General features: G+C 40.5%; 1 protein-coding gene across 2 annotated transcripts; it reads right to left on the bottom strand.

Annotated features, from left to right (window-relative positions):
• Positions 1-40443: 40443 nt before the first annotated feature.
• SULT4A1 (sulfotransferase family 4A member 1) lies at positions 40444-71336 on the bottom strand. 2 transcript variants are annotated; one of them, XR_011048202.1, is made up of 8 exons: positions 71102-71336; positions 53464-53594; positions 51949-52029; positions 51699-51825; positions 48287-48381; positions 46712-46850; positions 43776-43905; positions 42042-42124 (listed from the first exon to the last, which is right to left on the bottom strand). XR_011048202.1 is itself a non-coding variant. In XM_068400938.1 (7 exons), exons 1-7 carry the CDS (start codon positions 71268-71270, stop codon positions 42012-42014), a joined length of 855 nt encoding a protein of 284 aa, XP_068257039.1. In that variant the 5' UTR covers positions 71271-71336; the 3' UTR covers positions 40444-42011. The 2 variants fall into 2 exon arrangements, 1 of the variants encoding a protein (XP_068257039.1); XM_068400938.1 differs by lacking the exon at positions 43776-43905 and having other exon boundaries at positions 40444-42124.
• Positions 71337-72089: the final 753 nt, after the last annotated feature.

The raw sequence follows: 72089 nt of genomic DNA, 5'->3' as shown, positions 1-72089 counted from the left end.
AAGGTCACTGCTAAATTCCTCACTGATTACAAGTGAAGAGCCAGAGGGGGGTCGGACCTGCAGGGAGGAGCGGACAGGGCAGGTGACCCAAAATTGACCAACGAAGGTATTGCATCCCATACACATCATTCTCAGTATAAAGCGGGGGGATCATGAGGGTCTCGCTCTCTTTCTGCTATGGCCGGCGTCCGAAGAGGACTCTGTCCGTTTTCCTGCTGCCCCCGATCCCGATCCGTGCATCCCTGAATCCAGCTCTCGACCGTCGCTAGGCCCAGCCTGGGCTTTCCCGGATCCTGCCCTGCAGTGCCGATGGTGACGTGGCCGACATCGAGGGAGCTCGATTTTGGTTTTGTATATATTTGCATATATTTGATTATTTCTATTATTATTATTATATTCTTTTTCATTATTACAGTTTATTAAAACTGTTTTAACTTTCCAGCCTGCAAGTCTCTCTCCCTTTTACCTTTCCCTTCGGGGCCGGTGGGGAGGGTTAACAGAAAGCATCTGCCACAGGTTTAATAGCCGGCCCAGCTTTAAACCATGACATTGGTTAAAGTAAAACAGTACGTTGACTGGAATCCAGTAGTTGGCATGATTTCTCAACTTTCACAGCATTTTTAATAAAAAGATTTACAATGTCAAAACCTAAGTTCAAAAGATTTTTGCCTCATTTTAGTTTAAATTCAAATTTCCAGGTACGAAATTGCTTTATTATGCAGCACAGAAGTGTCCCTTCAGTTATCTGTTTCAGTGACTGACAATGAGCAGTGCAGAGTGAGAGCTTTCAGCATTAGTTCATTCGTTCACTTTAGTTTCACTTCTTCCTTTCTTTTCCTTGCCGCACCAGCATATTTAAAATGCAGAGGCTTGTAGAGTCACACTGTCACCCTGTGAATATGGTGCTAACAGTCGTGGAGATGCTTTTCCAGCAAATTCACACCATCCCATATCACTAGTCATTTGAATGCAAGAGAGTAATGCTCCCTTTAGGAAATTAAATACAAATTTGTGAGCAAATAGAAGTAAGAAAGCAATAACTTAAAGCTTCTACTCCATTAAACCTATATATACCTTACTGCAAAAAACTTGGTTTTATACCCAGCTATATCAGCTTTTACATACTGTGCCATACATACTGCAACACAGGCACAAGTAAGATGAATTAATGATGGTAGTCACAAAAAACAATAATAAAGTTATAAGGCAGCAGCACTAAAAATTGTCCTCTAAGAAAATAATATGATTCTTACCTATTCATTAGCTCTTGAAAAGTTTCATTTGCAAAGGAAATATAAAGCCATTTATGACTGACTTCAAGTAATCCAAAGACACAAATCCACTCCAACTGACATCAATTGCTCTGAAGGCTTTTTTAATGTCCTGATAGGCTGAACGCAGCTTTAATGAATACAATTTATAGTGTTTTGTTCAGAAAAATCAAGTTCGTGAAGCTTTTAAAACAATAATGCATTTTTTACAAAACCTTTTCTGATATTCTTCTCTGTGAACTGATCAAATAGGTTACACTGGCATGCTCTGACCATCAGATGTTTAATTAATAAGCTCCCTACAAAACAGTATTCCCAATCACACACTCAAATGACAAGTCAGACAAGTTTCCCAAATAATAACTCTGCCTCAAAATTCAGACCTAAAAGTACTTGGTGGGTCAGCCTGCTTGGTAACACCTATCTTAATGTAACTTTAAAAACATACATGTCATAACCTATTATCAAAGTTCCCTTTATTGAAATGGGTTGTTAGCACAATGAATACAGGAAAATGTTAGAAGACATTGGAATAGTTAACATAGCTGTTGTATAAACATATCACACATTTCTTTAGTTATTTTTTTAATTCATGGGCTGTTGCAAAGGAGCTATGTGGATGTGTTTTTGCTTATGGGACTTGTAAAATGCCTGAAAGTTGACTTACTGCAGATTTTGATAAGGCTCATGAAACAATAGGAAGACTGGTTTGTTTTTCTGAAATGTTAGCTCACACTGGGTTGTTGAATACTGCAAGCATCCCTGAGGCTTTTCTTCCCCCGCCATTTTTTGACAAGTACCCCATCTGCTTCTAAGCTGATTATTGTTCATTAAAAAACTACCGAAATTGCAGTGTAAAGATAATGTATATAGAGACTTTAGAAAGCCCAAAATAAACATCAAGGTCTGGGAGGGCTTGTAAGGTGAGATGTACTGTGTTTCCAATCCAGGCCTTGACCTCCATATCAAAGATATACAAGATTAAAAAGGGTCAAGATGTTGAACATCCCTGTAGCTTTGTTTGTCCCGCCTCTCCTGTCTTTTCAAGGCTGAGAAAGTACAGTTACAGGTCTGTGTGATTGAGTTTGTAGTAGAACATGCAGTCTTGATGCACAGTATCAGCTTCTTTTTTCTTAGAGAGCCAGGATTTTTGTGACATGAAGACACAAGAGTGAGTGTTGGAAAGTTTCGTTTCTTTTCACCTTCCCATAAAGCAGGTGGAACATAGTTCCGTTCCACCATCACACTGCTCAACCCCTCTCAGTTAAGATCACATCTAAGGGCATGTGGAGAGGTCATTTGCCATGTCTATTCCAGCTCCACTCTCTATTCTAAGCTTGCCATCACATATGAAAAAATGTGTTTCTGCAGTAGCACCTATCCAAAAATAATTTATTTCATGCAGGTCAGAAAATAATTGTCAGACGATAACTAGTCATTATGTACTTTGATCTGACAGAGTGATCTAACAATTCACATTATAAAACACCTTAGCCATCAAACTTCGATTCACTCTCATTTTGTTTCAGCCTAAGGAATCTGGAGTTCTAATACATACGTTCTCAATACTGTGAATCTAATAAGCAAGACTGGAACACACAAAATAGAACAGAACTGCTGCTTCTGCTAACCGGCTTTAAAAGCAAACAAGAAATCCTGTGCTTGGAATTTATTCATAAAATAAGTTGCTATAATTAACTGGCCTCAAAGCTTGGCAACTTTCTTTTCCTGTGATGCCTGGCTCAGCTTCTCCACCTGTCAAAGTATTCCAAAGTATTAATGGCACTCCCTTACCTTTTCTCGAAATGCTCTCTCAGTGCTATCCAGACTGCGCTCTGTCATGGCAAGCTCAGCTGGTGAAGACTGTAGAAAAAGTTTCTTCTGCTTCTGTTCCTTGCTTTTATTTTCTGACAGATTAGTGGCAGTTAGAAAACTGATTTAGCAAAGTCTGCAGCTTTGTCAGCTTCAAAGAAATAAAGCCATCTAAAACTCTTAAAGACTGTTTTTGTTAACTGGATAAATCTTTATATACAAACAGACTAAGCCAAACCTGAAATACAACTTTCTTGTATTTTCTTGTATTTCAATCTTGATCAGTAGTTCAAAATTATGCTAACTAATCTGTGCATTTGTCGTAGTAGTTTTTCATTTCATATTTCTTTTAAAACATAATACACATAACTTACAATCTTAACAGGTAACTTTATTACATTTAATATCAAAAGCTACTACTAGAAACGCACTTCCTCTCTTTGTCAGTATGTTTCCAGAATGATCGACTACCAAAAATATTTTTTCAGGAAATGGAAGACAGTGTCCCTATAGGCCTTTGACAATAAACATGCCTATTGACCTTGAAAAGGCTCTTTCCCAAATACTCCCATCTCACTGTCCAATCTTAGCTCCCACAGTCCTTGGAAGAGCTTCCAGTTACAAGTCAAACAGCCCCCCTCAGTGATTCCCCATCAAAAAAAAAAAACCCAACACTAAAACCAAAAGAGTTCTGTGGAATATTTATTTCAGCTGGGCTGAGCAGCTCATTTCGTGATGGTGGTTTGTTGTATACTGCTCTACTTAATGTGCTGTTGGCATGTACAGTCTTTGGGATAACGGTTCTGCTATGGATGTGTTATATTTAATTCAGAGCATAGCAGCGATCAGCGTGACGGACAAGACACAGGCATTCTGAGAACCTTATGCACAGAGTAAGTGCACCAAACTCTTTCAAAGGTTATTCCAGTGAGGCTACAGAGGAAACAAAATGCTGTTCCGTATGGAAAAGGATACCAAAGTGTGACTACTCTGTGCTTAGGGCATGCTCTCCACTGTTCCCTCGGCCTGCTGAACACAGATTTTCCTTCCCTTTTAAATAAAGCTATACTTTTTATTACTTAAACTTCTGAAAATTATTTGTGCGAATGCTCAATTCTATTTTAATTTAGTTTTGGTTGGGTACTAATCTTTATTAAACAAATATCACTCAGTTTTGCACCTCAGAAATGAACCAGAGAAATTACCACTAATTTACCTGGATGATTTTAAAATCTATTTTTAGACCAATGTTGATCAGTACTTTTTTACTTTACATGGACAAGGCTCCACTTCTCAAAGTGGGTGAGTGAAAGAGATGAAAGTGGGAATCAGAGGACAAGAGGTGAATTCAAGACACTGTGAGTACGGCAGGGCTTGCAGGAACACCCCGAAAGCAAGGTCTCTGAATGTCTGAAGCATCCTATGGTGGAATGAGTGGGGAGGTTGTGTCCTAAACCCCACTAACCACATGAGTTAATTAAGAGGGTTAATCATGCACAATGCTAGGTACAGGATATACTAGCAAGAGGGGTAACCTTAATTAATAAGATTATTTCTCCACAATTTCAGTACCCCACATGGGAAAAAAAAACCTCTTTTTTGGTAGTTGTATCTACTTCTTGTAATGGTTTCAAAACAATCTTTGATAGTACTGCACAAACTTACAAACCTTTATGTAGTCACACCATTTTCATGTAAAATGGTGAGAAGAAAAAGTATTATTAAAATACTAGATATTCTGACTTCACAATTTCAAAAGTGTTCAGCTTCTTCCGATCCTACTGAAGCCAATGTGAACTACTGGTATTCGGGGCCTTTGAACATCAGGCCATCTATTCAAAATTGGTTCAAAAATAATTCCTACCACCCAAGGGAAGACGTTTTGTCAGGAAGAGGATAATCATAATTCAGACTTCTGGACTGCTGTCTTCTTTTTTCAAGACCAGGATAGATTTTTTTAATTCTTCTATAATTCTCTTCATGAAATGCTAAATTTTGAGTAGTAGAAATGAAAGAGACAGTGTTTGAAGCTAATGCTCTTTAGACTGCAAAGTACAGATAAGTCTGTACTGGCTTTCTTCAGCAAAGGTAAGTTTAAATGCTTCTTTTTAAACAAAAAAAAAAGAAAAATAATTAGCAGTTAGCCTCACACTTATGAAAAATCCTACTGCCAAAATACCATATATGTACATGTGTGATGGAGAAAATACCTTTTTAAATACACTAAATTAAATTTCAAGATATGGAAACAGATTTACGTTATTTTTAAATGTACTGAAAGGCCTTTCTCATTATCTTAACTTGAGAACCTTCTTAAACTCACATCTCCATAGTTCCTCACATTCACATTATGGGTAAATCTGGCAGATTTTTGCTGTATAACCTCTCAAGCACAACCTTTTTCATCCACATACAGGGCTAAATCTCTTCGCTGCCTCCATTCATCCAACAGCTGAATTACTGAAACACACTTTTTCTGTCTTTGAGGAAAACAACTCTATCCTGCTCTTATCAATGACTCTTCCTTCCCTAGAGAACAAACATAAGCGAATGCCTTCATTTTAAGGCTCTCCATGGCCTACGTCCTCCATGCCAATCAACTTTCACTCAGGAATGACCCCTTGTGCCACCTTGGACTGTCTGGTTCTTGCAATTTCAAACAAATTCATTTTGTATCTAATCTTATGACGAACCTTACATTTGAGAGGACCTGCCCATACACATTCACAAACTAACTTAATTACTGACCATCAATCCTTCTTAAACATCTTTCTTTGAGTTGATGCCTACAAAGACATTCCCAACACTCTAATATGTTAGGTTGCTGCTATGCTTGAAACTACTGTCATGCTGACAAAAAATGTCTTACTGTCACCTTAACCTCCCCAACCTGTCCAAGTTCACCAGTCTGTCACCGTCTTAGAGTGTAAGTTCTTTGTTAAAAAGATTACCTGTGATGTTCAGTATGATTGAATACTGGGTGAAAACTGATGTTCCCAAGTGCTACAAGATTCCAAGTTGCAGTAACAAATTCTTTATCTGGGGTTTATGAGCTTGTAATGGTGATTTTATTTTTTGGCCCATGTAACTTGTCATCTTTTGATTTTAAAGGCAGTTTTCACACACAGTTGGCAGAATTTCCCAGGCCGAAGGAAATGGCTTTCTTTTCCTCCCTGTCCTAGTTGCATCTGCTGAGAATCAGATGCTGTCGATGTCCTACAACATTGCAAACCAGATCCACCAAGGCCAACAGAAATACTTTCATTGATATAACTGGGAAGTGGAAAAGTACCCAAGTTTCCACTCCTTTTCTGAGCACATACCTGGAAATTCATTTTCTGTGCTTTTTTCTTTAACTGTGTCTGTACTTATGCCAAAATTCTTCAGAAATTCTTTATAATTCATCACATTAGAGTCTCTGACACAGTAACGGTTCCACAGCCTAGAGAAAAAGAGCCATGTTTTAGAGAACATAGCTATTCTAGATCATACTTATAGTGAATTGAATAAACAGGAAATTTATTAAATCTTTAGAAACACTACATGTAAAAGATGGTGAAGAACAAATAAGCAGTGGATTACTTTTTTCTACCTTCCCACGACATTTTTCTCTGGCCTCTTTCCTCTGCTCAAGATTGTCTATAGTACACGAGTTGTCTACATAACATCATTCAAATCCTACATACAGTGCCATTTTCTTGGCCATCTACATAAACATGAATTTTAATATATCTGCACAAGGACTTTTCTAATAATATAAGAATATTATGATATTCTTAAACAAATTCCAGCATAACTTATGATAAGTCATACCTAAACTCTGTAGCAAGTTGTCTGGATTTTATAGCAGGCTGGAAAATTTGGAGCAGCTTCATCTGGATTAAATGGGAGCCTCACTTTGCAATTAGAACTCATTTCCACATGGTATTAACTTCTAGAGCTTGGAAATTAATCTTTGATTGCAAGCGTTTATTTTCTAGGTATTTCCCCTGATCGGCAGTGAAGTTGTTCATACAGTACACACTTGCCATCCTCAGATTGTATCCAAATGCTAGGAAAAAATGAGCAGTTTTCACCTTTCAGAATGACAGTTTGTTATAGAATATGGGACCAGTTTATCACAAGTTACTGTGCACAATTTTCCGACATCCTGGGAATGAAAGCATCTGATGTGGACCTGTGTTCTGGTTTTGACTTTGACAATATAAGAAAATAAAAGTCCTGCTCAGTACTTTCTCCACACATCTTTGGGACATTAATGCTTTCAGAGAGCCTTATAGTAGAAGACAAGATCTTATAAAAAAAGACAAACACCACCCATTTATAATGCACTACTTGCATCAACATAGGGAGCAAGGAGGTGAAATTCCACTTGCAATTTATGAGACCATTTAGGTCCTATAGTGGTAAAGAGAAGAGAACCTGATTAGCCATTTGGCAAATTCCATTTGGGTCAAGAAAAGAGCTGCACTGTAACATACCCTGTTTTCCTTTCTGTTCCTTGGGTTGTATGGCAAAATGTGAAGGTATGATTAGCTGCTAAGATCATCATAATTCCATCACTTTTGTGGGGTACTGAAAGACAGGAATTCCCAATCACAATATTAAATTTACTCAATAAACTTGGGAAGTCATTGACTTGCTTCTTGCCTTCATTTCCCATTTGTAACAATTGAATTATAATCCTGCCCAACCCATGGGGCTATCCTGGTTATCACAATAAACCACTCACCTGTTTTTGATGCATGTAAGCCATGGGTATATGCATAATTCATGGAGGACTTCACTTCTTTTCCCCAGCAATTTTCCCACATCCTATTTCCCCTCAAGCCTTCTCTCTGTGTCTTACCAGAGGGTGAGAATTATCTGTGAATTTATTTTCAAGGAAATTTTAAAGGGATTAAGATTATGTTAGCTCTGAGTTGTACATATGGAAATACAGAATGAATATACAGACAGTACTCTGGCATATGTGAAGTGCGGTAGAAAGATATATAATAAAATGGATAGATTCGGTTCCACTTTGAAAAACTTCTCATGCATACATTCAAAATAAAAGGAATACTTCAAAACCATTTGTGTGATTGGATTATTTGGGCATTGACAGTTCTATTTTATGAAAATACCATGAGAAAGACCAGGTTAGTAGTAAACCTCAGCATCAGGAACTATACTTGGGACATTTTAGCAGTGTCTGAAATTCTCCCTTGTTTACAGCTCAGTTTTTGATCTACCAAAAAACACCAACCTACAACAAAGAACAGATACATACACGAATTACCATGGCCTTACTACAGAACAGGAACACTCTTCAGTCATTATCTTACATTAGTGACAGTTTTCAGCAACTCATGGGGTGCTCTGTTTTCTGTTGCATGAAAACCGTTGCATTCCTTCCCCTAGGAACTTTCTGTTGTTACTCTCTGGCAATTTCTGCTGTTTTGAACAAAATGGCTTATTATGGATCTGCATATATCAAGGCTGGAAAGTCAATCCCATTTAATAAATAAACAGAAATACAGAACTAATTACGGGTTCAAAATTACACTTTTGCCCTCTTTTCTGTATAGTCCAGCATCTTACACAGGATCCCCATGAATAGTCAAGGATCACCATCATGCTTTGCGCACTACTAACCACATCCTTACAGAAGGGGCAGGATACAATCTGGACATGTAACGATTGGAGATTGAGTTGGTCTTTGCAGCAGCCCTTAAAATTGGGCCAGAGCCTGTTTTCATGATGAAAACCAATAGGAGACTTGCTATTGCCCTCATCTGAGCATGCGAAAAGAACACAAATTATCTAACACTGTTCTTTATTGATCTATATCAATATGCCTTAAAAAACAAATTGTTGGTCCTAATCATCACAATTAGTCTGCTTTCATAAATTTATTGACCAAGGAATGTATTCTCAAAAAACTAGCTTTAAATACTGACAGCAGTCTCTTCCATCCTTCTCTATAGAGGGAAGGAAGAAAACAAGTACTACCACAGGGTGATTCAGAAATCCTAAATTATGTTCATCTGCTTGCTCTCTGGATATGCTAATATCTTTTCACTTACTAGAAAGGGCAACAAGCCTCAAGTATTTTAAGTTACCTTTTGGATTGCCTTGCCCTTCTGGTCATTAAATGATTTCCCTATTTATTTCTATGACTTCCCTATTTATTTCCTTATTTATATGACCAAAATGAATTCATAAGTTATGATCTGAAAAAAATATTTCAGTACTTGATTATGTTCTGTATCTGCTTAAATTTGATTAGTTTCCTCTCTATACCCAATGTCACGTCCCGCCTAGGGGAGAGGGATAACTTTACTAAGAGATGACCCCTTTGCTTTCTAGTCGATCCTCGGAGATTAGAGGGGCTGGGGGTGGCTGGGCTAATCTCTTAAAAGGGGAGTCAAATGTTGGGGGAGTGACTCAGATTCGCAGATCCCCAGGTGTGGATTAAGGTGAAACAACACTCAAGGTCTGTCTACAAATCACAGCTTTAATAAATAATTACTACAAAGGGAAGCACATTACATGTATTGGCACGAATCCACTCAAGCTATATGATTTAACACCAACTCAGGGTAAGCTTTGCATTACCTAGCAGCTTAGAGAAACTAGAAAGAGGGGAAGAGGTAGAGAGGAAGGAAAGGAGCGGGAGGGGGAAGAGAGAGATAAAGAGATCACCAGTCCAGGTTCCAGCATTGGTCCAGCCAACAGGGGATCTCAGGTCTGTAGGAGCCCTCACCCAGAAGTTTCCCACCTGTGGAACTTGCCTTCCCCTTTTTACTATTATCCTTCAGTGTGGACCACCTCTTATTCCAATTAGAGCCTCACTTGCTATGCAAATTAGCATGCATGCTCAGTCTATCCTTCTTTTGGGTCGGTGGGTGTATTGAGTTGGTGGTCGTGATCTCCTCCTGCCAGAATTACCTTTCCCCCAGTTACTGCAGATTTTTGCTGAATCATTCGGCCATTTGCAGGCTGCTCCTTGTATCTTGTGTCACTTGTGAGTGTTTGAGATATTCCTCGGGCAGGCTCAGGGGATCTCCACCCCCTGTTCTCTTATCAAGTTTCTCCTCCTGTTGTTCATCCCCTTCTGAGCAAATAGTTCTTTGTTTCAGGGGGTTACAATTTCACCTTGGTGTTTAGACTGTTTGTAAGTCCAGTTGGTCTCCTACACCCAAGATGGAAGGACTGGATTGAAACCAGTTGAAAATAATGAAAATATGTTCATCACATTCAAGGGGCACGGGATAAGACCCTCTCCAAAGCTCTGTTCTTGCAAGCACACGATCTTTCAGAGCATACGGATCCCAACTGCATTAACTTTACTGCTAGTTTTGGCTCTGATGGGCTGAAGCATCCAGCGGTGTGCAGCAATAATATTCTTGAATTAGTGCCATGAATATAGTTGGACTACTCAGATCCACAATAGGAGATCTTTGCACAAGTTCTGCTTAAAAACTAGAAAGCTAGCACGTATCTCAGTGCTCTTAAGACTATTACACAAACAAGCTTATAAGATCTTATGGATCTTATAAGAAAGATGGGGACAGACTTTTTATCAGGGCCTGTAGCGATAGGACAAGGGGTAATGGTTTTAAACTAAAAGAGAGTAGATTCAGACTAGATATAAGGAAGAAATTTTTTACAATGAGGGTGGTGAAACACTGGAATAAGTTGCCCAGAGAGGTGGTAGATGCCCTATGCCTGGAAATTTTTAAGGTCAGGTTGGACGGGGATCTAAGCAACCTGATGTAGTTGAAGATGTCCCTGTTCATTGCAGGGGAGTTGGACTAGATGACCTTTAAAGGTTCCTTCCAACTCAAACCATTCTATGATTCTGAGCACAATAAAGCTAAGTATTGTTCTATACATTTTAAAGTCTGGGTTTATTTTTAATTTCAGAATGTATTTCTTAAGCAACACTTGATCTGAAATTATTTATTTAGTTAGTAATTTTCAAAAAACTGAAGCTGACAATGCACATTTAATAAACATAGAAATGGCTTCTGGTTTCCTAAGTATCAAAATATGCTAATTATAAGTACAACTATTCATTATTTTCCTACTTTCTATTTTTACACACATACAAATACATCCTAATTGTTAAATTTTAAAAACAAACAAATGTACCCATTATACTTTTTATGAATCCAGCCCATTGTTAAAGGAAAAGAAATCATTCTTTACACAAAGATTTGCTCTGAAATTGCTGCCAAAGAAAATAACCTTGAGTTATTTGCTGCATAACTGCCACATAAGTACATTAAAGGTGCCTAGAGACAACTTCGTCTTGAGCATGTGACTTTTAAGAAAAAGCTTTTAAGTTCAATATTTAAAAATTGCTGCCATATCCCTTTTCTTCCTCTGATTTTTTAAATTAAATCCAGTTATCGCATATAGGAAGAAGTCAGATGGTTTTTGTCTCTATGTTTTTAGTCATTTATCTAATAATGAAGTTTTGTATCACCTGACTGCAATGAATTCAGAGTATCAATGGAATGTTAAGGAAATAGGTATATATACATTTCATGGGTGTTTTTTCCCACAAAACTGGAGAATGTAGCCCTGATGTGAAACCTGAACCATTAGGACTAGATGATCAAGACTGCCCAACTGTGAAAGCCTAAAAGATGAAGTCCTGGGATCTGGTCTTCAGGAGAGTTATATTTTTCACATAATCAAGTAAATCTTTAGATGGGAGGTGCCTCCAAAAAGGGTTTACTACTTCCTAGCAGAGACTGGGTTTCAGAACTGTTAGACTTCTGGTTCTTTTTCAGAAAATTTTTAATATCCTTTTGGTGAGGTAATACAATTGCTCTGTCTGTCTGGAGTTGGGCTGACCTATCTGAAAGAAATGAGTGCAAACAGGGCACTCTGGCAGAGTTTGTGGATCCAAAATGCATCTGTGAAAATGAATATTTTCCCTGACTACATAGTAAGTGTCCCCAGCCCAAAAGATATGTATGGGCAGTGCCTTCTGTCAGGATCTTGACAGAAAAAGCCCTCTTAATAATTACAGGTCTGGTCCAAAGTCTATTACAGTTAATTGAGACTCAACACTGTGTCCCAGAACAACCATAACAGGATTATGGGAAAAAATATTTGTTAATCAATCCAAGGCAAATATTCATCAGGCTCTGGCTTGAATCAGAAACAGCTGGAGAGTCCAAAAGCAGAAATCAGTTCAGGGGACCACACTGTGAAGGGACAGCAGGAAGAAAAGTGGTGGCAGAACTTGGTCCAAAGAACAACATTGGGTTGGTTTGTTGTTTTTTTTTTTTTTTTTTCCTAGATCAATGTAGAAAGAAGCATTTAAAGTGGATTATATTATACTGTAATCAAAAACTAGAAACCTGAAGGACAGCAGGAGCCCAGGCCCTATCAAACAAGATGCATTTTCTCTAAAAGTCACAGCCACAGGGTCCATGCTATGAAAGATATACTGTCCAGAGAAATGTGATAGACAATCACATCAAAGAAACATGGTCTAGCAACTAGTTGAGCATCCAATGCCCTAGAAGGTCCCTGGACCCACAGCTTTGAAGCAGGTGCTCTTTAGATATACAGAAACCTCACTGGGAACCTCAAAAATGGAAGAAAATTTCTTTCTGATGAAACCAACATTTTAGACTGCTGGGTTTGGAGTATGACACTCCAATCTTTTGCCCAAGGAGGGGAGCTGAGTGCAAAGAAAGGCGAATAGATACATCAGAACAGTCTAAAAAGACTGTTAGCATTTACTTCGCCTGCCTGTTTATCTGCCCTCAATATGCTAAAAAACACCTTAGAAGTCCAGGGATTACTGACTTTTGTCAAGAAATTTAATAGATGATGGTTTGGAGAACCTTAATATTCTATGGGAGACCCATTTTAGTTAGATTTTTTGCTCTTCGTTTTGGATTTTTCCAGTTTCTCAGCCATTATCGCTACTGTCAGCAGTGAAGATTTTTGGAGCAGTCAAGTGACTCAATAAGGTTCCCAACATGCAAAACCAAGTATTGTGCTTGCCCAATTTATCAGGAATTCAGAGGGAGACATGAATATACTCGAAATAGCAGAGGACATATAGATTCAAATTTCTTGGGTTGTCCATGCCTCCCCAGCCACCTATGATACAGACAAAATAAACCCAGTCAATATGACCTAAGTCGCTCACTTGGACAATGTTCTTTTAGGGCATGATGATTACAGGACATATAGCTTTTGTACATTACTAGATGTGCAGATAGAGGAGCAGAGTATACTCATCTGTTTTATGTTGTCCTTGAGATTTAGCTGGATCAGTGCAAACTTACCAGCACGGAAGTGAATTTGACGCATTATTTTAACCACACTTTCAAAAGAAAAGCACTTTATTCCTTTGACTATGGCATTAATATCCTTCCTTAAACATATTATTAGCATTAAATACCTTGCAACTTGTACTTTGAGAAGAGAATACACTTTCAGTTGCTTTAAGGTTCATCCATAATAAGAAATCCAGGTATAATGTAGGTATATTTAAACACTCTTAAATTTAATAGGCTTCTTCAAAAGTCATTTGTGTGATATTCCATCAGTAAAAAAATAAAATAAATGTTACATTTTATCTCTCTATTATTTCTGATATTCTGTTGTTTCATACAGAGGTGACTTGGTACCATTATTTTTATTTGTTAAGCTTAAGAATTTTTTCTGGTAAAACTTCATCATTTTAGAGCTTTAAACACCCAAAATGAAAATTTGTGTTCTTTTTTATTATTCAGCACTTATGAGACATAGCACTATTTTTATAGATTTATTACCTTTCAGATTGCAATGCCAAACACAAGGTTTATTGTCAAATAAAGCATCACTTTGGTTTTTTGATTGCTTTAGAAGAGTATTGCTTCTGTTCTACAATTTGCCTGTACCAAATTACTTAATTGGTTTTGTTGATATCTAATTCTGGGAAGTATCCCAACCAGAAAAAATACACCAAGTGCAATAGTGTAGCCAGGCAATATGAACTGACAAAAATTATTTTGGAAGTTGCTCACAATGAAAAAAAAATCCAAATAAAAAATCCTTAAGCAATAAAGCACCATCCTAATTTGCTTCATTTTCTTTTAGGTCCGTATCCAGCAAATAGTATCTCCAGTGGTATTTCCTGATGGATTACATAGACTCCAAAATCCACAGAAAGTAATTCAAAATCATAAGACACTAAACATTCTTTGGAAACAGAGCATGTAGAGTCATAGAACAATGTCCACAGAACCGTGTTCAGCTTTCAGAGTGGAGTAGGCACCAGCACCTCCATCCAGACTCCTCAACCCTGTCCTGCGTCTGAGGCCAAGAACATCCACCTCCAATGTCACTATGTGAGTCTGCAGGCAAAGGGAGTCCCACATCGTCCCTCTAGTATCTTAACCCCCATGGTGAAAATCAAGCTGATTGGGATGAATTCTGATGCAGGACTCATCCCTTTGGAATGAATTACCAGCATATTTATCCTTGCATGCTATTGCATCCGTTTAGTCAGAGAAAGGCTGAAGGCTGCAACTTGCATACAGAAGATAAACTGGCAAATTAGCCTGCTGCAAGCAGCCCCCAGCCACTGTCATTCAGAAGATCACAAAGGCCCCATCATTTATTGTTATTATTACTCTCACATAAAGATCATGGCTCTTTCTTTACTTACTTTTCAAATTCTGAGTCTTTCATCTTAAAACAGGCAATTTCAAGAATTTGCCTTAGTGTGTGCCTCTGTATCCATCCTGCACAGCTGTAGTCAAAAAGTCTGCAGCACCTGATAATGTTTTTCACATTCTTTGCAATCTACAAATTACAGGTGATTTCAACGAACAAGATACCAATTGAACACAACAGACACAAATACAAGCACTGGAAAGCTTTGCTCATATATAATACAAAATGCCATTTTATACCTATTTTGATAATACAGGACAACCTTCCATGGCACAGTGGAAAATGGTACAATAACACTCCATAAGAAATGAATATTTTGCATTTACTCGATGTCTAAGGCAATTTCCTCTTCAAATGGCATTAATAAACTTCAAAACTCTTTTAGGCAAAGCAATGAATTTCAGGTACAATTCATATATTTTAAACTGTAGGCAGAGGATGATCTTCTTTCAATGACTGAAACCTAGAGATTTGCTGGAAATCAAATATTAAAGATCAAGGCAGGTAGAAATTTCATAAGTATCAGTGAACTCCAGAATATCAGTGAATTATTTGTTCTACGTATACCAAATAATTATTTTTTTCACTTCACTTCAAAAATTACCAAAATCAAGAAGATTTAGGGGTTGAAAGAAAACGTATACATGGGACAAACTGACAAATATGTCAACAATCTAGCAATTGCAACTGTCTTCTCTAAGACTGTTAAAAATTTCAGCAACCTGGACCTTAAAGTAAGCTTACAAACTGAAAACTGACAACAGAAGTATTGAAGGCTTCCATGCTTACTCTGTTCTGTGTCGAATTGTTTAGCTTACAAGAATAAAGCCTTGTTTAAAAGTATCACTCCTTTTAACTGCTATTTCTGCAAATGCAACAGGGGAATTGAGTCAGGCTGTGTTCTTTCTGGCTCACATAATAGCGGCAATAATAAAGATTCTGCCCCTGGTCCTTACTCATTCGAATGTGGCTGCCTGAAGCAGAATTAAATCCAGCTTGGATGCTTATGCTCTGCAGTGCTACCAGGAGTAAGAAGGAGGAAAGTCCTCATGATCATAGTGAAGTCAGTACTTCAATGGAGCCAAGATTTCACAACTTGTTTGTTTTCAACCAAAAGACTCGAGATTCCAAGTCCGGTACTCCCACTGCAGAGCATTTATGCAGAGTGAATAGGCCTATTTGCAGCTATAACCATCCACTGATGTAAGCAATGGTTGCCCAAAGTAAGTAGCTATGAATCAGGCAGATTTGACTACTCCTTGGCAACTCTGCCTGGCAGAAAAGGGCAGAGGAGGATAAAGTTTTTTATCTGGCTAAAGACATGAAGAAGGAAAACCAGGTTTCATTCATTAAGAAAAAGTCTTCTATAGCGATAGATAAAAAAACCACAAAGGAAATCCAAATTCAAAGAAAGCATTAGACTTTACCAGAGTAGGCTAGGATTTCTCTTCTTTGCCACAACTGGCAAAACATTTCCAGTAAAAGCTTTTCATGGAGAAAGAAATGCAGCAATCTTGATTCATTTCTCCTGGAAATCAGATTTAACTGAAATGTGAAGCACAGGTTTGAATACTGTGGTGCCTGGCACCAGTGGTACTTTTTTCTGCCAGCTTGGTATGACCATTTGTCCTTACAGGTTAGATAAGCTACGTATCAACCAGTTTAAGCTATCAGAATCTTTCAGCAGAGACACTAGAAGCAATGTTCCTGTTTGTTCTCTGGAGTATTAGTGGTATCACAGCACTTCGAGCTACCACAGGGCCTTGCCATAGTGTCTTTGGCACAATGTGCTCGGTTGTTGCTGACACATGCCAGCTGGCTGCTGCTCCCCACCCCAGCAGTGACTGCATTTCAGCAGCATTTATTCATGTAAAGCACTCGAGGATCCCTTGGGAAGAAGGAAGACAATATTTTCAATATTTTCTCATATTTCAGAAACACAAAGGATATCCATTGAAAACACATCCTCTACAGGCTTTGCAACTGGAGGATCTTCCAGACACTCCCTTAAGCGGACTGCAGCTTACTGGAAGACTATTTCCTGCCATAAATCACTGAAGTTCATTTTGCTACCCACACAAGTATTGCCAACCACTGCGTATCAAGGCATTTTCCTCAGCAATTGTGCGTCCCATGGATCTGGCCTTGTAAGGTGCCACCTGCGTCATGCATTGCTTCCCTCTCCCAGCCTTTATGGAACTTGCTTGGTGGCTCAGGGTATTTGGCAAGGGTGGGAAAGAGATCTGGAAAGGGGTTTTTCATGCATTCCCATTACCCCAAACTCCTGAATTCTGCCTACAATAACATACACCTCTTTCTGACGTTGAATGAGTCTGAATGAGGTTTTAGGGAAACTCTGAGAAAAACAGGCCCCTAGCATTATAGTTAGGAGAAGAATTGTGCTTTGCAGAAGAGGCAGCTGGTTGGATGGGGAGGCAGATAAGTTCTGCACAGATGCGCTACAATGGTTTGCCTTTCTAGGGGGTTATGTATGGGACAGACCCAACGTTTCTTCTGGAGGAAACAAAAGCTGCTTGCCCTTGACATGAGGATCAGAAGCAAAATCTGTGTTCAAACTTGTGGTTGCTGCCCCTCATTAGAGCCGTACAGTCACCCTAATAAACAACATATGGGAAATCTGGGGTTATTATTTGCCAAGAAAGCAAAAATAGCAAAATTTTAATGGCAGCATTAAGAAATATGCTGCAAGGAATAAGTTGGGGACAGAGTGGTAAAACATGCTGCCTTCTTCCATTTTTGTGAAAACGTGTCAAAAATGCATAAATTAGTAAAGAAAAACCATACCATAACACCTGGCACTGTCTCTGGCAAAAGGACTAGAGCTCAGATGTGCTTTCAAGGCAAACCCTGCACCACAGGACAGCTTGGAAGCTTACCACCCTGCTAACCATCCCTGAAGGGACAGTGCATCAGATCCACGGTCTCCAAAACACCCTTCTCAAGAGGGAAGGAGGTACACGTGACGCAAGCTGGCCAGGGCAGAAAAAGGAAGACCCCCAGTCACTCCGCTTTCAGCCTGTCTCAGAACAGCCTGACAGCAGTCTGTAGCAGTCTCTGTCTGGCTGTCAGAAGGGTGCCCTTCAGTCAGCACACCCATGCAGAGATGTACACTTAGATTTCCTGCCCTTCGTGGTGCCCTGCTGTAATAGGCACCAGGGGAAGAAAGGGGATGATGAAGAAGCTTTTAGAGGTATGGTTATATACCTTATCATCAAATGGAAGATTTCAATCTGCAAAGATCTATCAATCTAGCGTATTACACGCACAGAGACACACACATCGGATTTTGTTTGTTTTGTTAAAAAAGAAAGAAAGAAAATAAATGCCTGAAAAATATCCTTCTCTTGCTATAAACACATCAGCGCTCATTTTCCCTATATTCTACTTTGGGCCATTTTGTGTAAAATCTTTAATTAAAGTTTTTCTTTGAAATTGTCATCATCAAACCAGAAGAAAGAAAGTAAAAAACGGAAGGACACAGCTGTGCATATATGAAGTGCCATTCAGTACCAAATGAATTGGAACAAAATAAGTATCGTGACTGTTATGCTCTTAGTTTTGGCTCTGTATTCTCAGTAGCACAGTCTAACTTGTCACTTTATATTGATTCCATCTGTTTACACTCTGCAGAGTATTGGCTTCCTATAGTGAACATTTCCTATTTACCAGCTGGTAAAGATAGGCCCAAACCAGATAGAAAAGAATTAGACTATTTTCAGATCCTCATAAACATAAAATCAAAAATTAATGGGGGAGGGGAGATAAGAGTAGGGGGAGTGAGGAAAATACATGGGCCCCATGCTTGTTCATATTGATAATCCTTTAAAACCCATTAGCAGCTTTTAGAGACCTTGGAATTTGTGCAATGTGTACACAAAATAAATCACTTTTCAGTCCTCTTTACATTCTGCTTTACATGAACAGCCTTACTGTAAATGTGAATTAATCCCAGTACTTCAGTAATCTTTAAACAGTTGGGGTCTGAACTTAGCTAATATAATATTCCCACACCCACCAGCCAGCCATGAGTGAAATGCCTCCATATAAAACGGATGTACACATGCAGTACAGAGCCATCTTTGCACTCCGACAAACTGAGGTTTAGTTATTTTTTTTACTTATTTTTTTTTTCATAGTTGCAGGATTCCTTTCTTATGAGACTACTATTTGGAGGGGTTGACTCACTTCAAGAGAGTCCTTTTACTGTCATTACAAAAAATTATTTCAGGTTGCAAGCTCTTCTTGAACAAAGTTTTATTTTTTAACATTCAGGAACACTGTCATTGAAGTTGAGGCTCCTTTCTGTGGTGCCATGTCCTTTTGCAAGTATTACCGGGGAACAAATCCTGTCCCTATTTTTGGAGTCCTAGCAGCCAAGTCAGTGAAATTGCACTCTAAAGAAAAAGGCGGCAGATTTGAGGGCTTAGAAGACAAGCTGCCCCTTACTGAACAGGTCTCTGCTGCGCCAGGGCAGCAGCTGGCCATGAGCATGGAAAAGAAGAATCTAGGCTTCTGGTATGGAATGAAAGTTCTGGTTCTTGTTACTCACAGCACATAAAGATGTTCCTAAGTATCCCAGCTACATTACTGCCTTTCTACCTGAGTCAGTAGAAAAGCACTCTTTCATGCACCATCTTCTACATTCCCAGGCACACATCTCTTCAGCATTTGGCCTTCCTCCCTGGGCTGTTCTGTTCTTAGGAGGCAGCACTGTGGATCCTACACATTGTAGCCATTTTCCTACAACTTGCTGTTACTTTTCTTTCTTGATCAGTTGATTGGGGTTTTTTCCCTTTTTTTAAACCTGCTTTTACCAAGACAGTGACCTTCAGGAGTAACATTCTATTATATATGACTAGAGATGATGGAAGGACTCCTATAGTCAAAACTAAACTTAGAGCTTTGCCCTAGCATTTGAAATACTCAAAATCTTTTCCTAGCTTATCTATGCTTTACTGAGCAAGTAAGAATGACTACAAAGGCAGTAAGGCTTACTTCCAACAAATAACTTTGGTGTCATAAAAATACACAAAGTCAGTCCTGGATCATTTAAGTGAACGGTCAGCATGGCGAGAGTTTGTAAGTGCAGGACAGTGATGAGAAATCCCAGGCTGCCTGTCAGGTCTTGGTTCCTCTACATCTTTTCACTGACTAGAACATGCTCTGAACCACCTGCTGCTTTTCTTGATCTCAGCCATTATGTTAGTTACGATGTCTAAATACAGGTACATGTGGCAGGTGGTCCAAATGCGGCTTTCTGCCTATACAAGGAGAAAATTACTATTCTGTATTTTACTGAGGATATTAGGAACTTTTTATGGGTTTTTTTGTTGTTGGTTTTTTTTTTTGGTTGGCTGGTTTTTTGCGTTTTTTTTTTTTTTTAACATGCACATACAAATTCAAAACACAATCAGAATTACAAATATAAATGTATCCTTGACTGATGATGTGCATCCTAACAGAAGCAGAATAAGATTTGGCTTGGGAATAACCACTGTGATACATTACAGATAAATATTTTAAAGAGTATATGAACTCTTAAACGTATCTGAATAATTATCTGTGTACATCATGCATTTACATATCTTGCAGTACTTCTTTAACTGAATTGTTCCTGGATATGTATGTAGCAGTAACCTTGCCTTAAGTTAATGATGTTTTCTGTTAATGTACTAAAATACATGTAACAGCTCTATTTCACAATGCAGTTAAAAAAATAATGTAGAACCTTGGAAATTAAATATACCTACCTCTAATTAAGACTTTGGAGGATACTGTCAATTCATAAATTCTATAATAAGGAGATATTTCAGAAGTTTCTTTTGTGATAGGAAACACTTAACAAGAAAATGTAAACGTTACTCTTCAGTTAGCTGCATATAGCCAAATGAATAAGAGCTATGACATTAATAACAACTACACCAAGTTATGATTGATAGGCTTTTCTACAGCGAGAAAAGATTGTCTTAGACACAATCTGTCCTAACAGCCTCGCGATATGTTAATGTTTTATTCAGACTAGAGTGAGGATATATTCAGATGTCCTACTCAGTGGAAGGGAAGCAAATGGGTTGCAAATACTACTGCAGCCCTGAGGTGCAACAACAGCTGTGAAATCAGAAAGATTTTATTTCCCCCTCCCAAATTACATGCCAAGCCCATGCCAAGCACAGCAGGAGGTTGGATTTTCCTTGGAATTTACATCAGGTTACGTTTAATGTGTTTTTTCTTCTATGAACAGTCTTATGGTAGAGCCAACAGAGTGTCACACAGTGTACTAGAATGCATGGAATACTCTTCTGTGTCCTTGTAAATAACATCTATTATTAAGTGTGATAAGTGACATTAGGTTAACTTGCAAACATCCAAATATAATAAAATATCATGATGATGATAAACAGACTTTCATGGCTCAGTTTTTGCAAAAATATAATAATAAAAATCTAGTTTACCCATAGTCATGCCACCACTTCTTCCTCGATTTAGAAAAAGTGGGTTTGTGCTGAGATTCAAGTAGACTGAGCTCTCAGGTGGCTGGATACTTCTAAGTAAAAAGACTACAAAGTGCCTAAAATACCGTTCTTCTGATGTGACAGAATGTTTTACACCAGTCTTGCAAAGGGCTAAAAATTACAGAAGTTGTACTGTCATGGAGAATCTAGTTTCTTAAATAAGTCAAGCATTGCTACTCAAGCCGCAAGCATCTAGTAACTAAGAAATAAAATAACACTGGGACTATGACAGTCCTCCACCAGAGATTTGTTGCAAGACTGCTTGAAAGAGAAGAGTGCTTCGGTTTTTGATGCTAAAAAGGCATTCAGAGTGTGGATTAGAGGGCTCTTAAAATACTACTTAGTACTTTAGCATAATAAAAAATACAAAAACAACAACAAAAAAAACCTAAGCATACACGTACAACCAGATCTTCATGATACAACAGGGCAACAGCCTTTTAAACATGTTACTAAATTGATATTAGTACATCAAGAGCAGCATCTACTTACCTGAAATTAATTACTATCCCAGCATGTGGTTTTTGTTATTAACCTGGTCAGCACACTTTCTCCTTGAGCAGGGATTCCAGCTGACTTAACGTCATTGCTTGGCAACTGTGGCTGTTCAACCTGAAAATAAATATAATAAAAAAGATTAGATGAACATAGAACAGAAATGCATCAATGAACATAAACCACAAGTGCATCACAGTACCACTGAAGACCGCTGTAGGGACATCAACAGGACAGTTTTGTTTTAGCATGTGAACAACTACAAATGCAAGAAAGTGGCCTGATCCTGCCTTTGTTGACACTGTTCTTCACAGTTCTGCACTGGTCTTGGAGAAAATCACCACAAATCTGGATCCCTAAGCAGAACAGAGATGTGGCAGCTGCTCCTCTACCACAACTGTGATGACGGTTAGCGTAAAATATTTTTTCTTGAAGGATATATTTTGGCTGCCATAAGAGACACAAAGGGATATTTGCAGCTTGATCTGACCCTCGGGATGACAGAGTACTCGGGAGTCCCAAGGTCAAGAAAGTTATATTGCCAGGTCTCCCCTCTCCTCTTCTCCCATCAAGTGTTCTTCAGAGAACAAGCATGTGTCCACCTCCCCTTCTGCCCCATCAAAAATCTAAGATCCATTTGTCACCAGTAACTTTTAAAATTCTTTTAAAAACTAAAAATACATTGTCTTGCTTTTGTTTCCTCATCCTATTGACTTGCATTAAGCACCACAGCAGGTCATTTTGAGAGTCAACTACCAGCCAAGTTGACTTTCACTAGTGGGTTCTGCAGGTGCCAAATTCCACTCTCTGTGCATCCTTCTCTGGTTTCAGCCTTAACTGACTGCTTCTGAAAAGCCTTGTGCAATTTTATTCATATCTGTGTTTGTGGGATGAAGTCCTAGGAGCCAAGCTCTGCCATCATTTCAGCCTCTGAATTTAGTGGAATTGCTTGAGTTTTACAGAGGGAGATGGAAGTAGCTGTGACAATGTCTCCTAGCAAAACTCCTGGAAAACAGCACCTGCACTGCCCTCCTGTGGTGACATTACCTCGGTCTGTGCCTGATACCCCGAACAAACCCACTGTTGGTTTTGCTTCCCGTACACTGCAGACAGTCTCAGAGGCAGTTCTCTAACAAACCAGCTGGCCAAAAGACAAGGTCGCCTAAGCACGATCCTTACTTTCCACGTTTTAGTGAGTTTAAAAGGAAATCAAGAATAACATCTTATATATTCTTCTCGAGCGCTGTAAGAAAGTCCAACCCAGAGTGTGCAAAAAGATTTACCATTTTATTATATTGCCTGTAATAAAGAAAAGATTAACCTTTTATTCCAGGAAAGATTCCTCATTTGTTATTTAATTAGTTTTCACTAATTAATTAGAGTTTTTAAGCTCCCCTGTCTCTCTGGGAGAAAGTGGCTTAGGTCCCTTCCTTTTTCTTCTTTTCTTTTGCTGCTGCTCTTCTTCCTCCTGCCTCTTTTCAAAGTCCTAATCCCATTTTTGTATCCTCAGTATTACACTCCTTCACTCTGTCTTTGTCTGAGTTTCCTTAGCTTTGCACTTGCTGGGAACAAAGTTGGACTGGAATTTACAGAATATTTTTTTGAACCGACTCTTTATTTAAAACCAGATCATACAAACCCACAGGACAAACTGAAGGAAAAGGAATTTCCCTGAAGATCCCCTTGCAGAATTTCATGCTTTATATTCCACTGAAGGGGTGGAGGGTATGAAAAATATTCAGTGCTCCACTAAGAAAGCTACTGTGAGAGCACAATTTGGTTTTTTTGTAATTTTTATTTTTATGTAGAGCATGGCTCTACTTTCCATTTTACTTCATTGAAGGTAAGAATCCAAACTTAATCCCAGTTCACACAGAGCTGGTGTCTTCTCATCTGGAAAGGAAGGCAAATGTGAGTTATTTACTCCTAAAGGATTGAATCTTGAAACATTGTAACTTTCCTATTATTGGGTCCCTTGGTTTAGCTTCTATGTTTCGCTTAAAGACACCTCAAGCAGAGTGGTGTGTTTCCAAATCCCTGTTAAACTGATTCAGTTATAATTTCTTTCATACACAACAACTTTCACTGTTAATTTAGTGAACAGGCTGATTAGTCTTAAAGGTTCATGTTTTTCCATTAGCAGATCAGTGGCTTAGCAGACCATTCCCTTCCCTTTGGCAGTCAAGTAACATTCCTATGGCAATTACGCCAATTACACATACAGAAAAAGCGATTTTAGAAACAAGCGTATCGTATCTCTATGCCACTAGAAGCTCACATTAGAAGGCCAGCCATATCCTGGGCTGCATCAAAAGAAGCGTGGCCAGCAGGTCGAGGGAGTTAAGTCTGTCCCTCTACTCTGCTCTCGTGAGACCCCACCTGGAGTACTGCATTCAGTTCTGGGGTCCCCAACATAAGAAGGACATGGAGCTGTTGGAGCGAGTCCAGAGGAAGGCCATGAAGATGATGAGAGGGCTGGAGCACCTCTCCTATGAAGACAGGCTGAGAGAGTTGAGGTTCTTCAGCCTGGAGAAGAGAAGGCTCTGGGGAGGCCTTATAGCAGCCTTCCAGTACCTGAAGGGGGCCTACAGGAAAGCAGGAGAGGGACTTTTTAAAAGGCCAAGTAGTGACAGGACGAGGGGGAACGGTTTTAAACTGAAAGAGGGTAGATTTAGATTAGATATTAGGAAGAAATTCTTTACTGTGAGGGTGGTGAGACACTGGAACAGGTTGCACAGAGAAGTTGTGGATGCCCCCTCCCTGGCAGTGTTCAAGGCCAGGCTGGATGAGGCTTTGAGCAACCTGGTCTAGTGGAAGGTGTCCCTGCCTGTGGCAGGGGGGGTTGGAACTGGATGATCTTTAAGGTCCCTTCCAACCCAAACCATTCTATGATTCTATGATGCATCCTTCTCTTGTTCCAAAAGAGTATTTAATGTGCTTCAGGTGTATAGGTGTCCTCCTAATGACAATTTAGTATTCAGCAAAGAATTTAACATCAGTCTTGGCTGAAATGGGCTTAACCTGTTACAGACTGATTAGTTTAAAATGCAAGTGTAATAGCTCAGCTCACCCAAATTAAACAAACAAGAGTCAAGTACATTAGAAAAAAATAATATATAAAACTCAGTCACCTACACTTTCAGGACAGAAATTTAAGTGTACAATAATGCTGGTGCAGATTGTGCATCAGAATCTTCCCCTATTTTTGATAAACAACAGTCATGATATCATATAAACACCCGATGTTCCTTCAAGTCCAACCTGACGATGGTTTATAAGGTAGCAACTATCAAAAGGGAGCAGAGAAATTCCCCATCCAGACAAAAAGCAGCTGGTCTCTGACTCAGAGTTCACAACCTAAGCTATCCATATTCATAACACTGCATGTATATGAATTTAAGCTGTGAGCTCTTTTTTTTTTTAAATCACAAAATCTGCTAGTAAATTGCAACTCTTTCAAATAGTGAGACATGCCACACAGACAAAACCCTCATATAAACATATCAGTCATCAAATTTAGCTCACATTACTTTTGTAAGTTTTCTATGACTTTCATTTGAACCCTGTCTAGCACCTTTTTGATAATATTGGTCTGAAACCTGCTCCCATTGAAGTTTTGCTATTCACATAAATAGGAATAGCCTCTAAATGATTATAAACAGCAGTGACGTAGCATACCTCTGCCAGCCCAGCATCAAATTCACCTTCTGTTAAATGGAAGAGCAAGGTTTCAATCAGTCTCCTGAATTTACGCTTTGTGACTGTCAGGGTCTGACCAACATCAAGCATTTGAAATGCTTTTTTCAGTTCAACTTCTTTTTCAGCTGTCTTTTGAAGTAAGATCTGTCCAAGGTCCCAGGAGAATAATGTGGTATCTGGGACAGAGCTCACAGGCATAGCTGTAAAATATATTAGGCAGTCATCAGATACTCCTAAGCTTGGCAAAGTCACATATTTTTCTGAGAATTCAACACAAATCAGTTCATTTCCAGAAATATATAAGTAAACCGGTTGTTGTTTGTCCACTGACTTGAAAGCAATAAATAAACATACACAACTGTAAGTATTTAAATAAAAGATTCCAGAGTTTCTCTTTCTGCTACTACAGCCAAAACAGTAAGTTGGAATATACACTTAAGTCTTAAAAGTTAAAAACCAATAAAATTAAAATGCATAGATATGTTCCATGACAGCAGCCCTCCCACTTCAAACCACAGACAGGATCTCTTTGCCCTGTAAAATTTAGAGACTTTATTCAGTTATTGAGAATTGGGTAGAGATATCATGAAGTAGTGGGGTCAACATTAATTGTCTGCATATGGAGTCTATGGCTGGTAAGTATTTTAGCGCATGGCAGCCCCTTTCCCACTAAAAACACACCCAGCAATGGAGAGTGGAAGTACCTGACAGTGCAATATACTGTACAGGGATGCCTTATATTACTGAAGACACCTCTGGCTCTCACTAGGCTTGAATAAGAATTAAACAAGGATGAAAAGATTCGGCCTGATGTTTCTTTTGGATTCATAATGAGCCAAATTCAGCCACAGCTATGAGCATTCAATTACCTTCTCCTTGAATCAAAGGAGGTTTTGTACACAAATCTGAACACTGGGACTAGCTCATAGGCGTTTATGGTTTTTTCTAAACTTTAGTCTAGGATCTACTCTTAAACAAAATGCAACTGCCTTCAGAAGAAATTTTGTTTACAAAAAGCAAGATGGCAAAATACAGCTTTTTGTTATTTACAGCTTTGCTGCAGTTTTATGAGCCCCAAATTTTTTCCTATGCTCATCCCTTCCTTACAATGAAAGTATACAATCACGGACGCCTTGCACATTTCATTACAACTTCAAGCAATTCCAATAAAAGAAAGCACTCAAATTCACAGCTGGATTCAGCTTCAATGAAATCAATAGAGCTGCCACAGCTTACTCCTACAATGAATCTGACCCTAAATCTCAAACTACATGGCAAGGAGAGGAAGAAAAGTGACACGAACCATGATGAAGGAAACTTCACATGATAATAACTAAAAATTACTTGCAAGAGGCAAGTCCACATTGGGATTAACAGCAAATTCATACTTGATTGGAACAAACTATAAATCTTACTGCTTCAGAAAATTAGCTTTCTGTCGTAAGTGTATAGTCATTTCAAATGAGTTCCCAAAGGATAAGATGATGTATATCAAATCTGGTAACGTGTTATAATTGGAAACTGATCTTGTAACGACTTCAGAACAGAAGTGAGACAGTGGTCCAAAGAAGGCATCTCTCTCGGGTTCCAACAGACTTCAGAGAAGGGAAGAAAATAAAGACCCTGTTTCCTCACATACAAGCAGGAGGAACAAGAGGTGGGTGAGAAGGGCCGTGGCTCCCTCTTCCACCCTCTCTCCGTCAGTAGAACTAGACTGATTTTGCTCACATCCACAGGATCCAGCAAACATGGTGTATCTGTGACAGATGACTCCTCTCAAAGTAGTAAAGGAATTGTGCCCCAAACCCTAAATAGCACAAGGGCTCCTTGGGCACTGCAACCTGCTACAATGAAAGGCACCACTGAACCCCAGGAAAACAATAGGACAGAAAGGACTGAGGGGACAATGCTACCTGCAAGTTACACAGTGCTTGTCCTCTGAGCAATAGAAAGATTTTGATTTAAAGTCCCAAGACTGTAAACACTTAGACTTCAGTACAAACCTGCAGCTGAATTAATTGAGCACCGTCTGCTGCCACACAACGGTGCTCTGGTTTGTGGGGAATGAGGCCCTGGGGTAAATGTGATTCCTTGAGAGGAGGGGAGAAAGGCACTGAGGTCTTCTGCAGTTGTCACTCTGGCCTTGGTCTCCCCTGGGTTTAAAACAGGATTATGAGAATACACTAGAATATAGGACACAAAAAAGAAGCAGTGTGGCTGGCAGCAGCAACAAGAGAGACAAAACCTGATTTCTTGACACGAGGTCTAATTTGCTGATAAAAAAATTGACTGAGATGGTTCTTGCTGACTAGCAGTGACCAGATGAGAGGAGTTCACAATTTCTGTGCTTGTGCTGGGTACTATCTCCTGTGTCAGCACTTTCAGATATGCAGTTTAGAGTGGTAGACTAACTCCTTCACCAAATAACACAGAATTATCTCTGGGAAGATTTTTGGCTATTATCTTGAAGGCTATGCACATTAAAGTACTCTAAAAGTCTTTAAAAACACAACCTTTTAGTTAAGAATGCCTGCAATTTTATTAAGCAGTAAAGATGCTTAGATGTTTATTTAGACTTTCAGGCTTTTGCAGGAGAAAAATGCGTGTACCAGACACCAGCTCATTAGACTAATTACTCTATTTTATGAAGAGCTATTATTAATTTTCCACACCAGGAAATCTGAGGCAAACTACACTGTAAGTATAAACAGAAGAGCTAACTGGGAAAATAACAATCAGACACAGATAGTATTGCATGGCATATGCAACAGTTTCGTAAGCGTGGCTCACTGGTGACCTGCTGGGCAATGTGAAACGGTCTGCATCTGCTCTGCGCAACCATACAGCTTGAACAGCACCTGCGACAGCAAACACCATGATGTGAGCTCTCGGTAGAAATGCTGAGAGCTGATGATGCTCTGCTGCTCAAAGCTTTGGGAGATGCCGCTCTGGGGCTTATTCAGGTATGAGGAGGCATTTGTCTTTGCCCATGTGGAATGTGTTTTGAGTGCTAACAAAATAAGGGTGATCCAGGTGATGGTGCTATGCCGTTTTACAGTCATTAGTCACAAAAGTACTTTGAAATATTCGCAGTCTTATGCACTGGATCACAGGGCAATTCTATTGATACTTATGTAGTTAACCCAATCAGACACTTCAAAGGAAATATTTTAAAAGGCCCTGTTTCCTCTATTACAAATATAATTCACAATTAGAAATTTGGTTTCTCCCCAAGCTGAGTGGCAGTCAGAGTATAATATATTTCCTCCTCTGTCTGATACATGTCAATCAATTGCACCTTGCTCCTGCTATTCAATTACCACAGTATAGAAAGCAAATGTAAGCACAGGGAATTCTGTAAGTCCTGTAGCCTTCTGAAAAATACAGCATGCTACATACAAATGACAAAAGCCATGTAAGAAGGCTCAGTCAATTCTCTGTAAAGTGACATGAGAAGTAAAAATCAAGCAGGCGTTGCTTGGCCAAGTGAAAAACAGCAGGACAAGAGCAAAACTTACTAGTCCTCTAGCAAAAATTCAGCACTGTGCAGCATTTTACACAGGTAGAAAAGCCCTTCTGCCCCCGCCCCCCCAAAAAAAACCCCATCCAAAATAAACAAACAAACAAAATCACAGAATCACAGAATGTTCGGGATTGGAAGGGACCTCGAAAGATCATCTAGTCCAATCCCTACAGTTCATCACAGTTCAAATGCTTCAAGTTTTCATTGCCTTGCTCAGTGCTTTGGACTACTAGGGAGAAGGGGGCAGGGGGGGGAAGGAAAGGAGAGAAAAGGAAAACAACACCTTTCTGACAACTTAAGCAATCTTATCTTCATGTTATCAAACAGAAATTAAGTAGATCTGAGTAGATCATTCCCACTGCTTAACATGCAGCAAATTAAGCAGTTGCTGGGTACTGTCAGTGGGCACTGCACCTTCATCCCCTCTACGCTCAAATTGTTAGAATAATCTCTAATTGGATTTTGACCCAAGCTTGGGTCAAGCAGCTTCTTGGGCACATTTTGGGAGTTAGCTTGGTCAGGAACCATTCCCAATGGGCAGTTTGTGTGCAGCCACCCTGTTTCAAAGGGTGAGAAGTGTTTAACTGTCTGGACATGGGGTATTCCATGCCAGTTCACCTCAGTGCCAAGAAGCAGTCACAAGCACACTTAATTTACTAGCAAAGCCCATCTACAGTGGTAATCGCTGGCAGATGTCCTAGTTCTGCAGCCATCCATTAAAAGAAATTAGCCTCCAAGCATTCTTTCTCCACCATTCAGGTGGAAAACAACCTTTTCTTCTTCATCTGATACATGGCTAAGTGTCATCATTACTACAGTCACTTGGCTGATACACTCGCAGTGGCACCCATGCAAGTTTGGCTCCCTAGAAACCGTAAACAGGGAGGGTCCATTTCTCAAAGGCCAAGAGCTCTAATGAGCGGGTTCTGGCTGCAAAATCCACCCCATCGTAAATATGGGCAGACAATAAGTGTATTTGAAACAAACACACACAAGCCAATTCTGCCGTTGCCTCCTCAGGCACAACCAAGTTCCATCTTGGGTACCGGGGGTTTGATACTAAAGAGGCTGTGCCAGCTATTTGTACCATGCCCAAGCCAGAGGGAAATCCATGAACTCTTTAACACTGCTCTGCCCTTTTTACAGGCTCAGCAGACATATTTAAATCAATTTGTTAGCAAAAGGACTGTTCAAACAGCAAAGGCAGCAGCAGCAGCTACGTGGCTCAGTAACTAGGCTACAACAATAACACGATAAGTAGAAGCACATCCTGCTGCTGCTGAAGTCATTAGCAAAGCTTCCTTCAACTTCAGAAAGTCAGGATGGAGCCCTAAACTACTCTCTCTTAAAAACCAAAAGCAATTGGTATTTTTCTGGACCCCTAGACATTTTCTGGTGGAAGTATATGTCCATCTGCTCTACTAAGTCAGCTTGCCTTTCTTAGCTATCTCTCACAGACCGTTCAGAAATAGTCCATGGTCCATAAGAAGTCCTTATACTGAAAGCCAAAGATTACTGACAGAGAAATCAAATTGAAAGTTTCATCAGATACTGAACCTATATTCTCTTCTCACTTACACCGCCTTTACATCTGCAAAATATCAGTGCACAAATCAAGAGTAACTTACCTGCACTGAATAGCTCCTGATTTATATGTTACTTGGAATTCACACTGGTGCATAAAATGTCATAAATCAGATCCGTTGCTTATATTTTTAAGTACACTCCTGCTAGTATGAGGGCAAGATCCTCAGTTACCATAAATCAGAATAGCTCTGCTTGTTTTCCTGTCTTCAGAAGAATTACAGCGTTGATAGCCACTACGGGATTTGGACCTCATTTCTTCTAATTTCAATAATTTAATTGATAAGAGTTTCCCAAGAGTCTTTATACTAAGTTCCTGCATCTGAGGCATGTTTCACCATAGTTACAAGATGGATTGATCTTGCAAATGGTATAAACATATTTGTGGCCAGTTCAGATAGAAATGTAGAAGGCAGTTTCTAACTAACAGAATAATGAGGATCTGTCACAGTGTTTCAGTCAGAACCACAGCCTTTTCTTTTCTTGGAGGAATAAATGAAGCTTTAGAATAGAATGTTTTCTCTACTTGTTTCTGAAAGCTTCACTACTTTGTATTGTATTTGGCAAGACAGATAGCAAGTCTCACCTTCATTTTTCTCTTAACATTTTTTTTTAAAGCCTAACACATTTTATTTTATGTAACCTAAAGTGAAAGGATTGTTGTAACCTTGTCCTTTATTTCATTTTATTCCCCTTGAAAGAGGGCCAGTCTCCACAGTTGTCAGAGAACAATTAAGGCTATGAATTCCCTCATGCAGATCAAGGGTGAACAGTTTGTGGCTCTAGCACAATTTGTTGTTCTCTTGATGGGGTTACAGCAAACAACCAGCAGCAGAGCCACATCAAACTATAAGCTCCCATGTGATGTGAAATGGGCTACCAGAGCCTTCCGCAGTGTGGTGGGTTGACCTGGGCTGGCTGTTAAATGCCCACGCAGCTGCTCTCTCACTCTCTCTCCTCAAGAGGACAGGGGGAGAAAACAAGATGGAAAAGCTCATGGGTTGAGATAAAGACAGGAAAATCACTGATCAGTTACTATCACAGGCAAAACAGACCCTATCTGGGAAAAATTAATTTAATTTATTGCCAATTAAAAACAGAATAGGATGGTGAGAAACAAAGACAAAGAATCTAAAACACCTTCCCCCCACCCTCCCCTTCTTCCCAGGCTCAACTTCACTCCTTCCTTTCCAACTCTTCTACTTCCTCCCCACAAGCATTGCAGGGGGACCGGGAACAGGGTTTGCAGTCAGTCCCTAACAGTTCTGTCTCTGCCACTCCTTGTTCCTCACATTTTTTCCCCTGCTCCAGTGTGGATCCTTCCCACAGGCTACTGTCCTTCACGAACTGCTCCAGCTTCCTTCAGGGCATGCCCACCTGCTCTGATGTGGGGTCTTCTGGGAGCTGCATATGGATTTCTGCTCCACCATGGTCCACTCCACGCACTGCAGAGGAGTACCTGCTTCACCATGGTCTCCTCCAGGGGCTGCAGGGGAACTCTGCTCCAGCACCTAGAGCACCTCCTCCTCCCCTCCTTTTTCCTGACTTTGGTGTCTGCAGGACAGTTTCTCACTCTTACTTCTTTCCTCTTACTCCTTGCACTCACACAGCTGTGCTGTATTTTTACCCTTTCTTAAATAAGCTTTCACAGATGCACCACAGCTGAGGGTCTCACCTGTACCCTGCGGTAGGTCCCTCGGAGCTGGCTGGAGGCAGCTGTGTCTGGCACGGGGCATTCCTGCCCTTTCTTCACTGCAGCTGCCCCTGCAGCCCCCCACTACCAACACCTTGATACCTACACACAATAGACAGGGCAAGTCACCCTGAAATCCAAATGGTGGGTGAAGCAGGGGTTTCCTGGGAAGTCACTGCTACATCCCACCTCACAACTCTTCCTGGAGCTCCCTGTTTCTGAGGCATGCAGCATCTTTGCCAGTGTTTGTTAGCCATAGGAAAAATAGTGGTGTGCAAATCACAAACTATCGACTGTAAAGGTGGTGTCTGCTCATTACCTTCCATTTCTTATTTCCTCAACTGCAATTATGAAGTCTTTAATTAATATATTCTCAATCTGCAGTTCCTGCTTCTCCCTATTCTCTTTCAATGGCTTGAGACAGACCCTCTCAGAGACAGATTTTGCCCTACTCAGAGGATGACCAAAGAAGTTTTCTCCTCAGCTTCATACAATCCAGGGAAAACAGCAGTAGCACTTGCTTCATGGGAAATGCAAACCAGAAGCAAATAAACATGAAAGCTCTCTCTAGAAAGAACGACCAATTACTTCAATACTGTATCCTCTCCTGCATGTAACCTGTCCCCTTGTGACGCACTAAGGCAGAGCTTTCTGGATTCTGGCACATGTCTTTCATGTGCACAAACCACCTCCAAGGGCCCTGCCCCTTAAAAGGTCTAATGTTATTCAAGAGGCTGAGCATGTGCACTTGTTCTTGTGTTTACCAAACAAGGTGGTACAGCTGGAAACACAACTCCTACAGATGAGCAAGGGACCTGGCACCACTCTAATCTGTGGTGAAAACCTTCTTGCTACAGCAGGTGATGGCTTTTCAGCAAATACAGAAATTTCCTCTCCAAGATTCAATTCTGATGAGTAATGCAAAAGACTGAGATAACCTACAGGATGTCCATTTTATTTCACAAAGACAATTTTATACATTGTGAGCTCAGGGACTGTGTAATTTTGTGTCCCAAAGGCAGAAATTCCCCCAAAGTTAAAGCCAACCTGCAACACATCCAATAAGGATGCTGCATAGCACACAGGCTGCCTCCTCTACCGCCCTGTACCTCCTTCGTGTGGAGCAGGTCATTCTGATTATCAGGACATGCTCTAAGTTGGGCTACAATGGGAGAGTACTGGCCCATCTAGGTCCTGACCTGTAAAGCCTCTCTGTTTCAGGTACTTCAGAGAAAAGGTGAATGAACTCCTGGCAAACAGAACTGTGGAATAAACCACACGTAAACCAGATTCTTCTTTATCAGGGATGGCCTCCCTCCTAAGATAATTTCTTTCTTTACTCCCCTTGAACGTAACAGCTCAGGATTTCAACAACCTCACTGTCTTCTCTTCAGTCCAGACCTGCAGCCCTCACCCTGACCGAGCATGCAGCTCAGAGGCATCTTTCCCTCCATGCTTACAGCAGCATCCCTGACCCCAACCTCCAGAGCAGCGGGGTGCAAGCAAACCACGCAGTGCTTCTGCCTTCGTTCAGGCTGCGCTTGTCATTAGATGACAGAAAATTCAAGTGATTAATTAAAGTGATTAAACCTCTCCCTCACTTAAGAAGGCAGGTGCTCTGCTGGGCTAGTAACAGTCCAGGGCCCACAGCCTCACACAGGGAACCAGACATCACCCCCAAGTGTGGGTCTGGTGGCCATGGCCGTTGTGTGCCTGATGGCTGGGCCTAGAACTGAGGAGCAGCCGAGGGGGTGTTAGTACCTGCTCGCCCCAGTTGGTGTATGAGTGCCTTCGGTTTAAGATTTCATTGAGCATTTCAGTGAGAAATTGGGCTCTTTAAGGTTTGATTCAGTATAACATACATACTTTTTCATGGTGTGGTGACCCATGTAAAGTATCAGTAGGGTGTTTTCCATCTTGATTTAAGTCCTTTTAATTCCAAAAGGACTGCATAAATTGCAGTTGGACATGAGAAAAGAAGCTTTATTCTGTGGCCTTCCATAAGTTTTAGTGTGTTTTGGGTTTTTTTAATAAATTCAATGAGATTCCTTGAAAACTGTATTGTAGCCGTTGTCCGGAAAAAATAGTCTCTTGCACAGTCCAGACACACTGGCCACACATCAGCAACTAACTGATAATGCTTTCCATTTTCAAAAGTCCATGAACAAGTTCAGTATTTCAATAGTTCTTGATGGAGACTAATGCCCTGCAGGGCATGTTAAAGCTTTGATTCCCACAAATATTTGTGTATGTAACTTAACTTTCATATACAGTCCCTTTGAATTCAATGGTAGTACTCCTTCAGAGACGATAGCTTGAGCAAAAGTATGTAAGATCGCAGGAATGCAATTGCAGTGCATAGTGTTGTAGTTATTTCTAGAAAAAAATAGAATAATTTTTAAATGATTTCTTCATTTCAAAGGCTTCATGTTAATTGCTTCAGATTACTGGGTAAAAAAAGTGACCAAATGATCCATACTTGCATGGTTAAAAACTAAATGTTTACAGCTTGAATTGGCCCACATCATATTTTTGTTTATATTCCTCTTTCATCCTGATTAGAATACACAGGATTACACAGATCTTTAATAATAAAAACAAAGTCAGAACCAGTTTTAGTTTCTAATCTCAGTGGTATTTACTGAAGGAACAGTGAATGTGTCCAAAAGGGTCAGGCTGTCAAGAGAGATAGACCTCTAATAGTGTGTGGTTGAAGCAGCGTGGTTACGAACTGGAAACCCACTGTGGATCTTCCTCTGTGGGTTTAAATCCTACCAACTATGGAGTGGAGGCAATCTCAGGAAGTGAAAAATCTCTTGCAGCATTTCCAGGATTATCTGTTTCAATAGGGTTAGAACTGCCTTTTTGGGAGGGGTTGCAGCACCAGAAACAATTAAGGTGCAGAAGCAAACAAGAGTGGTACATGAATAACCCAGGAAAAGTTAAAACTGGAGTGGTGCAAGCTTTGAGTAGGGAATATTCATCATCACCTTTGTTTCCTCTGGTAAATTTTTATGTATTTATTAAGACCTGATCATTTGGTTATGTGATGTATGGGCAAAAATAAAATACTGTCTTCCCCGCAGAGCTTGAAATCTAAACATTTTCCTTGGTTCTTGTTTTGTTCTAATTGGTTCGCTTGTGCTGTGTTCTTAGAGCTCTCACATATTTTATGGGTGACTCTTTTCCAAAGCCGTGAGAAAGCAGATGTAAGGCCTGCGAGGGCTGAAGTCTTAGCGCACTGTTACACCAGCTGCGCTACTGTTATCTGCGTGCAAGGATTAAATTGTCATCTTATGTTCAGTGCTGGCAAAAGCTGAGTATGTGACAGAGATGGTGACAGTGGATTTAACGTCTGGGTGGCAGTTACTTTGAATATCACTCGAACCACACATATCAAGCAAGTCGGCATATTAGTGATTGCGATTGGAATCAGCCTGAGCAGTCAGCTGCCATTACGTTACTGTTCTTTCTGCATCTTGCACGCTGTCACACAGCATGTCTTATTGCAGCACTCCCTCCTACAACACAATATTCCTTCCAAAAGTAGGTTTTAGTTAATTCACTCCATGCAGCAGTGTGGATCTGTCTCCCCTTCTCGCTGAACGAGATGATTCCACCTTTATAGACCATCTCTCACAGGTGAAACTTGGTCCATATGTGAAACGGGCTGTTCCCAAGTAGAGACTGCATTCGGCTGATTGCATAGCTCTTTCAGAGGACTCTGGCAAGGACTTGGGAGATCACCTCTGAGCCAGGGCAACACCCGAGGACATGTTTGGCTTCTTGCAGCTGCAGTTCACAAATCAGCCTTTTATCTGAAACCACCATCCATATCAGTTTAAGTTAATATGTCAGCCTGTAAATTACAGCAGCTGAGGAGCCGGCACACATTTGCTTCTGCTGTCTCCCCTCCATGGTGGCCATTTCTGGCAGACAGGCTGAGTGGACAGCTGAAGGTGGTAGCTTCTAAAACTACTCTAGCGTGCGTTGTCAGGCCTTGTCATCTGTGCGCAGTGAGAACTCCAGCAAAAGTTGTCGTGTGGCTTTACAATTTTACCCATTGATGAAGTGGCAAAACCCAGAAAAAATGATACTGTCACAGCAGAGCTTACCAAAAGAACCTCATGTAGGTTCTTGCAGTAACAGGGAGTACAAAGGCTTCTCCTTTCTTTTCTCTACTCAATTGGTGTAAACAGCTTCACTGTTTCTAAAACAAATTTATGGTAAGGAGTCCTACGCTGCTAATCGTGGTTCCCACGTGTTGGGGTCCTAAAGCACAGAAAATTGCCCTGCATCTTTGTAAACTTTTCTCGCATTCATTTTTAAAGACCACACAGCTCAGACGCTTTCAGGAGGACACTGGATGTTACACGCACCTATGTGTGAATCAAGCCTGAGAGCTGGAAGGAGACGTTGTTCCAATCTGGCTGCAGAATTCGCCATCGCTCTCCCATCTTTTAGAGGGGTGATTTACATGCAGATAGACCAGGGCATCAGTGTTGTTGACTTCCTTGCCACTCCCTGAAGATACAACAGCGGTTTTTACTGGAGTATGACTCGGCACTTGAGGTCTAAGCCTCATTAGGCTGAAATCTGGGTAAGTTTTATTTTTAAATGAAGGTGCTTATTTTTGCAGACTCTCTTTCCGTTGTCAGAATGAAGCTGATTACTGGTTGTGATTATTTCTGTTCTGTGTGATATACACCATGACAGGTAGCAGAAAATACTCATCTGCATATGTTTTATGATTCAAACACTTGAGGACACCAGTCTGCAGATCCCATGGTAAAGAAATCAAATGGATTATGTAGTGAGATTACATATCATCATTTCTGTACTGTGCCCTTCCCATGGCTGGTTGTCACTGGTTTGGGATTTTTTTGTTAATATTATTTAATTCAGCTGAATCTCTGTTTAGCCTTTTTCTTTTGACTGAAGAGGCAAATGCTGCTCCTTAATCCTCCCTCTAAACCTTTGCTGTTAGCTACTAAGTGGCATTATTTATAGCCCAGGCAAGACTGAATGGCTTATAATAATGGTGACTGAAGCCTATAAATCTTTATAATTATTGCCAGAACTGTTGGTGCCATGTTGTGTTGTGATGCTTACACAAAAGTGCTGAGAATCTTTAATGGTTACTCATTAGCTTTCTTGTCTTTCTTCTTTACTACCCAACTTCATTGCAACGAACACTTACACCTTTTGTATACAAAACAGTGCAAAAGCTTCTTATCTAGATTAGTTTCCCCTCAGTTCCTTCATATTAATGCTTTGGAGGGCTCTTACTGAGGCGAGCCACTTAGTGCTGCTGGCACTGAGGCGCCCCACCGACTGAAGCTGCAAGGGTGGAGAGCCAGGAGCCACAGCGGTGCTCAGCACAGTCCTGGGGCTTTCTGGGGGCCTTATGGCCAAGGCCTTTCCAGTGCTGCTTGATGTGCACCTTCCTAGTGACAGATTGATCCAGTGAAGTGGTGTGTTTGGTATTTCCGTGAAGGTATAAGGCCAATGACGGCTGGCATGAACTCACACTGAGGGTACTCAGTGCTTTACAGGAAAGGGGGATGCCTGTTGGCGATCTGAAATACCAATGAAGCCATCCAAATCCTCCCCGTGTATTGCAGATCTGTATCACTAAATGGGCTACCAGCTGCATAACTGTGATAAATCTCGCTAGCACAGTAAGTTTGCGGCTGTTACCTCAGCGGAAGCAGCTTACCAAATTTGCATGCTGAGAGGAGAAAAAAAAATAATTCTCTTGGTTTTCTGGTAATTTTGTTCTTCATTTGCAGCGCATTTGTATCAACAAGGCATTCTCTCCAGAGAAAATTTGGGGCATTTGGCCAAGGGGTGTCTGTGTTTGTACAGAGAGAGTCATGGTGACATTTGGCCGAGTCCTGAACGTTCCAGTTGTCAAAATAGGAAGAAGCTTACTACCTACAGATTTTAATAGAAAGACTGAAATGCTTTCAAGGACCACAGATCCAAAGGCAGAATTTCAGCACGGCTTACGTGGGAACTGGCTTTGATCAGACTTACAACTCTTGGATGAATTTCACCTGATAGCACAGAAGGTAACAGAGTCACAGGGTAGAAAAGAATAGCTCTGGCTGAGGACAGTCTGTCTGGTCCTAGAAAGCCGATTCCTAGCACATGGCAACTTTGTTGTCTAAACCAAAGAGCACCAGCATAGCAGTAGGTGCACAATAGATTGTCACAGAGGCTGTCACTCTCTACAATAAGGAAATATTTTTTTGGCCAAACTAGCTGTTCCACCTCCAGCCTGGTAGCTGGTGACCCTCTGCACAGGCTCAGTTTGGCAATGGCATGTGTATACACCTGGCTGTTAAAAATGTGGCACTAGAAGATTTTTGGCTCTGGTGGCTGGGGGGTGGTCATCTGCTCTAGCAAAGGAGTCAGGCTGTGCCTGGGAACAGGGGTAGGATTCCCTGGTGTATTCAGAAATGCAAAGAAGCCTTTTAGCAGCCAGTAAGGATACATTGCTCATACATCCTCAGGATTAAGTGATTTGAGTAATTTTCGGGGCTAATGAAATTTTCTTCTGACTCTAATCTGCAGGAACTGTGGGGAGATTTTGACTTTCTCTGTAGCAAGGAATTCTCCTACTCCCTGCTTCTTCCAGCTTGTTGAAGTTTGTGGGTTTTGGTCTCCTGTGTGAGAGAGACTAGCAGGACTCCTCAGCATGGAGTTAGAATCATAGAATCATAGAATGGTTTGGGTTGGAAGGGACCTTAAAGATCATCCAGTTCCAACCCCCCTGCCACAGGCAGGGACACCTTCCACTAGACCAGGTTGCTCAAAGCCTCATCCAGCCTGGCCTTGAACACTGCCAGGGAGGGGGCATCCACAGCTTCTCTGGGCAACCTGTTCCAGTGTCTCACCACCCTCACAGTAAAGAATTTCTTCCTAATATCTAATCTAAATCTACCCTCTTTCAGTTTAAAACCGTTCCCCCTCCTCCTATCACTACTTGCCTTTGTAAAAAGCCCCTCTCCAGCTTTTCTGTAGGCCCCCTTCAGGTACTGGAAGGCTGCTATGAGGTCACCCCAGAGCCTTCTCTTCTCCAGGCTGAACAGCCCCAACTCTCCCAGCCTGTCTTCATAGGAGAGGTGCTCCAGCCCTCTGATCATCTTCGTGGCCCTCCTCTGGACTCGCTCCAACAGCTCCATGTCCTTCTTATGTTGGGGACCCCAGAGGTGGATGCAGTACTCCAGGTGGGGTCTCACGAGAGCGGAGTAAAGGGGCAGAATCACCTCCCTCGACCTGCTGGCCGCGCTTCTTTTGATGCAGGCCAGGATACGGTTGGCCTTCTGGGCTGCAGGCTCACATTGCTGGCTCATGTTGAGCTTCTCGTCAACCATCACCCCCAAGTCCTTCTCCTCAGGGCTGCTCTCAATCCATTCTCCGCCCATCCTGTATTTGTGCTTGGGATTGCCCCGACCCACACACAGGACCTTGCACTTGGCCTTGTTGAACTTCATGCGGTTTGCACAGGCCCAGCTCTCAAGCCTGTCAAGGTCCCTCTGGATGGCATCCCTTCCCTCCAGCGTGTCAACCACACCGCACAGCTTGGTGTCATCAGCAAACTTGCTGAGGGCGCACTCAATGCCCACTGTCCGTGTCACCGACAAAGATGTTAAACAGGACCGGTCCCAATACAGACCCCCGAGTTGCCCAAGAGGTGCAAGACAGAAGTGTGTAAAATCTTGCATGGATTCAACAGTGACTGCGCATCATCTGTCATAATTCAAGAACAAAGATACACTAAATTACTCTATCTGGTAGCAGTCTCTAAGCAAATAAGTTCTTTTTCATACAGTGTGTATTTAGATGAAGAACTCATTGCCATGGGATGCTGTCAATACCAGCATGAGGGGAAGAAAACCCTGTGGAGGGCTATTAAACACAAAGATGCTCACAGAGTCCTGTGCTCTCTATTTTACTCTTGCATAGGCATTCGTTATGGGCCGCTGTCAGAGACAGCTCACTGGGTCAGACAGTTGTCTGAGCTGATGCCATCTTTCTGTGGTTCTTCTGTCTTAAATTAGGATGTATGGGTAGGGAAGAGGATCTGTGGCTTGTACAAAGACCACCTAGCCTGAGTAGTAGGTCTACCAAATGAGCAAATCACAATACATGGAACACATCTTTTATTCAATAAGCAAGCAAGCACAGAAGTATAATGTGTAGTGCTCAATATTCATACAGTACTAAAAATATAAAAATAGAAATAAAATTTCACTGAAAGCATTTTCACTCACAAATATACAAGGAAAAGTGCTGTCAAGCCACATCATGCTACACCACTTGCCAGTTGCTGAACTGACAGTTTCCCAACAGAACTGAAACACTAAAAATCTGCTAGTCCTTCCTCACAGCTTTTGGTGAGCCTGATTATTTGACTAGCAAAAACGGGCCTCCTGCTGCTGAGAACCTAAAAAGCATAGTTGTCATTACCTAATGGAACAATAAAATAATTCTGGAGAGTTTTATAGCGATAGTAGCCTGCTTCAGGCTGTTTGTGTACCTGTCGTAGAGAATAAAAAAAGATACAGAAATAAATTTGGATCCTGATTATAATCGAGACCAGTCATGGCTAACAATTACTGAAACTGTATTCTCCACGAATATTTGTGCAATACTCCCACCTGGTGGCATATTCTTAAACTCTCTTCCTTCAGCACGGCCATTCCCTCTGCCTGCTTACACTGGCACGTATATTCATCTTCCACTTAGGTCTGGAGGAGTCCAGTAGCACAAACGATAAACAGTGCTGAGTGCTCTTAACTTTTAGTGGAACTAGAGGATATCCAGCACCTTATCTTCTCTTACTGTATCTAACGGGTGAAATTCACGTCTATACAGGAAAGTGATACGGGTCAGAGACTCTGATTCCTCAAGAAAGACTCTGCACCAGATGCCTTCCTTTTAAGCCCCATTTTGAGGGACTGAATTAGATTTGGGTGCTCAAAAAGCTTCTGTTTGCTGACCTTCGGCATAGAGCTGAACGTCATCCGTTGGGAAGACAGCTGTGTGCTGTCATCCATGAAGGCCTGGGCAGGTTTTGGGATCAGAGTGACAGTCACAGCTGTATTCCATAACAAGGCCTGTCTTGCAAAGTGTGCCAGTGCACAGAACCTACTCAAATTATACAGATAAGGGTGTGCAGAACCTAATGTGAACCCCGCTTTGATCAGTTACTATTTTGGAATGGGATTTATTTATACTTGATATACCTGCTATAAAAATAAATGTGACGATTAACCCCTGAGATCATTCTAGCATACAGTTTTGGCCTGTTACTTGTTTCCCTCTGAAATAATTTTTTATTTGGTTTACAGATGTTTACTTAGGTTCTAGTGAAATGTTTTTATAAAACACATTAAATAATCAGTGTGGGGCTGAAAAGGTGTACATTCTAGTTGCATATATGATACATATCTTATACATATGTAATACATTCCTTAACCGCTGAATATTCTAGTATTGTCTAGGAAGTTCTTGCATGTGGACACAGGATTAAAATACTAGAAAATAAACAGCTGTTTAGGATCAAAGATAATTGTATCTGATATGGTTTACTTAGATTGTTCTTCTTTAAATCTTATTACACGTAATAGCTACAGTAGTTTGTCCAGCAGGTAATAAATGTAGGCATAAAGCACTTCTAGCTATATTTGGATATCATATGCATGCATTTTTTATAAATAAAAATCAAATGTGAGGTCACATTTTCCCATCTTCTGTTTATAAACTAAATCAAATTTCTCATTCATTGAAACGGTGAAGATGTCTTTCCATAGCCCAACTCGTCCTGAAACAGAGAGAAAGAACACAAGTCAAAGAGCGGACAAAACAGGACATCACATATCTACAGTCTAATTATTCAGGGCACCAAGTATCATCTGTGAGATGCTAAACAGTCTTAGCTTTCATTGAAAGCTCAATGAGACCTAAGGCTGTTCACTGTCTTGCCCCATTCCGCTGCTACAACCCTTGCAAAGCCTTAAAATAAATACCACACACCTTGTCACCTGCACCAGCCGAGTATTATACAGGAAGAACTCAGATTTTTGTGAGATTTTGCTTTAGCCTTAATCAGAAATGAAAATAGATTTTGGTTTGGGAATTCATTTAAAAGTGGATTTCTGGTTTCAGTGCAAACTATGGCTGTTTAATAATTCCAACAGCTAACAATAATACATTTCAAAATTACCGTGCCTTCAGCATACACTCATTAGAGAACTAACCAAAAGGTACATGGAATGTGGAGTATTAAACTGATTATTGAATTCCGATTATTGAGATGTAATATTATCATTACTAATTCCTATTATTTTATGTTTAAAGATAAGTTCAACAGATGGATTTACATTTCTCCACATAGAGAGAATTGTGTTAAATATGAGTGCCTAGATTCTATCTATAGAAGAGAACAAGTGCCATACACTCAGTTTGTGCCATTTAAATTTTAATCTCGTACACAAGGAATAGGAAGATTTTGGTGGATGCAATATGGACACTGAACACTTTCTCCTTGTATGGAGCATTCTTCTACTCTACTGAACCTAACTAGTAACATAACCTGACACTGATGAACCCACCAGGTCAAAGGCTGTGGTCCCTTTAACCACTGTTTCACTGCAGTCCAAAATTTAGTTAACTCAAAGTCAGCTAGGGTTACTCCTTGGTGAATAAGTCCCATGGAGTAACCAGATTGAGAGGCCCAATTCTCTTCTCATTTATGTTGGATACAAATAAAGACAAAATCCAGCCTTGTTCAACTGGAATAAATGAAAGGAGAATTGGGACTGTGCTACCAGAGAGTTTAATCATAACAGCAAGAACAGAACTACATGCAGGGAGCTTAATTATGCATTTGATGCATAAGAAGAATACCCATTTAATTTAATTACCATTGCTTTTATGCAGCAACTCTATAATTGAGTCCAAAGACAAAACTGTCTGAAACATCTACAAATTACATATTAACATGATGGTGTAGTATGTGTGGCAAGGACTGTTCTATGAAATCAGAATTTTTCTGTAACTCCTGAAGGTATGATAGCGTTATGGTTTGTTTTCAGGATCCAAAGATCAAAAGAACCTGAAACTGACTAAAAATGCATCATTTATTGTTTTCATCAAATTTCTCCTGTATCAAAAAAAAATTAGGAAAACACTTGCAATCATAAACATCTGATACTGATTTCAATTTTGCTCTGGCAACTCTAATTGCATGAAGTACAGCATGAAACACAAAAGCCTGTATTTCCCTTTCAATAACAGTAACAAAAACATTTTCTTCCTCTGCTTGGGAAAGATAAGCCTTTTAATTCTGAATCTCCCTAACAACATGTATGGGACAAACGACAAATTTTATAAAGGACATACACAGGGGATTATTTGTAACGTCTTTTTTTTTTTACCCCTATGAATTGATAGCTTGTCAAAAAGTCACCCACCTGGTTTATGATTTGAATCATGCAACTGTGTAAATTATGATGTGATAAGAGTCAAATATAAGTAACATATATAATCATTGTTCTGCTTTCACAGCAGCTCAGGGTTATCTTCAGAGTAAAGATCAATGTGCTAAAAGAAAAAAAATGAAGAACTAAAATAAAGTAAAATAATAAAGTAAATGTAACTAATGACAAATTAAAAATATTTGAAACAAATTACAATAACCTGTCATGTTATTGCCACCATTCTTTGTCACAGAAACAAACAGAGAAGGAACAAAGCACTGTTAATGAAGCTGCATTCTGAAGTAACAAAATACTGTAAAAGTCAGAGACAGCAAACAAAAGAAATTCAAAATAAGGATATTTTTAATAAAAAGCACAGTGAACAAATGACAAAATATTACATTAACTGCTGCAGCACCCTTCCTTCTCTATTACAAAATGGAGGCTTCTTTTTGAAAGATTTGTAGACAGTATAAATAAGAGGCTCTGCCCCTTGACTGGGGATTTGCAGGCTCCACTACAGAACAATGAACACTAACACCACGTACAGAACAGTGCATGCAGCAAAAGTGGGCATCACCCTGTTTATCTGGATGGAGATGAACTGGACAGCAGAGACAGCAGTTGACCTTTCTGCCTGTGGAAGGTCTCACCAGCAGCTCTGTTCTCTTTTCTCTTGTATTACAACCTCACCTTTCTTTCACAACCACCTTTCTGGCTTTCACTGGACAAGGATGGGGGATTTGGGCTGTGCGCAGCAAGAAGCAATGCTGCTGCTCCACAGATCTCCAAATCATGGAGGTTAGGAACAAAGCTAGGTTTTCATGTTACATGCAAGTCAACAGAAGAGAATTCAGCAGCTCTAGTGTTTGTAAAATCTTGCACTGACATAAAACACACTTTATCCAAGGCCCTCAGGATGTCTTACCAGACTCATCATTTTGTGATCTCGTCGCCATAGCAGAAAAGTGGGTTGGTAATCAGTTAGGCAATGTGCCATAAAATCCTACTGCAAATGAGATGATCTGCTGTTTTCACACAAGATACAAGTTGTGTTACATGATGAATTTTCAGTTTGAAGTAGTAAGGGGAGGACAGGATGGGAGTTGAAAGCAAGAGAACTAAGAGCAGAAAAACACACCATTCAATGGAGACTCTACCAGATACTATAGGGAATATATTAGGTCTTTCAGAGAAACCACAAACTCCTTTGTCTTCACTGGAATTTTACCTCAAGCCAGTAAACTTGAGATATTTATTTCAAGAACTCATCATTACCTTATGTGAACTGGGGCAAAAAGAGGTGCCATATCACAGTTATGACAGAGAACTGCCCATAGGAATCTGGTTTCCAGGTCCTACTGTAGTAACTGGAGTGTATAGCCCCTACAGAACGTACCAAGACCCTTTCCATACCAGGTGTGCAAAGACACAGAGAAAAGCAAGCAGGTGTGAGCAACGGCTTTTTCCAAGTATGACATTCTGAAATGTTTGTGCCAACGTACAAACAGGACCAGTTATCCTGGGTCAGTTACTCTGACGATAATCTGAGCTGAGTAATGGAAAACTGGCATAAGGCTCTGCCAAGAAAGATGCGAAGGTAGTATTAGAATACCAGTGAACCTGCTTTCATGGGAAAGCAAACTTTCTCTCAAACCTGACTGAGTGTTGGCAAGATTACAGTTTGACTGGTTAAAGGTGAATGCAAAGATACAATCAACTTTTGTAAGGCATTTGATTTTAGTGTTTTTTAATAGAACTATATAATATCAACAAAATGCATGATAAACAACTAAACACCTGGCTAACTCAGAATTAGTAGTCAAAGAAGGACTGATGATATTTGGTATTCTTATCAGAGACTTGAAAATAATTATAAAAACTACAGCTGATATAATTTGCAGATCACATGAAGGTTGTCTGAGAGAGGTAGTATGGAAAGGAACCTAAGAAGTAGGTTGAGGTCATGCATTCAAGTCATGATACCTGAGTAAGGGACAAGAACCTGTAAATCAATTCCACTGAAAAGACTTTGTGGTCATGATAAACACATGCTTCATGTACGATGCTGTATCAAAAGTGCTAACATGGCTATGGATGGACAATCAAAGGAGAGGGAGAGAAAGTTCCAATTAAAACTGCATTATATTAGTGGATAAAGTGATTTTATGTCTGGATAAGGCACTTGTGAGGCTGATATAGGAATTGTCCATCTTGATCTTATTCTCTCATTTTTCAAGAGCCATTAAGTGCTGTAAAGTAGTCTACAGAAAATAATTTGAGGGAGTTCACTCTTTTATGCTTATCAGAAAGACAACTGAGAAAGGACTTGATTTCTTGACATCATCAAAGGACAGATGTATCAGCAGATCAAACGACACTTCACATTCCTAGAGAAAGACCTCATCAGAATAAACATCTAGAAGCTAAACACATTTTAAACAGCTGAGGTAGACAATGAAAAGAAAAAGCTCACAAGGAAAGCTACAGGTCCTTGTCATTTCATGCCTTCAAATTAGAATTATCTGCTATTCTAGAAAATCTGATATACTTAAAAACAAGGGCTTAGGCCAGGATAAACTATATGAAATTGTGTGGGCTTTGACATGCCAAAGGTCAGAAGAAGCAGTACAGTCTTCTCAGCACGAATAGCTCAATCCATTGTTGCAGAGTCTTTGGCTTACTTCAGAGTGGTTTGCATGGTGTCGAATATACACTGTTGATCTTGTATGTTTCCATCCCATTTAGTCACTTCTATGTAACTTCATTTCAGAACAAACCAACCCCGAAATTTCACCAGCAGTCAGTTACCTCCCATCATTACACAGAAATATTTTGCCAACATCTTAACACATTCTGGAGGTTACTAAGTTGTCAGTTGCTTCTTGCAATTTCCACAATAAGAGTTTTACTGTGGGTTTTAAACATACCCCTGCCAACAGGAAGTGCTTCTGCATTACAGCACTGATCAATGAGTTGATGGCAGTGTTCCACCATGGATTCCAACTGTGCTTTGTCATAAGAAACTCCTAAGAACCTCACCAGTTGCTCAACCATTGTTGCTAGGTCCTGTAAGAGAGTATTTAAGAAACAGTTTATTTTAAATTACCTTTTTTTAATGAGTTTCAATATTTCAAAATTAATTATATCCTCATGAGTGTGAAAAATACAAATGCAGAAGTTGTAGAAACACCACCACTGTCTTAAAATTTTGACACCTTCCAATTTGCTGAAAATAAACACATTCCAAGTAATTAGGGTAAGACAGGTCGGCAGAGAACATGATCACGTAAGCTCGCCTCTTCAAATGCTAGAACGGGGAACTGCAAAGTGTGATGCTTCCCACTTCAGACAATACCACACCCTTAACTGATCACTTTGGAATACCAGTGTATTTTGGAGGAATTAAAAGTTTGATTTTCATCTTGGTAAAATAAATGACTACAAATGTTAGAACAGCCCTTCCTTCATTGTTAGCGTCTGGAACTGCATTCACGTATATGGAAAGGATCTAGTGAGGTGACCTCTGAGAATAAGCAGTCAGTAATTTATGTATCCAGAACTCCAGGGTTCCTCAGTATGAATAAGACTTCTGGAGTTGCAAGGACAAAACAGCAATGTTTATCAGGAAGCAGAGATCCTGTGACACCACTGGCTTTCGGCAGCATCCATCAGTGAGCACAGCTAGGAATATATCATTATTCAAAATCATGGGTTTGAAATAATTTCTACTAAACTTTTTTAATTATTCTGATTGTATTATATCTTTTTTTAGCATCCCACTCCATCAGAAGGCTCAGTAAAGCTGAAATTATAATTTACTCAGCTTTATTGAGTTCTACCCTGATTTTGCCTTTTTGTAGGTTTAGAGACAGGAGATGGGTTTTTCCTACGTTTGCATTAATTTTCCAGTCAAATAAACATTTTTAAGTATTTTCATTAATTCTCAAAAATATATTATTGCAATAGGAAGTGGAAATCAATGTTCTATGTAGTATTTCCACTAAATTTCTGATTAAAAATAAAGTGGATTTATTAGCCAGCATACTGTAAGCACCCAATAATTACGTTCACTTTATGCTACACAATCATCCCTGTTTTCAACATTGCTTCCCAGAAGACAGTAAGAACCAAATAATCAGAATTAATGCCAAATATATGACAAAACACCAATGATATACTTTTTTTCTCATTGATACAGAACACACAGCAAGACATTTCTTTTAAATGAATGCCCAGTGCTGAGTGTAGCAGGCCCTAGAGTTACACATCTCTGCCTTCTCTGTGAGTAGTTTAGTGCCTATGGATGCAGGCAGATACCTGAGTAAATTACTAGGTTTATGAAACTGCTGATGTCCATAAAAGCTATTGAATGCCAGTGCTTTAAAAATGGTATCGGACATTAGGGAGGCCAAATATGGACATAAGAAGCAATTTTTGTACTTTATGGATTTTAAACACTACGATGCTAAATGTAAAATAGCTTTTTGCTACATCTAACCTACCTTATGCATATCTTCATACTTGAGAAAAAGCACATTGGCATCCATGTGATGTTCCCAAAACTCTTGCACGTGTTCAAACCACGAACCATATCCTACTACAAAGACATTATGATTGGCATGAGGAAAATGAACACTTTATTTATTAATCCCTCTTCAAAAAAAAAGAAAAAAAAAAAGGAGAAAAATAAATTAACTGGAGTTGTTCATAGCCCCAGGAGAACTGTGTCTGGTTTTGACCCATTGTCATGCACAGCAAGGAACTTAATTAAAAGAGTTTTTCTATCAGTTTGGAATATTCAAAAGAACTAACTTACCATAAAGATAAAATGTTCAACTGAAAATGCCACCATATTTCATGAAGGACCTCTTGGAGCTCAGTATTAATAACACCTGACTATTGAACAGAAATTGAGCCAAAATAAAAATTACACAGACAGCTTTGCAGAAGGCAAATTTTCAGTGGCTCCAATCTGTGCGAAGTCCGGCAATTAACATATCATACTGCAGCTTCCTTCACTTAGAAGCTAGATAAAGCATTCATAGAGCATCCTCTATTACAGACAAAGAATTGCTAACAGCCATTGTCCTTTCTTAATTAAAGAAGTATTGAGGAAACAGGCCTATAAAAATGCTTCATGGTCATTCCCCAAAACTAAGGATGTACTGACACAATATTCTATTTACCATTACATCTTTTGCCCCTGCCTCCCACAAAAATCTAAGACCTATTCTCTTCTATTGTTATTTTCTGGACACTTCCACGCAACTTCTGTAGATATGCCAGAACACATTTTCAGTTATACTGTTAACAGTTATCTCAACTACACAATAAATCCAGACTACCACCAGATGCCCATGGGGTGTTGAGTGCTCCCAAAAGCTGAGAGTGATGTGATGGGGTACACCCCATATATCACAAGTTGTGAGCAGGCCCAGCATACAGGGCTGCCAATGATGAAAAGCTTACACCTCCAAACTCCTGCATACCACCAGCAGCTTGTCTTCAGTTCCCCATATCTGCTGTGTGGGGTTCAGGACTTGAAGAGAAGCTGAGGTGCTATGATGGGAGGGCTTGTGCTCCCAGCACTGCTGAGGCAGTGGTTACTGGAAGCCTTAACCTTCCCCCAAAACTTTCCTCCTTTGTTTTTCACTTCTCTGATAAAGTCCACATTTGCACTCATTTCAGTCAATTCATGAATGTCTAGCAGATGTTCAGACACTGGTATTTATTATCTAGAGAATGTCTTTTGCTGCCAATATTACCAGAAAGGCAACATAAAGAGAAGTGCATTCTGCATATTTTTTTGTTACCAGTGATAAGTTCCCCCAAAGTACTTTAGATAATCAAGGCAGGAGTTAAGCAAATATGGTGAGCAGTTTTTCATATTCTTTCAGAATATTTTTTTGGTCAATTTTATCTCTTCAGCAAAGCAGCTATAGAAAAATATTAAACTTCTTAGTTTTGTATTTTGAAGCCACCTTTTCCCTTTGAAAAATAATTGCTTAATTTTGGTAACTGGAACATTTTCAATGGACAAAGAGGTCAGTTTTATAGGAAAATTATTTTGATCAGCTGACTCATTTTCAACTTTTGTAAAGGTATTGGAAAAAATTCCTTTTTTTTATTCCCATTCCATACACCCCTAAAGAAATTCACACATGAAACTAACACACCAATCAAGCAAAAAGTGTTCCTGGCTGCTCTTAATAGTACAGGGCAAGAATCCATTAAGATCATGTTAGCAGAGTTTACCTATGTTTTACGTAAGAAACTCCCTTATACTTTAGAGGACAATGCCAAAGAATTAGCACATTCAGGACTAATCCCTAACCAACTGTATGCTCCCAAACAATACAGCTAACATGCACTGAACTTGTTTCAGACAGCCAGGTATAAGGAGGGGTAAAAAGAGTGGGATTGTGTCATTTGGGCCCAGTGCTTCTCCCTCTAGCACTACTTTGCCTTTGTATGAAGGTTTTTTTGCTGCTGTATTGCTTCTGTGTAATGCAAACATTTAGCTAAATGCTAAATTTACTGTATTAAAAACACTCCATTTGCACAATTATGGACACAGAACATGTTGTGATGTTTTACTGACTCTGGGAGGTTGTGATAAATCAGCTAGCTGCTATAAGATGAGATATAACTAACTTGGGATACTTATATGAAAGAGTACAGAACCTTTCTCCTATCTTAGAAGGCCTTCTAATGTGTCTTTCATATGTCTCCAGTCTAGAAGTTCCTGATCACAGGCTACAGATAAACATTCTATTCTTAGGGAACGCAAAAGAAAAAGGTGAAGGTGGGCTGGAATGGAAGTAGAGTATTTACCCTCCCTGCACAAACTTGCAGGAGAAAACAGCAAAGGTTTTTAAGGCCTATTAAATAACCTCCACTGGCAGGCTTTTACTTTTTTCTTCCCTTTAGTATTATACAGCTCCTTTAGCACCAACTCCTCCAAATTCCAGGTTGAAGGAAAGTTTGCTGCACTGGATCTAGAGGAAATCCTGCTCTCAGAGCACAAGGTACGTGATGAATTCTGAATGTCACATTAAGGTATCATAGAGAAGATTTTGTAGAGAAATAGAAGGCAGTAAAAATTTTTTCTCTTCCTAGCTAGAAAATGTGGCAATCCATTGGCAAAAAGCCCAGTGGCAGCCAGTTATGTGAGAATACAGGGCTTGTCCTCCCTGCAAGTTTACTGAGCTAGTGCAATGGAGCTACTTAAGGCAGTGCAGCTTGAGTGGGAACACAGTGGGTGGGTGTGTCATGAAACAGCCCTTGCTCAAAGGAGTTACTGGGTCAACAGCTGATGAGTTGTTGTAAAGAGGTTATTGTATTCTCATTATAATGGTGTATTTTGCAGACACTAGCAGCCTGCAACTGCCTTCTTACAGGAGCTCACTTCAACTTACTGATGTACTCCAGATGAATCTCACGCAAACTAGAGATTTTTGTGCGTTAGCTGGTATCTTGCTATGGACAACTCTTGAGTTTTTGGGTGAAATAAAAATATTAAAGGAATTACCAGGGAAAAACCCTTGAGGAACAGAAAGACTCCTGAGAAGTAGCTAAGCGCAGTGAGCTACAACTGAAATCAAATGGTGCTGGGAACATTCACCACTTTTCACAAGGTACCTGGCACTTTGCAAACTGAATTTATTAGAGTAGACCAGAGTTTTGTCAGAGCCTGAGCCCATGGGGTCAAATACTGTAATGCAATTATTTACAAGGCATGGCCGTAGTTTGCATGGACAAATCTAAGTCCACGCAGCACTCTATCTGTAGCAACCTCCTTGCTGTATATGCAAAACAAATGCACCTTTATCCAGTTCATTTCTGTACTTGCAGAAGGAATGTAGAGATGAAAATAAATGTGTAACAGCATGTGCAGAGAGAAGAGCTCCTTACACTTGTCATTCATAAACCTTCTGCAGAACTCTTGAAACGTTCCTCTGTAGCTCATGGTCCTTAGGGAGCGGTGAAACTGGTAATAAGACACCACCAGGTCTTTGGGGTTGCGAGCCATGTATATTACCTATGACAAGGGTGGAAAAAAAAAATCATCTCATTGAAAGCTTCGCCCCCTCCCCATTTCCCAAAACACTTAAACAATTGCTGCTGATATAGTTAAACAAATATGATTTAATTTCATTTTTACCTTTGAATTGCCATTATGGAGGTCCGAAGGCAAAAACCGATATGGTAGGTGGCTTTTTATAAGGCGAGGAGATGTCAGTTCCTAAAATAAAGCAGACAGAAACATTTCTTATTGCGCATTAGTTTTTGGCACATCCTGAGCTGTCCTGAACTGTCATACTTGAAGTCCTTTACTGCACTGAGTCACATTCACAAATTCATTTCTTAAATTAATAGGGGTCTGGGACTGGAAATTAGGTCAGGGAGATACATCTGCTTTTAAACATCAAAAGGCTGGATAATGTGTTGGGGGTTTTTGTTGTTTTTTCCCCCCCTTCTGTTTTCAAAGTACTTCCATTTGTAGGAAGTACTATTCTTCTCAAGAAGAAAGTGTAATAGTGAAGATTCTTAGTATCAAACTAACTTTGTTCCCAGTGACGCTTCCACTAAAATTCCTTGAAAAATATCAGAAGCTCTGAAAAGCCTACCCCTAACTTCTTCACTTCAAAATTTTACTCTTGCAATTTATTTTATCCTCAGAATTAGGCCCAGACAATCCAAAGGTTTATCTGAGTGTGAACATCTTTCAAACAGGGTATTTTTCTATAATTTCAGACAAAATTGTCTCATGACCCAAATCATCTTCCAGTAGTTAAAAACTGCATAAATCCATATTGGATCAAGTTGCTAGCATATAGTATAGATAACAATGTGTAATCTCAAACTAAACCTCTCACTATTGCCACTGCTTATTTGCATCAAGGTAGCACTAAGGTCTCATTGGACTAGGCGTCACACAGATGAAAAACAACTCTGACCCCTACTCTCAGCGTAAAGTAGGCAGTTGCTGCAGTTGTCAGTGACCAGAATCAGCTTAAATCTACCTGTGCCAGCCTTAGCTAGCTCGATTCAGCAAGCACTGTAGCTGTTCTAGGACAGAGTTGAGTATTTTGCCTAATCATTCCAAGATATGCCTATATCAGAAGTAGTTTGAGCAATCACAAGATCACACTTACATGCCATTCCACTAGTCTGCGTAATTCTTATTAGTGTGGAAGTCATCTCATGCAGAATATTCCAAACTCCTCAAACTACGCCTACAGAGTCTGTAGATCCACAGATCCTGGGTCTCTAAGGATTTAGATGTGTTAATCCAGAGTAGTGGGTCTACAGATCCATAGATCTCTGTATTTGTAGTTTCTCTTTTGCAAATTCAGGGAAGGGATCAAAGCAGATTTGCCTCATTTGCGCAGCATTCTGTTTTCATAAGCAAGGGAGGCCTGGAACTTTTATTCAGGAAGCCCATTGCCAAGATATTTAGGACACGGAGAAAGATCTCAAAGTATTCAATGAAGTATAATAAAGCTTAATAAAAGCAATTTTAAAATAACCTAATAATACTCTGAATCATTCCAACAAACTGAGCAAGTCCAGTGATGAAAAGCACAAGGACACAGGATGAAATGAAGTGATAAATATGGAGCCGAAGAAAAAGATATGCAAATGCTGAAAAGACTTTCTTTTCAATAAATTGTACCTTGATGATGTCCAGACCAGGCTGAGGGTACTCTAGGACTGGAAGTTGTTCATCTATATTCATTAGTCCAATCTCATCTGGATCAGCGCCCTGACTCACTAGATAGACCACTTCCTGTAGCAAGCCCGTGCCTGCATAAACCAAACAATGAAAGAGAACAGATTGTATTACAGTTCTTATCTAAACAGAAGCTTATGAAGGGAGACCTAGACATAGAAATAATGATAACTTCTGTCCTTAACAGTCTGCTGTGAACTAAGTCTGTAACTACTGTTTTAACATAATATGTCTGCTCCCTTTGTTTTATTTTAAACACATGAAGATCTCCTTTCACATAAAATACCTGAGATTTTTCTTTGGTAATAATTTAAATACATTTCTGTCTCCTAATAATTTTACCTGCAAATTGGAAAGCATTTTACATATACAGAGTTTTTCCACTGTGAATGTTAGCTCAGCAAATATTACTATTTCTGTTTTAGAAATGAAAAAAAAAAAAGAGGCAGGCAAAGATCATCTAAGCTCACAAAATGCATTAGCAGCCATACTGGGAGACTGCCACTGTCCCCTGTTCTAAACCGTAGGCAATTCTAGCATTATGCAATGATTTGAGAGTCTATTTATACCTCCACGTTACAGACTGGATAAATCACTGAACACACCAATGCATAGTGAGTTAGTCATAAGCTTCAGAGGCCCCAGTTATGTATCTCTCTCCAGTCCAAGGACATTTACAGAGCAACCATTAAACATTTTAGCCTTAATGACTGTGCTTTGGAAAATTAATAGGCATTCCAAACAGAAGTTTGAACAGGGAAACTATTTCAAATGCCTTTATCTTCAGGTAGGTAGGAAACCCTCAAAACAGGCAAACAAAGGTTCAGAGATATCTGACAGAGGCTTTTGAAGAGAAAGGGACATGCTTTTGGTGAGACTGAGGAACAGAATGAGAAGAGATCAAAGCAAGCTAGCAGGGAAGGGACTCCACATCTTAGACGACAAGTCACATGGGACATGCTGGATACTGCGACAGATTGACCAATTATTTAAGAGTTGTGAGCGGTAAGGAAAGTGAAACCAGGATTTATTCTCTCTCTCATGTTGCCTAAAGGAACAAGCAATTGTTCTAGAACTCTTTACAAAGCCCCAGCCTGCCTCAACATCCCACGTCCTTGGAAAGATGAGCTGCAAACTCTGAGATCATGCCTTTCATTCCTTTTTTAACTTGAAAATAACTTGTAAGTTGCAAGTAACTTGTAACAGTCACCAGTTAATTCATGTTAACTAGCATGGTTGTACACACTAACAAGACATGTTTTGTACAAATTCTGTATGTTCTTCCAACACAAAGAAAACCAGTGTATCATTATTCAGATTTTTTTTTAATCTGAGCTAGGAAGAGCTAAAAAAAGCTGATGCAACTTTAGAGGGAACACAGTCTGGATACAACATGAAAGAATACATGTCTCCAAGAACTGCTTTGGAGAGTAAGTACTTTAAGACTCCTCTGTTGCCTAATTGGTGGGTAAACTAAAATGGCTTGGAAAAAAAGAAACTTTTACATTATCATCACCCACAGGGACAGCTGTCACAGACTTAATACACACTTGCCCCTGAGGCTGTTCACTCTGCATTTTTAAGTCCAAGCATATATTTTATACATTAAAATTAACATACATACAGTACTTCAGTATCAGTCCTTGTGACTCTGAATGAGCACAACCTTGTTCTCATTAAATATTTATTCTGACAGGAGACACCCTGGTTCTCCATAATTTATTTCTGTATTTCCAATTCTGCCTGCAAAGAAAAATGCTATTACAGCAACCTTGTTCCATGAAAGGAAATGGAATAACTGTATGGGAACAAACACCACCACAAGGACTTTCTAATTTTTTGTTACTCAGCTGCTCTCTAGGCAAAAAGAAGGCATCTCCATTGTGCCTCTGAATACAGAAGGGCCCCAGTGCTGAGGTAGAACTATGCTGAAACTGCAGGAGAGCAGCATGTTCCCTACCAGCTCTCCGCAAGTCCACCAGATAAGTAGGAGGTAAGGGCCAGGGAGCACAGTCCCCATGGCCTTACCTAGTTCTGTGGTCATGTGCTAGATTTGGCTTGATTGCTAGCAGATCCGTGGAGCACTGCAGAGACAGGAGATGACATATTCATGTATGAGGCATGGGGAAGAGCGGTTCTGATTCATAAGGAAGTTGGGCCTTTGGAAGCTCAGAAGTCTTCATAGTCTTCATCTAAATGTGCCTCCATCAGAAATACTGCTTTGTTAAGAGAGTAATGCTTTGTTAAGAGAGTAATGCTGGGCACACGGCAGGTACTCAAGGCAGAAAAATAAAAATCTCCATCAAGTACAGGTTCTTTAAAACAGTGCTTTAAATCTGTGAACCTCAGTGCTAATTATTAGCATGCGCATACACAGATTACTGTTGTTATGTATGTTGTGCTCACATATTCCAGCATCCTATTCCAATTCACACAGCAAACAGTAATTCTGCAATCTCCCTTCTACAAAGGGGAGGATTGCAAGCTGACAGTTCAGACATCTGGCTCCTGGCCAGCTAGCAGGTTAGAATTTCTCCTCCCTACACCTGCAGTGGGACCACTGATCCCAATTTCTCCCACCCATGAACTCTGCACTACTTTTCTCTTTTTGTCACTCACTGTATTAGCCTGATTTTCTTCCACATTAGCACTCAAGTTACTTTGCTTAGGATTTTCAGGGTCTTAATGCAAATGAAAACTAGAGATTTAATTTTTGAGGGATCTGTCACTTTTAACTTGTCACCCTTAATCAGTTAGCACTTATTCCAAACACACACTGCTAAGAGCGCCATAGAAAAAATTATCAGTGACCCGATCTCATGTTTTAAAAAAAAAACTAAACCACCATATGCTTATTTGTTCAAAAAGAAAAAAAAATAGCTAAAAGCCTTTATATGTATAATTATATATATATATAACCTCCTCACATCTCTATTAGGATTAAAACCAACTCAAACTAAATTACAGATATCAACAAAGCTGAACGTTCTTCTGGTTTAGAAATGATGGCTTAATCCAGCACCAGAAAAATGGCAGCCCAAATCCCAGACCTAGCTGCCAGGGTAAGATTTTCTAGCCCCTGGGACCAGCTGGCTGGAAAGCTAAACAAACTGGGGCACTGTACCTATGCATAAGATGAGAGGCCCAGGCCTAGACTGGGGCTAGCAGAATTTATTAGATTTGCCACTGTGGGAGGTGAACGCTAGTCTTCTACTGTAGCCCCCGATTCTCCATCTGCATACAAAGCACGTAGAAATTGGCCATTTGAACCAAATGACTTAAACTGATGTCTGTGGAGATGTGCGAGAACCACCATTTTATCAGTGAAAGCTGGAGTAAATTGCTGAAACTGAGATTTTTCAAAGGAGATTACGGGAATAACCTCTGATAATCCCAGTCTGTCACAAAACTTGGCCAGATATAAATGCCACAGAAACTTTCTTAGTAAAGGGGACAATGATTACACTTGTTGCAGAGAAAAAAAAGATGAAGGAAAGAAAAAAAAAAAGGGTGCAGAACTTACCTTTATACTCCCTAGATTTCTGGCCTGGCTGTCAACAACGATTTATTGTCACTTGAGGGTTACTCACTTTTTAAGTGAAATTAAAGGATTGGGTCACTAGGTAGAAAAGCTAGCATGTATGTATACGAAGCCAAGGTTTTTCTTGGAGACAGTGGGTGTTGTACATCTGAAGTATTTTCCATCATTTTATCTTTGTGCTGCTGAATGCATGTGCATGTATGTGCATGCCTCACTTGGAATGGTACAGAAAGAGTAAACAGTCACTGACAAGCAGGATTAATCTGTCAGCCTTTGGGCATGAGGCACCAGATGCAACATTCATAAGTACCCTGCAATTCCACCCTTCCTTCTTCCAGCCACAGCAGATCGACATTTCATCCTGGAGGAAGACTGCTGGCCCTGCTAGCTCCAAGGTCATTGCCAAAACAGATGTAGAATTCATTTATGTTTATCCAGTTCCAACTAAAACAGAGCCAGTCAGCATCTGGGGAACTTCAGTGCGCTGTACCTGAGACATGCTCTTTCCTGACAAACTCTTCTGTTACGTCAATATGACGCCTCAGGAGAAAACAAAGTGTTCCAGTTTATCACACAATATCTGGAAAGAGATGGGATGGGAAACAGCGTTGATAAGCTACCGCCAGAATTTGCAGGTTTTTAGAAGAGACTTTTAAATTATCTGTGAACCTGTATTTCTACTCTGCATAATAAGAATACGTACAAAAGCAGCCCAAGTCACAGCCATCTGAAAGCATGCTAGTTCAGCTGCGCTGTCCTTTCCTGTGATGCTTAACAATGCACAGAAATCAGGACTCATTAAGAATGCTGTCACCCCTACAGCAGCCCCCGTGACGAATGGGAACTCTTCATTTGTGTCCTTTTTCATGCCAACACCTCAGCAACAATAGCAAAGTCAGTTCATGGCCATACTGCTTCTGCTTACCAGTAAGTGTAACTGCTGCACTAGCAACCAGACAGCACAGCAAGATAGCCAAAACTTTGAAACACACAGCTACTCCTTTCTGTTTCTATGCGTTAGATGCCTTTTGACATCAAATTTAGTCTCTGTAGGAGGGAGAAATATTCTTTAGTGCAGCTGTTCTCTGGCTCCTCTCACTACTTTCTGGCCACTGGCACACTCCCATGCAGCCACTGAACCTCACAGATTTGTTCAACGTGAAGTGGCAGATATAAAACCACAAAATTTCTTGTGAAATTTTGCTTCCCTACATGGTTTCTAATGTAGTTTATTTCAACCTTCTCCCCTCTGTATCAGCTAACATTGGAAAAACCTGCAGCTCAAGGATGCAAAGGTCTTTGGTATACTTTCATTCACCTCTTGCTTGGAAACCACATGGAAAAATAAAATAGAGAAATACTAATGTTAGTATTAACAGTCTTCTAGCACTCCCAATTAGTTGCACTTCATTTGATCTACCAATGCTTGATCAAGTTTCAGCTAATACAACGGACCCATTATGACTCAATTTTTTTACAGCATCAGTAGATGTAAGTGCTCGTTAAAAATGAGGGCTGCTAAAGCTGTCAGATTGGCCTAGCAAGTGCTGTAAAGCAATTCTCCACGTAGTTCATCTAATTGCCTGCAAGCTCATTCCCCTTTCACCAATTTCAGTGTATATCTGCAGGTAAGTATGACAGATTAATCTTCACCCTACAATAGTGGAGGGAAAATTAGATTTCTTCCATTAGGACAAAACAATTTCCAAGTCATAAAAATAGCTCCTCTTGAAGTCTGTATGTTCTAGTTCTCCTACATCTTGGAATTCCAACTGGCTTAAGAATAGGGATTTTCATTATCAATTAGGGTTTTAATAATAAAAACAACGTGTACACCTTGATACCACATTTTCCAATTCTTCTGTTCCTAGAGGAGACTCAGGATTCAGAATAAAGGCTGAAATTGTGATGTTATATTGCCAATATTTTTGAGTGCCCAATTAAATATGTATTAGAGGGTCTGATTTTCAGAAAGGGCTGAATACTCATCCTTTAAGATTAATGCCCCCTTTACATCGTCTAAATGCCCCTAAGTTCAATAGTGAGATGCCAAGGGAGTCTGTGGAACATGAGGAAACTGAATCCAGATCTTCTGAAACTGATAGCAACAGCTTAAATCAGACTGTATTTAAAACAAGTGATAACTGCATGATTTCCAATAACATTCAGTAAGCAGGGTCTTGGCTTTTTAGACTTATTAATCAGTTTATTTTTCACTTGCAGCTACTGGCTTTTAAAACATAGGCTAAATTCCGCTTGCCTTTCACTAGACTTACATCAGAGAATACAGAAATGGGTCCATTAGCTCTGACCTGTGTTTCGAATGTGTTTCACCAGAGGCTGTAAACAGCAAACTATGAAAACCGTGTTCTATTTAGGACTAAAATGTACTTTCTGTTTGGTAAAAAAGCTGTCACTGAGTTGTTTACACACATGTATTATCCATAGAATTATTGCTGCTATGTATAATACAGTATCCTAAAGCACTGCTTTAATAAACTGGTTACAAAACAATGTTCTTTTCAGCTAATGCATTAGTACTATTTTTAAAAAATGGCTTGAGTCCTAATTCTCCCTCCCATTAGCACGCTAGCTACGCAGTAGAGTACAGGATGAAAAGTGCAGAATCAACCGCAATGCATCTCAGCCCAGGCACCGACTGTTGAGGCATCCCTGCTTCCACACAGCAAGGCAGGCGACGCAGTATGTTTCACACCTAACACCAACAGAAGCAGCTCAGAGAAAAAGGCCTATTGACACTTTTGAGCATGCTGGATTTTAATGCTGAAGCAACACCTGTAAATAAAACACACCAGGGCCTGTTCTCTGGGAGGACATGGGCGACAGCCAAACCCACATCCCCAGAGATCAATTTCCCAAAGGAAGGCAGCTTCATTCCTAGCTTCCTGGGAACAGTCCCTCGCTCCAGCAATCTCCCATACTGTGCTGGGGAATGCACTGTCTGGGGGAGAGCAAAAGTGTCAGGGAACTGCTAGCAAGGAAACAGCATGGATGACACCCTGTCGGAGCCTCCGTCACTTATGGTTACTAGTGTAGCCATGGTGAAGCAGATTACTGGATTGTCTATGTTGCCCACCTTAGACTTAATAAAACCAGAAGAAAAATAGCTCAAGAGTCACATGCTCCATAACCATTACATCTAACTCGTGGCTACCCCAATCTGTCCCAACAGGCAGGGGTCCATGAGGCAAAGTCCTCTTGTTGAGGACAGCTGGGACAAAAAGTGTTTATTTTCTACTCCTCTTAATAAGCCACAACACCCTCACATGCACTGCAGCAAGGACTGGGTAAGTAGTATACTAACAGCCCTAACAACTAAGCCAGGTCCACACACTGCTCAAAATCTAGGGATCAAAACCAACAAGGCACCAGTTTGTCTTTATTTGCCTTCTGATAGATGACTCATGATTTGTGTCTTCATGTCTCCACATCCATGATTTCATCATAGCTAGATGCCCCAGGTTTTGTTACAAGTCCTTCGGTGACAGCTGATATTGGTTGGTAGCTGATATTTCTTGGTATCAGATATTCAAAGGGAAAAGTATTTTACTCTTCTCTTTAAGCTTTAGCTGGGCTGGTAAAATATATCCATGTCTATGGATGCTCATCATGTCTGCACCAGATGTCATCACCAATTTGGCAGTTTGTATGAAGCTACTCCAATTCACTTAAAATGAAATCTGCCAAATTAGCTCAAGGAGTTTCTGTTTTTGGCATAAACTCACCTAGCAAATTTTGCCTGGGACAAACCATTCAGTTGTTATCTTTTTTCCCCAGGCTACTCCCTTGGATTGACATCCTCATGACCTAATTCAGAGACACCATGCCTTTCATGATAATAGTGCGAGCACGTAGGATCATGCAGTCATACCAAAGGATTGGCCAACAGGACAGTAATTCACAGGGGAAAAGTACTTTTATTGGCTAATATATGCTATAGGACAGATTGTCTCAAACATCTGAAAATTATCTGGCAAACTTTGGCCATGTAAAACTAACAACGGTACCCCCTCACAGTGATGGGCAAAAGGTATATTAACAATTTTTCAAATCTCACCTTCTCTCTGCAGCATATATAAGAAGGTACGTGCCCTTACCCCAATCTTACCTCAGTTGTATCCTGCCCTCCTGCTTCCTCTGTCAGTCCCATTCTCCCACCCTTTTAGAGCCTATAACAAAAACATGCCTAAACTGCATTGTACATTACCCCAGCAGGAGCTCACTTAATCTTCAACAGAAAGTCCCCCCACTGTGTCTAATTTCCCATCATTTTCATACAGATGACACAAGACTGTACTAAGGATGACAATGCAGAAAAGAACTTTGCTGTAATGACAAGTAATTGTTTTTTAAAATCACCCTCAAGGCTTCATTATGTTGAAGAGAAGTGCATACTTACCCTTAGCACCACTGATTTCTAGGATAACTATATCACTTTCTGTGTTCTGTTCTACAGAGTTGTAATATGGTCTGTGGCTAAATACACAGCCTCGTAGTGAGCTCTGCTGATTGAAATAGGATCAGAAGGCAGGAAACAATAGGGAGTCTGTATTAGAAACCTGTGTTGAGGTAGTTCTCGTATCCTTTGCTGTGAAGGTGTTCCTCTCCCCATATGGGAAACATATTTCAGAGGATGTCTGTCACTACTCAAAACCCAATTCTATGCCTCAGTTTCAATCTCTTCCAGAAAAATTGTTAGGCAAAACCTGCCTACACATTAATGTGTATTTGCATATACTGGGTGGTTGAATTGCAAGCAGGCAGCACACCAATAGTATCATGTGAAACCACTACAGATAAGAGCTATACATGAAAAAAAAAAAAAAAAGTAGCACATTTTTGTTTCAGAATTTCAAGAAACACTGTTTACCCTCTAAACCTGAAGCTACGCAGCCTGTTTAGTCAGCTATTAATTGTTTAAGGTCAGGGAATAAAGCATTTTGTCTCAAACAGAACCCCCTTCAAATTACAGCCACCTTAAGCCAAACCATTCTTTGCAAGGTACCTATGCCCCCACTCATATTTAGCACACAGTGCTTCCCTTTGTCTGCTGAACTGCAGTTTTAGGCAAACTACAGCCCTTTATATTCTATTTCTAGTGCTGCTCTTCTGAATTAGAAATGGAAATAGATCTAATTGGGAGTATAAAAGGGGATCGGCCAATCTACATCACCATGGGTTTTCTCAGTATTGCAGCAAAATCCTTGAAGAGAACACACTGTTGCTGATTGAAAGCACTGGTGATCCAATAGTAGCACTGACATTGATCATTATTAATGTGCACTTCAGCTATATATGCATTGAGCAACCCAATTTTAGAAATGCCTGTAGCTGTCTGCGTCACTTTGGTAACCCTCATCAGCAGTAAACAGGCTTTTAACTGGATGGTTAACCTGGGTTTATGATTGCCTTGCATCAATAGGACACTGCAAAGCAGCCAGTGTACTGCCAAATCTGGACTGCTGCACTTCTAGTCAGTGTGTGTCTTCTAAACACGATTCTCACCTCACCTGCTTCATGCTCGTCTCATCTTCTTGGCTTAGATGAATTTATTACTCATGCAGTGAAGGGCTAATTCAGCACCATTGTCTATATCCCATATGGTGATCTAATGTCATTATACATCATCGAGAACTTGCAGCCTTACAAGGGATGATGGCCTTCACATGTTGCACTATAAACAGTGGGTAGGTAAAAGCATGTGAAATCAGCTTGCATTTTTTAAATTACAGATGGATTTTGGCATTTAGTGACACAAATCTCTCCACAGTTGTTGCTCTAGCGCTTTCCCTTTTATTTTTTATCCTTTACTATCTCAGCCACTGCCTCAGACTTAACTAGCTAAATCGCCCCTACACACTTTCAGCCCCTGATATGCTTCCTTCCTGACATTCCTCAGTATCCCTTCACTCCCCTCACAGCAGCTTTCCCAAGCCTATAGCCCAGTTTGGCTGAGATGTTATAATGATGGAACGTTTCCTCTGCCATGTTGTCTTGTCTGCACGAACACACACAGGAAAACACTCCTCTTGCTTCTGAATCTGTAATACATTACAGGATTAACACATGACAAATGGTTTATTTCTTTTGCAAGAGTCTGTAAAAGACTTTGGTATATAGAACCATAATTATTTCAGCTCTTGTGCCCCATGTTCCCGGATTCTGCAAGGTGTTACAGAAACTGAATAGGGTCAAAGCAATGAGATGCTGGGTGCTTCACATTATTAATCCTCTGTTCATTGCTCCCTCTCATTGAGGGTAAAACCACATTCCTACATAGTAGCATTATTATGTGCTCAGCTTTAATACCTAAACGCTTAATCCAATTTCAGAGCCATAATTTGCTAGTTTCTCTGTAAAAATATATATGGTAGATGACACCCTTTGACCAAGAGATTTTCTTGTTGTTATACATGAAAAATTCTGATAGAGAATACACCCACATGCCTCCAATGGAAAATGTAGACAAAAAGATTATGACTTATCAAAGGTCACGGAATCTCTAGCCAAAAAGGCATAGCACATGTCCAGTGTACCAAACCTTGCATCACATCTGAAGCAGAACAGGACAATACAAGGGGTAGTTCCTTCAGATGTATGAACCCTTACTGTATTCAACAAAGAAAAGTCTTCATTTAATAAAAGACTACATAGTAAGCATGAAAACCAGTGCACGCTTAATCTAATTCAGTCCAATGTTCAAGTATTTTGCTTCCTTTCGTTAGTATCTTCACTATGAAAGACGAGCGTTAACATGAAATGAGAGTGACTGGCTGTTGGGTTTGGCTGATCTACATCATTTTCTAATTCTTTAGTCTTTGAGGTTATTAGCATCTAATCTAGTCAATAGTGATTTTACATGTCCAGAATACACTTTTTACACAGGGTAAAACCTTTTTTCTTTTTTTTTTCCTGACCTTACTTTCAAAAAGCAAGTTGCTTGAGTTTTGCACTGCTTCACAGTAGGGAAGCAATTATGCTACATTTGCAAGAGACCCAGCAAAATCTATTAGGTAGCTGGAGAATTCATCTTCGGGACCATTTGTTCCATGTCTCTAGTAACATCTCTTGACTCGTTTGATAAAAGACTCATGAGAGAAACACTGTTAGCTAGATAACAAAAACAAGTTTTCCTTAACGACAGATTTTTCTTCTCCAACTTTATTTCCTGTTCGAGGCACATAAGGACGTATTCAATTTTACTCCCACTGAAATCAAGTCAAATGCATCAGTGGCGAACTTAACATTGTCTTCAATTACTTATTATTTGATGTTTTTATTTATAATTTCTTTGCCTAGCAGTATTTAAGACTTGGTCAATACCAGAAGGTATTTCGAGCTATACATAAATAAAACAAAAGACAGACCTGTTTCGAAAGGATTTTCAAAGCACAGGAACTCAGTGGCCCTAAAGCCCCACAAACACTTGTCTACAGGGGTTACTTTCTGCACCTGAGTGGTCCTCAATGGAGTGAGTTTAAGTAGCAAAATATTTACTCTTCTATCTGGTGGAAGGAACATGACTTCAGTCACCAAGAGCATGAAATCAGATACAACCCTGTGTGTTAGTCCCTAAAAGGACAGCTCACAAAACATATCTCCACAACCCAATGCAGTTTGCCGTTCCTTTTTGTTTGCATGTCATCCATTCTTTCTGGCCAGTTGGTATGAGAACTGATGCACATTCGTATCTCATTAAAACAGAAAGGTATCTGAGCTTTATAAATTACTTGAGATAAAGAAACCAAGTAACTGTGATGCTACTGTAAAAGAGAAAAAGTTGCCATATTCTGATTTTAAAGACATTAACTAATGTGTTCATCCACACTCATCCAAACTAACAGGTTTCCTATCTTTTCATGTCACAGGGAAGAGCTTGTAAGTGTGTATAATATTGCCTCAAAAAACAGAGGTCAAAGGAAAAGAATCCCAAATGTATTTTGTGTAAAAATCTCTTGATTTTTAAGCCAACTTCATGATTTCTTGAGGCATGCCTCTGGGCCAGTAATATTTGCATTCATTCTTTAAATGAAAATGGATTAAGCTCAAGGCATCAAAATCCTGCAAAGAGAATAGGACCATAAATCCAGAATAGCAGAATCCAGCTCTTCTGCAACTGCAAATTGTTGTTACAAAATAACACCAACAAAACTCTTGGGAGGAGTTCCATAGGAGAACACTGGAAATTAAGGCAAGTCAACCAATTTAACACACAAACAACCAATTTAACACACAAACATGGATGTTTGTGTTCCCTGGGGAGCCATAGCTACAATGGCATAAGGCCCTCTTAGACTTGCCATTACCAGGGTAAACCTCTGCAATTCACCGCAGCTGACTCACATCACTGTGTCTGACAGCTCCCAGCCTAGAAACTTCCACAGCTTCGGCACATCCTTGGGCAACCTTTCTGACAGACCCTCTTCTCATTTTTGACTGTGCAAATCAGGACTGTCAGCAGTGTTGGACCTATGCGTATCTGGGTAGGTGGGAAGAATTGGTCAGCCTGTCACATCATGCAGAGGCTACTAGTCCACGTTAGCTACTTAGGCAGCAAGCCAGGGCACGGAAAAAGTACAATTTACCAAGCCATAACTAAGATATGCTTACAGGCAGGTAACAGAGGACACAGGCACAGTGATTCCCTGACGTAATATTCTATCTACATAGCTCTGTGCAGAGCTGTCATCTACTCACTGATAGCTATTGCAAGTAGCTGTGGATATGTTAGCTGGTGGGTTAGATGTCCACAGACTGCAGGACACTCCTGCAAGCATACATCATATGTAGCCGTGTCATCTTAGTCAAGCAATAATACCCTTTATATTGAGTAAGAGTATTATTGTGCAGTACAATAAAGCTTAGAGAACCAGAAACCAATCTTACCGGTAAATATAACATCCCTGCCAAGAGACTTTTACAGTCTGAGGAAGACGTGAAGGGTAGGATTGCATAAGACAAACAAAGCAAGATTTCACACAAGGCATTGTCATTTGGCACATTTTTTTTATGGTGCATTTCTTAAATCAAAACATTTTGCCCATGTTTTTGGTCCCACAGACAGCTAAGACTGATTGGAAGGTGAAGGTGAAGAAACAAGAGCCTAGAGATAAGAAATCCTTAAACCAATTTCACAGCCAAAGAAAAACTACATGTGTCTACATCCCCAAAGGTTCAAGCCTCCCTTTGCCTGAAGTGTAATAACTTTTGAGTGCTGAGTCTGATCAAAGAATATTCTAGATGTTGATGAGCATAAGTCTATTAATATTAGTGTAGAATCAGACAAACAATAAAAAGGGGGTTTACATTGTACCCTCTATATCTGGTTCACAGCCCAGCAGCTGTGATTGTCACTGCAATAATGGTCAATGGATCAAACAACTGTTTCCCCGTAAGAGAAGAAAACCCTGGGGTACATAGTGTCCCTGGCATGGCAAGATTAACAGGGATTACAGTAAGAGGGAAATGGGCCATGGAAGAGCACAGACAGAGCCTCTGACATGTAGCAGGGGAAGGACAGAATGATGAACAGAGCTCTTCCCATCAGCCAGGGAAGGGACTGGGCATACCAGTGCCCCAGCAAAAGGAGGTGTTGGATTCAGGTGTGCTGGAAATAGAAGAGGATAGAAGAGTAGTGTGCATGCAGTGGGACAGGCATGCAGAACAGGAGGAGACAGAAAACCCACAATGTGTGCAATGCATGTTACCAACAGCTGCAGTGAGAAGCATGACCTTCTTCTGTACATACAGAATCTTTTAAGCAAATAAAATAATGGACAACTCAGTTTAACTTTCTCTGGTTGATTTCATACAACATCGGAGGTAAGTGTTAAAGAATTTGAAAGAGGAGTGTACATATTCAATGAATGCACACACAGGAAAACTGTCCTTGAACTGATCTGCAAATTCACTGTTAGCACTTCATTAAGCCAAAGGCCTAGAGTCAGCCATCATATTCCCTACAAGCTAATGGGTAATTATAAAAATCCAGTGCTGCAATGAAAATTCAAAATGCTATCTATAAAAAAAAACCACGTCTCCAGACAGGTAAAGGCCATATCCAGCACTTGGTCTTCTGACCAGTTGTCTGGCACTAAATGCAAGAATTCTTGACTTGAAGCTGATGTTTGCCCAACAACTGACATTTTCCTAAAGAGAACTCCAGAAAATTATTTGGCAAAATAATCAACATTGGAGACAGCTTCATTATTAATGTAAATAGCTCACTTTCTCAAATTACCAATTTTGCAAAAGGCATTAATTTGTGGGCTTTGACCCAAGAATGCAAAATGCACATTCATTCAGAACAGAGACAAGATGGTATTAAGAGAGCTATTGCACACCACTTATGAGTAAAGCAAATGGATAGATCACGTAGAGTCAGGGTTAGCATAAGACACAGCAAAATAGTAAGTGAACCTGGACTCAATACTTTAGGGACTGACTTAATTCCACCAAAATCACTGACCTCAACAGACAGCTAATCTAGGTCTTAGCATGGTGACTGAGGGAATACCATGAAAGAATTTGCTTATTCATTAATTCTGTAGTTAAGTTCATAGAGGCGATTTTTAATTTTCAAGTAGGGTACAAAAAGCCCACAGTATGAGAGGGTTCAGGGAAAACTGCGACAGAGGCACAGTGCTTCCTATTAACACTGCATCTGTATCTCCTTTGTGAAGCAATCTGTTGCGTGAGCTCCAATTATTCAATGCTATAGAGAATGGAATTCCATTTTACATTGGCAGCTACTGTAAATCTCAGTGCGTCCCATTCAGCCTGCCCATTCCATACTACAAAGTTACATGAAAGATGAAACGTGACTTCTTTTCTTCAAGAGCAGTATCACACCTGATTTTAAATTATGCATCATGATAAAAAAGTTTTTCTGTAATTACAGTTCTACTATATACACAGGCATAAGTGTATATGCACATTTACATGTCTAAATGAGTCTCTGGGTTTCAGGCATAAGCTTCTAGTCCAGTAGCTCCCAAAAGTTGTTACCATTGATTGGACACAGGTGTTTAAGAATAATTAAAGATGTAAGGAGTATCATTATTTAGGCATCCATCAGTGGAAATCACATTAAAGCAGAGTCATTTTCCATTAGGCTTATTACATTATTCCCAGTAAGGCCACTGGTACATTCAATTTTCTATTATTGGACCAGCTTTTTCCTGGGTTGCTCCCAATTTACCAATATCTGTAACTATTTCCAAGCACTATCTCCATTTCACATGTTTAGAGCTGTATCATCTAGTCTTGCAGAGCTTAATGTCTTCAAAATGGCATATATACCACTTCATCAGTCCCTAGGATTACTGAAGCAGTCCTGACCCTATAAGCCACTTGTATATTTTCTTTGCCAGATAAACCAACGTATGGTCAACAGCTACCAACGGAGCCTTCTGCTATTAGATTGTAGCACAGGGCTCAGGGAGAGCCAGAAGCTCTGACCTCACACATCTAGCAGACGGGCTTGTTTGTGTATTTTCCACAGTTTGAGCAGATGGAGAGCTGGTGAAACACTGAACAGAACTGATTTCCTGAAGAACCACAAAAGTTTTCCACTGAACCTATCTGACATTGGTGCATTTTTCTTTTCCTAAAATTCTGTTGTCAAAAATATTCTTGAAAATTTGTTCAAATGTAATTCATTAATAGAAACAAGATAAGTAGTCCCAGCCATGTTTTACCTTTAAAGATTACCAAAAAAAGCCAAAGTATTTCACCCCAAATAATTATATTTTGTGCACAAAATTTGTTTTGTAAACCTACTTTTTTGATAACAGCAACATTATGAAAATTCTGATTAGCTCCAGTAAACAGAAAAATCTTTGTCAATGCTACTGAGAGACAGGAAGATGAAGCTGTAGTTAAGATAATGCAGAGGAGCTTGGGGTTCTGGATTTCATTTCTGGCTTTTGCTGTAAACATCTTGCATGACCTTGGTTAAATCAATGGGAACCATATTAAGGCAGCCTAATTTCTACTGACATGTCTGTCACTAGTCAGTAGACCCTCTGATAATTGATTCAGAAGCCCTAAATAAGGCACTAAGCAGTAAGCCACATAAGCTGACAAAACAAGTTCCAAGGGTCTCAGTAGACTTCAGGCTACCTAAAAGTGGAGACTGCAGATGTTATTACTGTGTTCTAGAGCCTATTCCCACGACAAGGACATCAGATTCCTCAAGACTGAAGCATTCTCTTCCCTGGCAAGTAAAATACTATGGCACCTATTTTGATCCCACAGCTGTTCCCCCGGCTCCTCCACACAACACTGTACCTTCAGTTTTGGTGCTCTAGTTCTCAGTCTTCCTTTTCCTTCTTCCACAGTGACTGTTAGTAAATCCTCTTGTAGTAAGTACACTGCCACTAACTTTGTAAGTGGACAGTTCCCTGTCAGTGCCCTCAGATGGGATCCCAAGAAACCTAACATGATGTTCCTATACTCACAATGTAATAGCAAATTAAATATGATTATGCAAGCTGCCACGGCCAACTGTACAGCCATCAAAACTAAGCTACTGCCAGCTGATCTATTAGTTATATTGTGCCTGGCTGCTGGAAACAGTTTAGCTGAGGATATTTAACAATCTGCCAATATGAAATTGGGGTGCTATACTGAGACAGGAACATTGTAAACCCAGAAAACTGAAATATTAAAACTGAAAGAATTAGTGTTCTTGCTGCCTGCTACAAATCCAAGAAGACAGTTTAGAAGAGCAATAGAGATTTAGCTGTCTGCTCCTAATTCTAGCATTTTGGGGGTCATCCATCTACCTACTATCCCTTATCTAATATATGCATCTATCAAGCTCTAGCCAGTCTTTAACAGCATCATTAGTAATGAAATACCAAAAAAATGTGAAGACAAGTATTTGAAACTGCTTGAGAAATGATAACATAATAGATCCTGCATCGTAGAAAATCTGTGTATGTGTGTAGCAGCACACCAAGAAACAGAAACAGCATTTCTACATTCATACAACAAACAATGAATTAAGTCAGAAACCTACAATACTGAAACATCAGTTTACGAGGGTATTTGCAGAGCTAACATCCGTTATCTCCAGTGGACTTTGAATTTTCAAGAAAGAGATCATCTTATTGTCAGGAAAAAAGTCACTCAAGAACGTGCTTAATAAAGAGTCTATCTGATTTTATCAGGTGGGTTACAGAGCTACCATATTGTCTGCCTCTTTGCAGGCATCACTATATCCATGTTAATTCTGTTTAAAACATTTTTGCTTAGAAATTGAGAGGATAAGAAATCAAGAAATACGATATTAAAAGCAGACACCCAAATGGTATAAAACAGCCAAAGTATGAGTTTACTGGAGACATGCACACTTATACTGCTAACAGGAGATATTTCTGGCAATTCAGACGGTGTGGTGAGAATGTACTTTGAGCACATGTTCTCCCAGAACGATCCGGGCAGCCGCCTCGGGAGCACAACACGCAGGGCTGTGGAGCAGACAGCAAAGCTGTATGGCACATTAGAAATCTGCATGCATGCTATATATGTTCCCTCTTTTTTACACGTACGCTGAGCGAGATGTCCCTTGCCTGGAGCAGCATCTTTACCCCCGAGTAGTTCAGCTAGCGGGCACCGGGACGAGGACCACCCGCGGCAGCACCTGGCGCTGGCTTGTACCTGAACTCGGTGGGCAACCCCCGCGCACGGATGCCCCACCCGCGCCTGGGGCCCGGTGCGGGCAGTCCCCTCAACTCTGAGGGTCGTTCAAGGGCCACCGGCCTAAAGGGCAGCCCCTGGCCGCGCACAGGGGGGCGGCAGGGCGCAGGCCTCGCCCCGGCCTCCCGCAGGGACACGCCGCCGCTGCGCACCGCCCGCCCGGCGGGGACGGCCGCCGCGGGCCCAGGGCCGACGGGCCACCTCCCGCCCCTCCCAGGGCCGGCTGCCCTGCGGGGCGCGGGGGAAGAGGAGAAGCCGCTCCCGCCACCCAGCCCACGCCCTCAGGGGCAGCCCCAGCCCGGCCCGCCCGCCTACCTGATTTGGGGTAGGTGACAATCCAGACGTCGCTGTCCCTCACCGGGAAATTGGCGATCTCCTCCATCTTCCCCCGGCAGAAGGGCGGCAGCCGCACCCCATTGTACTCGAAGTACTTGCTCTCGAACTCGCCGGGCGTGCTGGGGGTCTCCGCCTCGCTCTCCGCCATCCTCTTCCCTGCCGGCCGCGGGGGCGGGGGGCGAGGTGCGGGGGCCGCAGGCGCTCGGGCGGGCGGGCTGGCGGCGGCGGGCGCGGCGCGGCAGCCCCTGCCCCCGGCACGCCCCCACGCACGCACGCGGAGGGGGCGCGGGGCTGGCGGGGCCGCACCGCCCGGCGGCGCATGGGCTCCGCGCGCGGTGATGTCATACGCGGCAGGCGCAGCGTGCGGCGCTAACGGGCGGTAACGGTCGGGCCGGGGGCTGGCTGCCCCCCCTCGCCCGCCCCTCAGCCCCTCTCCTCTCCGGGCGGGCCGCCTCACGCACACGGCCCAGCGGCCGCAGCCGGCTGGGGCAGAGGCAGGGGACGGAGGGCGGACCTGCCTTCCCCGCTTTCACCTCAGCCCGCGGCGCAGGGCTCCGCGGCGCTGCGGCAGTGGCGCGGGAGCTGTAGCAGTGCCAAGGCCCGGCCTCAAAGAGGGCAGATAGCAGGCTGGGGAGACGTGCAGAGAAAGGGGGTGAGCAGTGGTCAGGTGCACCGGGCACTCATCCCCATCCTTGCGCTGAGCCTGGGGCGGGGGGAGAGAGTGAGCAAGGGGGCACACACCCACCTTTTTCAGGAACACAGATCATTTGTTCCTTGCAGTACTCAGGTTTAAACCCATACCTGGTTTTGGTTTGGTTTTTTGGTGGTTTTTTTTTTGTTTTTTTGTTTGGTTGGTTTTTTACACAATAAGCTCTTCATCCTGGTTCCTTCTTCCTGATCTCTTGGATGCCACCTCTTTGTGTCTGGTAGGGTAACAGCTTTCATTACAGCATGAGGCACCTTGTAG

The sequence above is a fragment of the Nyctibius grandis genome, chromosome 5, assembly GCF_013368605.1.
Source record: "Nyctibius grandis isolate bNycGra1 chromosome 5, bNycGra1.pri, whole genome shotgun sequence".
Classification (NCBI taxonomy): Eukaryota; Metazoa; Chordata; class Aves; order Nyctibiiformes; family Nyctibiidae; genus Nyctibius; species Nyctibius grandis.
Note: the sequence above shows the minus strand (reverse complement) of the source record. Positions and strands in the feature narration are given on the sequence as shown.

Coding starts and splice junctions, on each gene's coding strand:
- SULT4A1 (XM_068400938.1), bottom strand. CDS start 71,270: ATGGCGGAGAGCGAGGCGGAGACCCCCAGCACGCCCGGCGAGTTCGAG. Junction 51,826..51,948: donor TCCATAATGGCAATTCAAAG/GTAAAAATGAAA, acceptor CCCTTGTCATAG/GTAATATACATGGCTCGCAA. Junction 48,382..51,698: donor AAGGTTTATGAATGACAAGT/GTAAGGAGCTCT, acceptor ATGTCTTTGTAG/TAGGATATGGTTCGTGGTTT.